General features: G+C 41.6%; 3 protein-coding genes across 4 annotated transcripts; 2 read left to right on the forward strand and 1 right to left on the reverse strand.

The window, feature by feature from the left end:
- Nucleotides 1-13865: 13865 nt before the first annotated feature.
- LOC110923802 lies at nucleotides 13866-15737 on the forward strand. Its single transcript, XM_022167860.1, has 3 exons — nucleotides 13866-14495; nucleotides 14652-14859; nucleotides 15379-15737. Exons 1-3 carry the CDS (start codon nucleotides 13866-13868, stop codon nucleotides 15735-15737), a joined length of 1197 nt encoding a protein of 398 aa, XP_022023552.1.
- A 3329-nt stretch (nucleotides 15738-19066) lies between these two features.
- Nucleotides 19067-24643, forward strand: LOC110921976 (inactive leucine-rich repeat receptor-like serine/threonine-protein kinase At1g60630). Its single transcript, XM_022166296.2, has 2 exons — nucleotides 19067-20552; nucleotides 23750-24643. Exons 1-2 carry the CDS (start codon nucleotides 19271-19273, stop codon nucleotides 24484-24486), a joined length of 2019 nt encoding a protein of 672 aa, XP_022021988.1. The 5' UTR covers nucleotides 19067-19270; the 3' UTR covers nucleotides 24487-24643.
- A 752-nt stretch (nucleotides 24644-25395) lies between these two features.
- Nucleotides 25396-41084, reverse strand: LOC110922236. Of its 2 annotated transcripts, XR_002582991.2 has the most exons (10): nucleotides 40712-41084; nucleotides 40157-40446; nucleotides 39229-39328; nucleotides 38481-38537; nucleotides 37676-37796; nucleotides 37461-37543; nucleotides 37312-37373; nucleotides 37109-37190; nucleotides 36778-36995; nucleotides 25396-25419 (listed from the first exon to the last, which is right to left on the reverse strand). XR_002582991.2 is itself a non-coding variant. In XM_022166544.2 (9 exons), the coding sequence occupies exons 2-9, from the start codon at nucleotides 40441-40443 to the stop codon at nucleotides 36939-36941; spliced, it is 849 nt and encodes a 282-aa protein (XP_022022236.1). In that variant the 5' UTR covers nucleotides 40444-40446; nucleotides 40712-41084; the 3' UTR covers nucleotides 36724-36938. The 2 variants fall into 2 exon arrangements, 1 of the variants encoding a protein (XP_022022236.1); XM_022166544.2 differs by lacking the exon at nucleotides 25396-25419 and having other exon boundaries at nucleotides 36724-36995.
- Nucleotides 41085-72089: the final 31005 nt, after the last annotated feature.

Consider the following 72089-nt stretch of genomic DNA (forward strand, 5'->3'; position numbering starts at 1 on the left):
AAATCCTGAAATCTTAACCTTAGGCGGCCCGCGTGAAGGTTAAGGATTAGTTGAGGCGGGCCGCGAGCCTCCTTTGTTTCGCGTCTGTTATTTGATCTTTAGGCGACCCGCATTTAAATGCATGGGAACTCCCATGCGGGCCGCGTAAAGTGCCCAGATGCAGAATGGTTGTAACTACTTGGCTTTTGGAGCTTTTGAACGATCAAACAACCAATTAATTGAGCATGGGTGCCCCCTACACGACCCATACCACTTAGGGACACCTGCCCATGATCCATGATCAATTGTAGCTTGTTGTGTAATGATCTTGAAGGCTCTTAAGCACTATAAATAAGCTACATTGGCTCATATCATTCACAACATCAAAACACACAACTACTGATCATTCTAAGTGCTCCCAAGCATTCTCTTCTGCTCCATATTCAAGTTCTAACTTCTGTAAGTTACCTTGATCATCCATTGTTCAGTTTATGCTTAGTTTTTAGCTAAAAACCAAACCGTCGTAACTACGGTTTGACTTTACAATAAATCAGTAATGGTTCAGTCGTATGACGAATCAAAAATGGTTATGAGTTGGTATTTATGTGGGTAATAAACCTCTAAAATGGTTCCCCCTGATCACCACTCTAACTATGTCAATTATCGAGTCAAACGTGCGGTTAAAAAGTCAACAGAAAGCTATTTTAGCAATTTATGCATAATCTGTAATGTATATGTTATGGAACCTGTTTTGACAATCATAAAACATGATAATAAGTATATAAACATGTTTGCGCTCGTTTGAATCGATCATTTACTATATAGAGCCGGTTCGGAGCCGAATGTCGCAAAGTTTGACTTTTGCTTTGACTTCAGTTCTGACCCGTTTTAGTGAGGTATAAATATACCTTAGGACTCTCTTAGGACCATGTCACATGTTGGTATAAGCCTCTGTGGTCGGTTCATGAGTTATCCGAGTCTTTTACATATTTCCGTCATTCGCCTAAAAGTTGACCGTAACGGCCTTTTAAAATTAAAACGAGTATTCCGGACACGTGAAAGGACCAAAACCTTGCTTATTAAATTATAAGCATGTCCCTAAAGTTTCACGTCAATCCGAGGTCTAGAATGAGAGTTATGCTAAAAGGCGCGCTTTTAAGAAAGTTTTGTAATTAACGGCGCAATTAGCATAACGCCCATCTAACCCAAGTTTTCGTCACCAAAACTTTTACCCACTGTGGTAAAATAATATTGTGGGAATTATAAAGATTTTTAATAATTTTTACCTTGCTCATAACCTGCGGTTATGGCTACGGTTCGGTAAATACCGAATATGCCCTTTTTGGCCAAAACGAGAGTTCTACAAGGTCTTTTGACCCGATTCCAATTGCCACTGGTTTTAAATAATAAATAAAGTATTTTAAGCTTTATAAGCTGTTCGGGAAACTCGGATTTCCTGTAGAACTCGAAAATCCCTTTTAAAGTCTTTAAAATGACCGAAAAGCCCCTACGGGGCATAATATTAACTTAAAACTCGTTACGGGCATTACGGAAGGTATCCTACTGATACCAAAATACTTTTAAGGCATATTGACTTAGGAAATAAGCGTACGACTCTCATAGTTAACCGTTTCGCCTATTTGCGCACACGGTACGGCTCATGGAACTAGTTTTCGTGCAATAGCCGATATGGGTCAAATTATATTATTTGAACCCCAAAATCCAGAGTATGAACTATAAACCCATATAAAACGAGTCGCTGAACTTGTTGGGGCCAAATCATACTCCATTCTCGGTTTTCGCCTTTTCGTGCGAATTAACCATATCTATATATCGGAATCAACCGGTTTAAGCTACGGCTAATACAAGGACCGTTAGGATTCTAAGAGGTTAATTAAAACCTTCGTTCCAGATTAGGAGCCCCAGTAAAAGCTATCGGTGACTTGATCTAAATTAAGGATTTATACTTGCAAAGGTAAATACTTTAACTTATTTCCCCTATATGGGCTTGGGTTACGGTATATTAATACCGCTTGATTGAGCATTATATAATTCTATCGCTTAGGTGGTTAATTGATTAAATATGATTGGCTCATTTAAACAGTTTTGTTGCTTATAAGCCTTTGGGGGGTTTAATGACCGTTGTCCCGGATATCCTCGGCATCATTTTACGAAATGGCCACGACCATCGACATCCCGGTGTAGGCGTACACCCGGTATAAAGTGTCGACATTAAAACTAAAAGACGTAGCCGTTGGTTTTTATACTACGGTTTTACGCAAACGTGGTGTGTCTATAAATCTTTAACCCGGCACGACCCGGGCTACTGAACGCATAAAAGAACATGTAAAACGTTCACAAGATCATTATGAATTTTCCCAAGTTATAAAAGAGTTTGTGCCTTGTGCATTCAAATCAATTTTAAATAAACATTTTCAAATGTGTCAGTTGAATGTATTTACCAGTGTAAACTGACGTATTTTCCCCAAAAAGATTAAGTGCAGGTACCTAAACGTAATTGGCTGGTATTAGCTCCCTAGCGTCGGGATAAGCCTCGCAAGCTTGATTGCAGTATCTAATGGAACAATACTTTACTTTTATTTACGATCCACTGTGGATATTCAACTTCTGTAATACATTTTGATATTACGATCAGAGGTTGAAATTTATATATTTATCTTATGCTTCCGCTGTGCATTATATAATTGTGTGGTTTGACTATATTGTTGCCAACATCGTCACGGTAATCCCCCACCGGGCCCACCGGTGAGACACGTGGAAATCGGGGTGTGACAGGTTGGTATCAGAGCCAACATTGAGTGAATTAAACACATTAGGCATTGTGTTTAATCTCAGTGACACAATTGCACATACTTGAGTCTAGACAAGAACTTAGGACAAATTCGGATTTTACTCCTTTTTGTCTTTATTTTCGATTTGATTTTTAATAAGTTTTGGAGCAGGAAAATGCCACCCATTATATTCCGAGGAAGAGGAAGGGGACGAAGAGGCCGAGGAGAAATCGTGACACATCACGATCAAGAAGCTGGACCATCTGGTACAAGACATCCTTCGATGACAAGGAGCGAAGAGCCACAACGACGAAGAGATCTTTACGAACCAGCGAGGCATTCCACTTCGCACAGCTCGACGCCATCCTACCGGCACTCCTTTGGACCAGATTCAGAAAATAATCCCAACAACCCACAACCTTCCTCCATACCTCTACAACGTTCGGTTTCGCACCGAAACTACGACGACCCTAGTCCATACTACGTAGCTCAGTTTAATCTGGCTGACTATATACAAGAACCTTCAGGTTTTGTTCCACTAGGGCCGCAAGACCATTTTTCTGAAGATCCCATGGAGGAAGATGAGGATCCAACTGAACCAGCTCGTGGTACGCCCACGCATCCGATAGAAGTATCTGATGGATCTTCATATCATGGTCCGCAGTATCAAGGCCCAGACAGCTTTATGGCCTTGTTTGACCGACATGAGTGGTACAACACACCATCTCATCAGACATCGCAACCGAGACATCCACAGGATCCCTCTGAGGATTCACGCTTTGAGGCAGTTACGCCACCACCTCCGCCACCGGCACAACCAGTTATACCTGATCCGCCGAGGCGTAGGAGGACAAATGCTCGTATGTCTACACGAGGAGGAGGGGGTATCCACTTCAGCACTCCTCGACATTCCAGTAGTAGCCACTATCCGCCGCTACAAGAAGAAGGACCTTCAAGTCCTATACAAGAAGCGAACTCCGCACCTACTGCACAAAATTCGCCACCATTTGGGTATGACCAACCCATACCAGCTTACACAGGTCCAACGGCTTACAACCCGTTTGAACCGTCACAAGCGCAATACAACTACGGCTATGAGCGCGACCCATATGTGGTGTCGGCTAGATATAATGCGCGCTACCCTGACGGAGCACATGGAAACATGGGACCACCGGACTACTCAGCTCATGGGTATCCAATACCTCCCAGACCTCCAGTTCCGCATCAAGCGCCACAACCACGATTTTCTCCTCCTGAACAGGAAGAAATACTCCATCGACTAGATCGTGTGGAGAGAGAGTTCGAGGAAGAAAAGAAAAGCCACCGAGGATTTCTCAAGGGCTTGGCGAACCTACTAAAGGGCAAAAAGAAGAAACGTGACCACTAGCCCTTAATAGATGTACTAATGTAATTTCTACTTTGAAATAAGTCCCTGTGTGGACAACTTATCATATTTCAGTCCCTATGTGGACTTATCTTTCGTCCTTGCACGAACACCTATCTTGTATTAGTCCCTGCGTGGACTTGTCACTTATTTTAAAACCTCTCTGGAGGTATGTACTATTTGAAAGACCCGTTTAGGGCAATATGTAATTGTATTTGAGATTTTGGAATGTATGTTATGAGTTTTGTTTTAATATATATAAAAATAAATCAAAACCATTCCTTTTATATTGATCTGCCTAAATAAAGAATCTTAAAAGGTGAAACCTAGCTTGGGGTCTTTTAAGATCTAGTCAAGATGGTACGACCTAACTGAAAAGATTCTGATTCCCTGTTAACCTCTGTACGCATGTTAACATTCATGGCAGATGTGATTCGTTATAATCACGCACGTCATTCCTATACAATAATCCTTTAAGGATTTCAAAACCCAACTAAATGATTTATAAATCGCGGGTTAAATCACCAATGAAGGTGATCAGTATTATAAAGACATCCATTAGTGATGCAATGCCTACGGGCCAGTATTATTAAAACATCCATTAGTGATGCAGTGCCTACGGGCCAGAATTATTAAAACATCCATTAGTGATGCAGTGCCTACGGGCCAGAATTATTAAAACATCCATTAGTGATGCAGTGCCTACGGGCCAGAATTATTAAAACATCCATGAGTGATGTAGTGCCTACGGGCCAATATTATTAAAACATCCATTAGTGATGTAGTGCCTACGGGCCAGTATTATGAAAACATCCGTTTGAGATGTAGTGCCTACGGGCCAACCATACTAAAACATCCATTAGAGGTGTAGTGCCTATGGGCCGTAAAAATTGTCTTATAAAGACAAAAGGCAATGGTAGTCTATGACTCTCTGTCAGAAAGAGATAAAAGAACTACGGTTCAATTCTCTATGCCTTTGATTCTCTGGAATCTCGGCTAATATTATAAAACATCATCATGATTAGGCTTTATGCCGCCAATACTATTTATATAGTTGAAGTAGGATATATTCAGATCCTAATATGTAATGAACTAATAAGTTAACCGAATATGGTCTCTATACCATGGTTGACAAATTGTCATAAAAGACAATCATATAATAATCTCCTAAATTAAAATTTTGTTATCTTCTGTAACAGATTCAAGTTACAATGGCGGATCCCAATGGAGAGAACAGCCACACAAACGAAGATGACTATGACAATGCGTCAGTACATTTGACAGGCGCACAGCTAAAGGCTCTGATCAACAATGCTGTCCAGGCAGCTATTGATCGTCAACATACTGAGTCTCAAGGCAGAACTGTGTCAAAACCACCCTCTAAACCAAAGACACACTCCAAACCACCCTCTGAACCCAAGAAAGATGACGACAAGCATTCGTCTACTGAGCACAGCGTTCATCGCGATAGAGAATATACTGATGCGTCAAGTGCTAAGGGTTGCACCTACAAATACTTTGTATCATGTAAGCCCCGTGAATTTACAGGGGAGAAAGGTGCGGTTGACTGTATCACCTGGCTAGACGAGATGGACACGATAGTGGACATCAGCGGGTGCGCTGAGAGGGACGTGGTTAAGTTTGTGTCCCAGTCATTCAAGGGCGAGGCCCTGGCGTGGTGGAGAGCTCTGGTGCAGGCTTCAGGTAAGTCTGCCTTGTACAAAATGTCATGGGGGGAGTTTATTACCCTCATAAAAGAAAACTACTGCCCTCAGCACGAGGTTGAGAAGATTGAGGCTGATTTTGTCTCACTAGTGATGACAAACCTGGATTGTCAGGCATATCTGACAAGTTTTAACACTATGTCACGCCTGGTGCCATATCTTGTGACACCAGAACCTCGAAGGATTGCCCGATTCATTGGGGGCTTAGAGCCGGCGATCAAGGCCAGCGTAAAGGCTTCTAGGCCAACGACCTTCAGGTCAGTTACTGACCTCTCCTTGTCTCTTACACTTGATGCTGTCCGTCTGAGGGCACAAAGGAGCAAGGAGGCTGAAAAGCGAAAGCGTGAGGATGATACCTCACGAAAGTCTGGGAAAAAGCACCGTGGAAACGGTGAGGGCAAGAGAGGGTCGGAGGCAAAGAAGGAGGGGCAAGCTGATGGAAGACCTCACTGCAAGGTCTGCAAGAAACCTCACTCCGGGAAGTGTAGGTTTGCGTCTAGTTCACAGTCGCAACAAAGGACTCCACCCTGTGGGCTATGCAAGTCCAAGGATCACAAGACAGTGGAGTGCAAAAAGATAAAGGATGCAACCTGCTTTAATTGTAATGAAAAGGGGCACATAAAGAGTAATTGCCCGAAGTATGCCAAGAAGGCGGAAGAGACTAAGAAATCAAATGCGAGAATTTTTCGCTTGGATGCAAAGGAAGCGGTCAAGGACGACAATGTGCTTACAGGTACTTTTCTCGTAAATAATATATTTGCAAGAGTACTGTTTGATTCTGGTGCTGACAAGTCCTTTGTAGACCAGAAATTTTGCCAACTACTAAATATGCCAATCAAAACCCTTGACGTGAAATACGAAGTAGAGTTAGCAGACGGCACGATAGAAACCGTCTCTACCGTTCTAGAAGGATGTGAAATATCCATTAGGAACCATTCTTTTCCTTTATCTCTACTTCCTTTCAAACTTGCGGGTTTTGACATCGTGCTAGGCATGGACTAGTTATCCCATAACCAGGCCTAAATCATTTATGGCAAGAGACAAATAGTCTTAAAGACTCCGAGTGGTGAATCTCTTACCATTCGAGGGGATACGCACTACGGATTGCCAGAAGACGTATCTATGCTGAAAGCTTCAAGGTGTTTGAACAGAGGCTGTGTAATTTACATGGCTCAGGTGATAATTGAAGAACCAAAGCCGAAGATCAAGGATCTTCCAGTCATTTCTGAATACCCCGAGGTTTTTCCTGAAGAACTACCTGGTTTGCCACCAGATAGACAAGTGGAGTTCAGAATTGACATCATTCCTGGAGCAGCTCCGATAGCAAGAGCACCTTACAGATTAGCTCCGACGGAAATGAAGGAACTGAGGACCCAGTTGGATGAACTGCTGGCGAAAGGTTTTATCAAACCTAGTTCATCCCCCTGGGGAGCTCCTGTCCTATTTGTAAAGAAGAAGGACGGATCAATGCGGTTGTGCATCGACTATAGAGAACTGAATAAAGTTACCATAAAGAATAGATATCCTTTACCAAGGATCGATGACCTATTCGATCAGCTGCAAGGAGCAAGCTACTTCTCCAAGATCGACTTAAGGTCGGGTTATCATCAACTAAGGGTCAGGGATGAAGATGTACACAAGACTGCATTTAGGACTCGCTATGGTCATTACGAGTTCCTAGTGATGCCTTTTGGGCTCACAAATGCACCGGCTGCGTTCATGGACCTCATGAATCGCGTGTGCAAGCCGTATTTAGATAAATTCGTCATAGTCTTCATAGGCGATATCCTGATCTATTCTAAAAGCCAAGATGACCACGAGAAGCATCTCCGTTGCATTCTCGAATTACTACAGCGTGAGAAACTCTACGCCAAATTCTCGAAGTGTGAATTCTGGCTAAGAGAGGTTCAATTTTTAGGACACGTTGTGAGCGAGCGTGGTATCCAAGTGGATCCCGCTAAGGTAGAGGCGGTCATGAACTGGCAAGAGCCAAAGACGCCTACCGAAATCCGTAGCTTCCTGGGTTTAGCAGGATACTACCGAAGATTTATTGAAAATTTTTCAAGGATTGCTGCGCCTCTGATTTCCTTGACCAAGAAGAAAGAAAAGTACATTTGGGGCCCGAAGCAGCAAGAGTCCTTTGAAATACTGAAGCAGAAGCTAAGCAACGCACCTGTGTTGACATTACCGGAAGGTACAGATGAATTCGTAGTTTACTGCGATGCATCACATACAGGCATGGGGTGTGTGCTTATGCAGAAGGGCAAGGTGATTGCCTATGCTTCAAGGCAATTAAAGGTGCATGAAAAGAATTACACCACCCATGATTTGGAGTTGGGTGCCGTTGTATTTGCACTGAAGTTATGGAGGCACTACCTTTATGGTATTAAATTTGTGATTTATTCTGATCACAAAAGCCTCCAGCACCTGTTCAACCAGAAGGAGTTGAACATGAGACAACGCCGTTGGATGGAAACCCTGAATGATTATGACTGCGAAATCAGGTACCATCCCGGCAAGGCGAATGTAGTCGCCGATGCATTGAGCAGGAAAGAAAGGGTAAAACCCATTCGAATCAATGCCAAGAGCATTGAAGTTAAAAATAATTTGATTGAAAGGATTTTGGCTGCACAGCGAGAGGCTGTGTTGGAAGCTAATTATCCTAATGAAAAGCTGGGAGTAACTGCGGAGCAGTTGACTCTTAGCAAGGATGGAATTCTTAGGCTGAATGGACGTATATGGGTTCCGATTTATGGGGGACTACGAGATGTTGTTCTCCAGGAAGCCCGTAGTTCCAAATACTCAGTCCATCCTGGTGCTGATAAAATGTACCAAGATTTAAAGGCTAATTATTGGTGGATAGGCTTGAAAAAGTCTGTAGCCGCCCATGTAGCAAAGTGCTTGACTTGTGCTCAAGTCAAAGCCGAGCACCAAAAGCCGTCTGGCTTGCTACAACAGCCTGAACTTCCCGAGTGGAAGTGGGAATGCGTAACTATGGACTTCATAACCAAGTTACCCAAAACCAGGAAAGGAAACGATACAATATGGGTCATAGTTGATAGGCTGACTAAATCAGCTCATTTTCTACCCATCAAGGAGACGTATAGCTCCGATATGTTAGCCCAACTATATGTTGATAAGATTGTAGCCTTACACGGCATACCTGTGTCTATTATCTCCGACAGGGATACTAGATACACATCTCATTTCTGGAAAAGTTTCCAGCAATCCTTGGGCACGCGTTTGAACTTTAGTACGGCTTACCATCCACAGACGGACGGTCAAAGTGAGCGTACTATCCAAACGCTAGAAGACATGCTTCGTGCATGTGCGATCGATTTAGGTGGTAACTGGGATAAAAACCTACCCCTGATCGAATTCTCCTACAATAATAGCTACCACACCAGCATAAAGGTTGCGCCTTTTGAGGCATTATATGGTAGGAAATGCAGATCGCCTGTTTGTTGGGCGGAAGTAGGAGAGGTCCAACTATCGGGACCAGAGATTGTTTTCCAGACGACGGACAAGATTGTCCAGATCCGGGAACGTCTCAAGGCTGCCCGCGATAGGCAGAAGAGCTACGCTGATCCAAAGCGTAAGGATTTTCACTTCGAGGTAGGTGAAAAGGTATTACTTAAGGTGTCACCCTGGAAGGGGGTGATGCGTTTCGGCAAGAAGGGCAAGCTGAGTCCGAGATACATAGGGCCTTTTGAGGTCATTGAACGAGTCAGATCAGTTGCCTATAAACTGAACTTGCCTGAAGAGCTCAATGGAATTCACAATGTGTTCCACATCTGCAATCTCAAAAAGTGCTTCGCCGACGAGTCGTTGGTGATTCCACACACAGATGTGCATATAGATGAGAGCTTAAAGTTTATAGAAAAACCTTTGTCGATTGAAGATCGACAGGTGAAGAAGCTTCGCAGAAAGCACGTACCGATTGTAAAGGTCAAATGGGATGCTCATAGAGGTCCTGAATATACGTGGGAAGTCGAAGCTACAATGAAAGAAAAATACCCCTATTTATTTGAGTAAATCTCGGGTCGAGATTTATTTTAAGGGGGTGAGGATGTAACACCTCGAATTTTTGTGTCCAATGATGTGTTAACACGTGTCATTTGTTTACACGTGGCATCTATAATAAATAAAGGACTAATTTTGACAAACCTTGAAAGTATGTAAATTCGAGGGTTATAAATGTCAACAAGGGTAAATATACTGTATAGTATTCCTAAAATAATGCTTAAACCTTCAAACGAATAAATTATAGATCGTACAAAAACAAAACGCGGAAGAAAGTGAGAGATTACAAACTACAGGGGTTAACTGTGTCAACATGTTTAATAATACCTCTGAGTGACCCTTTAACGTTCCAAAGACCTTGTAACGGTATTATACCCTCACTAAAATAATATATATGAATTTCGCGAAGTTTCGATATGAAACGAGAAAGTTACGATCGAATTCGTAAAAGAAGGGTTAAAAGCGTCAACAGTGAAAGTTAAGGCTTTCCAATATAATCAATAAATAAACCGGGGACTTAATAATGCGGGTAATTAACACGAGGCCCCTATCGGTAAATAACCGAGGGCCAAACCGCAAAGTTACCCCTTCAAAACCGAAAGGTCAGGTGAATCATTACGAAAGATTTCGTTATTAATGGCCAGATTCAGTAATCATTACAAAAAGATTTAAAAATCCTGAAATCTTAACCTTAGGCGGCCCGCGTGAAGGTTAAGGATTAGTTGAGGCGGGCCGCGAGCCTCCTTTGTTTCGCGTCTGTTATTTGATCTTTAGGCGACCCGCATTTAAATGCATGGGAACTCCCATGCGGGCCGCGTAAAGTGCCCAGATGCAGAATGGTTGTAACTACTTGGCTTTTGGAGCTTTTGAACGATCAAACAACCAATTAATTGAGCATGGGTGCCCCCTACACGACCCATACCACTTAGGGACACCTGCCCATGATCCATGATCAATTGTAGCTTGTTGTGTAATGATCTTGAAGGCTCTTAAGCACTATAAATAAGCTACATTGGCTCATATCATTCACAACATCAAAACACACAACTACTGATCATTCTAAGTGCTCCCAAGCATTCTCTTCTGCTCCATATTCAAGTTCTAACTTCTGTAAGTTACCTTGATCATCCATTGTTCAGTTTATGCTTAGTTTTTAGCTAAAAACCAAACCGTCGTAACTACGGTTTGACTTTACAATAAATCAGTAATGGTTCAGTCGTATGACGAATCAAAAATGGTTATGAGTTGGTATTTATGTGGGTAATAAACCTCTAAAATGGTTCCCCCTGATCACCACTCTAACTATGTCAATTATCGAGTCAAACGTGCGGTTAAAAAGTCAACAGAAAGCTATTTTAGCAATTTATGCATAATCTGTAATGTATATGTTATGGAACCTGTTTTGACAATCATAAAACATGATAATAAGTATATAAACATGTTTGCGCTCGTTTGAATCGATCATTTACTATATAGAGCCGGTTCGGAGCCGAATGTCGCAAAGTTTGACTTTTGCTTTGACTTCAGTTCTGACCCGTTTTAGTGAGGTACAAATATACCTTAGGACTCTCTTAGGACCATGTCACATGTTGGTATAAGCCTCTGTGGTCGGTTCATGAGTTATCCGAGTCTTTTACATATTTCCGTCATTCGCCTAAAAGTTGACCGTAACAGCATTTTAAAATTAAAACGAGTATTTCGGACACGTGAACGGACCAAAACCTTGCTTATTAAATTATAAGCATGTCCCTAAAGTTTCACGTCAATCCGAGGTCTAGAATGAGAGCTATGCTAAAAGGCGCGCTTTTAAGAAAGTTTTGTAATTAACGGCGCAATTAGCATAACGCCCATCTAACCCAAGTTTTCGTCACCAAAACTTTTACCCACTGTGGTAAAATAATATTGTGGGAATTATAAAGATTTTTAATAATTTTTACCTTGCTCATAACCTGCGGTTATGGCTACGGTTCGGTAAATACCGAATATGCCCTTTTTGGCCAAAACGAGAGTTCTACAAGGTCTTTTGACCCGATTCCAATTGCCACTGGTTTTAAATAATAAATAAAGTATTTTAAGCTTTATAAGCTGTTCGGGAAACTCGGATTTCCTGTAGAACTCGAAAATCCCTTTTAAAGTCTTTAAAATGACCGAAAAGCCCCTACGGGGCATAATATTAACTTAAAACTCGTTACGGGCATTACGGAAGGTATCCTACTGATACCAAAATACTTTTAAGGCATATTGACTTAGGAAATAAGCGTACGACTCTCATAGTTAACCGTTTCGCCTATTTGCGCACACGGTACGGCTCATGGAACTAGTTTTCGTGCAATAGCCGATATAGGTCAAATTATATTATTTGAACCCCAAAATCCAGAGTATGAACTATAAACCCATATAAAACGAGTCGCTGAACTTGTTGGGGCCAAATCATACTCCATTCTCGGTTTTCGCCTTTTCGTGCGAATTAACCATATCTATATATCGGAATCAACCGGTTTAAGCTACGGCTAATACAAGGACCGTTAGGATTCTAAGAGGTTAATTAAAACCTTCGTTCCAGATTAGGAGCCCCAGTAAAAGCTATCGGTGACTTGATCTAAATTAAGGATTTATACTTGCAAAGGTAAATACTTTAACTTATTTCCCCTATATGGGCTTGGGTTACGGTATATTAATACCGCTTGATTGAGCATTATATAATTCCATCGCTTAGGTGGTTAATTGATTAAATATGATTGGCTCATTTAAACAGTTTTGTTGCTTATAAGCCTTTGGGGGGTTTAATGACCGTTGTCCCGGATATCCTCGGCATCATTTTACGAAATGGCCACGACCATCGACATCCCGGTGTAGGCGTACACCCGGTATAAAGTGTCGACATTAAAACTAAAAGACGTAGCCGTTGGTTTTTATACTACGGTTTTACGCAAACGTGGTGTGTCTATAAATCTTTAACCCGGCACGACCCGGGCTACTGAACGCATAAAAGAACATGTAAAACGTTCACAAGATCATTATGAATTTTCCCAAGTTATAAAAGAGTTTGTGCCTTGTGCATTCAAATCAATTTTAAATAAACATTTTCAAATGTGTCAGTTGAATGTATTTACCAGTGTAAACTGACGTATTTTCCCCAAAAAGATTAAGTGCAGGTACCTAAACGTAATTGGCTGGTATTAGCTCCCTAGCGTCGGGATAAGCCTCGCAAGCTTGATTGCAGTATCTAATGGAACAATACTTTACTTTTATTTACGATCCACTGTGGATATTCAACTTCTGTAATACATTTTGATATTACGATCAGAGGTTGAAATTTATATATTTATCTTATGCTTCCGCTGTGCATTATATAATTGTGTGGTTTGACTATATTGTTGCCAACATCGTCACGGTAATCCCCCACCGGGCCCACCGGTGAGACACGTGGAAATCGGGGTGTGACAGTTTGTCAACATTAGTCCTTTATTTAATATTAATGCCACGTGTAAACAAATGACACGTGTTAACACATCATTGGACACAAAATTTCGAGGTGTTACACACAGGGACGAAAACAGTAATTAACTCAAGTGAGGGGAAGGTGAGGTGTGGGGGGGGGGGGGGGGTGGGTAGGGGTGTAGTTTTTTTTTTTATAAAAGAGTGGGTCCTACAAATAATAAATCTATTAAGTTATTTTATTTTATAGTAAGGATATTTTTGTCATTTCACACCCTTTTAACTGAGAAAACTAATTGATGTTAGGCACAGGGACTATCCGGGAACGAAAATTGAAAAGTGGGGGACTATAGAGGTAATTTTAGAGAGTTAGAGACTAAAGGTGAAAAAAGGGCAAACCACAGGGACTATCCAGGCATTTAACTCTTATATAAATTAACTTTTTCAAATCCATTTTCACCAAACATCAATCTCATCCAATTTTACTACATTCCACTCTCTTTTTTTTTAAATCTTTTCAAAAAAATGGAAGGCTCAAACAAGGGTGAAGGCAAGAAAAAAATGGTAGGGTCCGGTTCGAAGTCGAGGGCTCAAGATAAACGTGGTTCGGGTGGTTCTAGTGTCCCGTTTCATCCGCACCTTGGGTTTGCGAATCAAACCCAACCTCCATTTTATTTTAACCAACCCATGCATCAACCTTTCGGTTATAATACCCAACCCATCCAAAATTGGATGCAACACGGTCCGACGATGACTCGACTCGGTTATTATGATTACTCCTTAGAAGCCCAAAATGCTTTTGGCCCGTTTGCTTTTCAAACCCCAAGCTCACTATCACCGAGACCTTTTCAAACCCCAATGTCACAATCACCGAGAGACGTACAAGATGACTCCAATGAGGAGTTCGTGCCGGAAACCCAAGAACAAGAGTTAGATGAGGATGAAGATGTTGTGGTTGAAGAAAATCCCGTGAACGAAAATGTAGCCGAACCGGAAAGAAAAGGAAAAGCGAAACGGGAAACTTGGACGCCTAGACAAGAAGAGGCGTTGGCAAAGGCTTTTGTTCATTGCACTTTGAATAAAAAGAAAGGCAATCAACAAAAGGCGGATGAGTTTTGGAAGAAAGTTCTAAAGCACTACAATGAAACGGCCGGAGTAAGTAACCGAACCCACCACCAAGTTCGCTCAAAATGGATGACGATGCAAACAAATATTAACACATTCAACGGTCTATTTCATTAAGCGGTAATTTTTTATATGGTTTTTTTAACGAAATATTTGGATTAAGTTGTTGATAATTTATTATTTTAGGATCGTTTATGCCCTAACGGGGATGACGATGCTTATGTAATGAAGCAAGCGCTAAAGGATTACAAAAGCAAAGAAAAAATTGATTTTGCTCATATTGCGGCTTGGGAGATTGTTAGAACAAATCAAAAGTGGTCGTCGGTACCTTTGTTGAATGAAGAAAGCTCCGGCTCGGGTCTAAAATGTAATGCTTTATTTTTATTTATAAAAAGTTGATGTTTTTTCCATTTTATCTTAAATTTAAAAAAAACAGAAAATAAAAAAAAAAGTTTGCCACTCAGCAAGTGTTTAAACAATTGCCAACAATTTTCAGCAAAGTTTAAACACTTTTGACTGATTGACATGGCGCACTTTGATTGGTCGGTTTTTTGGTTTGCCACTCCAAAGTGTTTAACCACTCCTAACACCCTAAGGGTGAACGGGCTGCATGCGGCAAAGAGGGCAGTGAACCCATTCATTGTGCGGGGAACACCGCTGCCACTTCTCTTTGTCGCGCGAAGTGCATGGAAATCGGTGAAGAGTCCCCGCATGTAAAAGTGTACCGTTGCAAATCTTGACCGTTTGAATTTTATGATTAACGGCTATATAGCCGTTTATATTTAGAAAAAAGGTTTTTTATATATTTAAAAACTATATAAACCCAACCCATTTTAAACAAATTCACACCAACTCAATTCCTTATTTCTCCAAAATTAAATTTCTACCTCTATTTTATTTATAATGGTGGAAGAAATACCATTGTTTTTCCCACCCGATAGCAATGACGACGAGTTAGCTTCAACCGACAGTAGCATACATTTTTTCCAAAATCTCATTGAGGAAGCCAAACTACAAGACACGGACACATGTAGTAAGAAACGTTTTGTTCGTCGTGATCGTGAGAGTGGCCACGAAACCCTTATGGCGGATTATTTTCTCGAGGACCCGAAATACAACGAAAATATTTTTCGACATAGGTTCTGTATTTCAAAACGTTTGTTTCTAAAAATTGTGAGCGACGTGGAAGCGAATAACTCGTGGTTTGAAGAGCGTATATGCGAGAATAAAGAAGGGTTTTACACCATTGCAAAAAGTTACATCGGCTATTAAACAAGTTGCAGTCGGTAACCCTCCAGACGAGAACGACGAGTATTTACATATGGCCGAAAGGACTTCCCACGAGTGTCTAGAATATTTCTGCGAAACGATATGTAAAATATACGCTCCCGAGTTCTTACCTATGCCAACAAGCCACGACATGACGCGTTTGTACCAAACTCATGAGAATAAACATCACCTTCTTGCTATAGTGAGTAGCCTTGATTGCACCCATTTCATCTTTTATCATTGCCCCGGTCCCGAAACTTTTCTTTTATTCTTAGGGAGGCCCTAGTTTCTACTCCCTCCGTCCCATAAAAAGTGTCATATTTTGAATTTTCAAAGTCTTTATTTATAAACTTTGACTTTAATTATATATTTTTTGTGTTATATAAAACTTGATGAAAATTAACCCTATAAAAACACTTGTAAAACACACTCAAATCATATAACTTTCATCAAGTATTATCTAACACTAACAAAATTATTTAAGGTCAAAGTTTATAAATAAAGACTTTGAAAATTCAAAACAAGACACTTTTAATGGGACGGAGGTAGTGTCATAATATTTTCTAAACATGATAATTAACAAAAGCAATATAAACATATAAATTACATTCTTAAGATAACTAAAATATACTAGTCTAAAAATCATTGTTTTGGACTACATACGATATCCATCTTGATCACAAAACCGTATTAAAAAACACTATTCCATATGTATGTTTTTTGTTTTCTTCTTGATCCTCAATATAAAGCAACACATGAAGTGAAGTGAAGTAAATAACCCACTTCAATGGTTCAGTCTATTTACCACCAACACACGTAACAGACATATAGTCTGGTCCTGGTCATGAACCAGAAGATGGTTGTCGCAGTTGGCTCATCCTTGTACATGTTTATGAACCACTTTAATGGTCTAGTCTATTTACCACCAACACACACTCTTCAATTTCCCCACCTGTTCTCTCTTGAATTACTCGTTTCTTCATTAATAAATGACTTAAATGCTTAAAATAAAAAAATAAAACCACCAACTGGATTATAAAATTAATATTAATTAATGACCCAAGAACTTCCAAGTCTATACTCATTTATTTGTCCATGAGCCATTTTAAAACTTCATAAACACACAGATGCACACATACACTATCAAGGCTGGTCCTGAGAATTCGTGTATCATGTTCGAGCTTGAAAAAACGTGTCCTTAAACCTTAACGAAATTGGGTATTAGGCTCACTAAAGGTCTAAACCTAATGCCAATGGGCTAATAACAAATCTAAACCATAAGAATAGTTTTGTAAGTGAGTCTATGTTGGTATTTGTATGTGTATACCCTATTAAAAAACAGATTTTAAACATATATATATCGGGGTTTTTTTCATAAAATAACGTGTCTCTCGAAATATCGGACCCTGGACGGTGGTCCCCCCCCCCTCCCCGGCCCACCCCCAGGGCCGCCCATGTGCAGTATAGACACATAGTATACAGATTTGCTAAACGTACCCCCCTCCTAGGTGCGTTAAGTATATAAATATACCCCCTAAACGTACACACACAATGTTTCTAAGGGGTACGTGTTACACATAGTTTCTAGGGTGCTAAACGGCTCGTGTTCTCGGGTTGATAGGTTCAACCCGACCCGAACCCGAAAATCATATCATACATATGAACCGGAATACGACCCGAATACTCGCCGCTTGACCCGAACACGACCCGTTCAACCCTAATTTTTTTTATAAATTATTGTATTAAAATTAAAATTTACTAAAAAACACAAATGTATATAATACAATTACATTTGAGTTATAAAATCTTATGTCATTTTCTCTTTTTAAACGGGTTTACTAAAAAACACTTCAATAGTACATATTGTAGAAAAATATAATATAATATAAATATGTTAAACGGGCCGACCCGAACCCGACCCATTCAGCTAAACGTAGACCTGGCAAACGGGTCGGGTCGGGTCGGGTTGGGTCATGGGTCAAAACGGGTTAGGGTCAGAACGGGTTCGGGTCAAAACGGGTCAATTAAAAAAAGGGTTGTTTTGGTTCGGGTCGGAACGGGTTCGGGTCATAACGGGTTCGGGTCGAAACGGGTCCGGGTCAGAACGGGTTTCGGGTCGGGTCGGGTCAGAATTTTTTATGAACTTGCAGTAACCGTCTATATACTCCACTGACAACACTTTTATGAACTTGCAGTAACCTTTGTTTCTGTGAACTAGTGAGTTTGGTCCTTAATTTTGCGTCCTTATTAGGTCCACTGCAAGCTGAAAAACAGATTCTGATTTGGATTTATATAGTTAAGTTTGCTGATAAAAAAATAGTCAAATCACTTCCACAAAGTTGTGTGTCAAGCACAGTGGGAAATTATATTAGTTTAGATGCTTTATTTCAGTATGATTTCGGGTCGAAATGGTTTGGTTCGAAACGGTACTGGTCGAAACGGTACAGGTTGAAACGGTTCGATTCGAAACGGTACTGGTCGAAACGGTTCGCGTCGAAACGGTACGCGTCGAAACGGTTTGCGTCGAAACGTTACGCGTCGAAACGGTTCGCGTCGACACGGTTCGATTCGAAACAGTACTGGTCGAAACGGTACGGGTAGAAATGGTACGGGTCGAAACGGTCGCGTCGAAACGGTACGTGTCGAAACGGTTCGCGTCGGAATAATACGGGTTGAAACGGTACGAAACTCGTCCCTAACCGAAACTCGTCTCGTGCGGAAACACGTGTCGGCCCAAAACCCGTTGCGATCTGAAACCCGTCTCGTGCAGAAACCCGTGTCGGCCTGAAACCCGTCCCGAACCGACCCCGTTCCGATCCAAAACCTGCGTCGTGCTGAAACCCGTCTCGGCTCGAAACTCAATTTGAACTGAACCCGTTCCGATCCAAAACCCATTTCGTGCCGTAACCCGTCTCGTGCGGATACTTGTGCCGGCTCGAAACCCATTCCGACCCAAAACCTGCCCCATTTCTTTAAGACACTAACCCACATCGACCCATTTCTTTAATGTTGTCGACCCGCTTTGACCCGAAAATAACAAGATAAAATTTCAAGTGACCCATTGTAACCCATTTAGTTAAAATATCTTACCCAAACCAACCCATATAACGCAACCCAAACTGACCCATTTGAAAGGCTTTGGGTCAAGATTGCCTCCTCTAGCTAAACGGGTTTACGGGTTGAACCTAAAACTGACCCGAACCTGTTTAGACTAAACCTAAACCTGCGAATTTCGTGTTAGGTTCGTATCGTATATCAGGTCGTGTCAGAAATTCGCACCGGGTTTACGTTTAGCCTCACCTCGCCACTCTTGTCTCCAACTCAACAACCAGTTTCCATGGTGGTTCTTTCTCGATCCTTGAGGATAAAAAGATGTTAAAATCCAAACCCCATTTGACTATCAAATCTAGTTAGGAGAAAAACTTCATCAAGGGCCCCTTTTTCATCTTTCTCTTTCTTCCCAATCATTCATTTACTCATTACCCACAAAAACAACAACTAGATTTGACTGAACCCATTTCTTATTTCATTTCAAGATGAAGCTCAATAACACTATCATCCACTTCTTTCTACTTCTTTCTTGGTTTCAATGCACATTAAACAGTGATATACAAGCACTTCTAGCTTTAAAATCATCCATTGATCCATCAAACTCTCTTCAATGGTACCAAACAGATTACTGCAAATGGGAAGGTGTTAAACAATGCTTAAACGGCAGAGTCTCAAAACTTGTTCTTGAAAACATGAACTTAACCGGCACATTGAATTCAACTACTCTTATTCAACTCGACCAGATTCGTGTTTTGAGCCTCAAACAAAACTCAATCTCCGGTCAAATCCCACAACTTTCCGGCTTACAAAACCTCAAATCACTCTATCTTTCGTACAACAACTTTTCCGGCGAGTTTCCGGCGTCCCTCACCACCCTTCACCGCCTCAAAACCATCGTGCTTTCCGGTAACCATCTTTCCGGCGTTATTCCAGATTCTATTCTCAAAGTAAAAAGATTGTATGTTCTTTATTTGGATGATAATAGATTCACCGGAAAAGTCCCACCGTTGAACCAGACCGGTCTCCGGTACTTGAATTTGTCAAATAATCAACTTTCCGGCAAAATTCCGGCGACCCCTGTGTTGGTTAGATTCAACTCGACGTCATTTTCCGGTAATTCAGACTTATGCGGCAATGCGTTTAATATTCCGTGTGGTTTCGCTCCGTCTCCGGCCACCGCCGCTCCATATCGGAGATCTCACCGTCACCGGAGAATTAGGAATACAGTTATAATAGCAGGTTGTGCTGGTGGGGTTTTGTTATTATGTATTTTAATTGCATTGTTGTTATCAATAATGTGTTGTAAAAAGAGTCAACAAAAGTCAACGGAATTTAGTGTGAAAGGAGAAAAAGTGGCGTCAGTGGGTGACGGTGGTGGCGGCGTCGGTGATGGTGGGGAAGGTGGGTTTACGTCAGAAGGTGATGACAGCGGTGTGGTGGGGAAACTGGTGTTTTTCGACAGCGGAGAAGGGGTGGAAACGGGTTACAGTTTGGAGGATTTGTTAAAAGCGTCGGCGGAGACTTTGGGAAGAGGCACTCTTGGAAGTACGTATAAAGCTATAATGGAATCCGGGTTTATTGTGTCGGTGAAACGGTTGAAAGATGCAAGGTATCCAAGTGTAGAGGAGTTTCGAAGACACGTTGATGTTATCGGACGGTTGAGACATCCGAATGTAGTGCCTTTACGGGCTTATTTTCAAGCTAAGGAGGAACGCTTGCTCGTATATGATTACTTCTCCAATGGTAGTCTTTTCTCGCTCATCCACGGTATGTTACGGTTATTATTTTTGTTTTATTTAAGTATTTTTTTTTTCAGCTGTAATGTTTTTTTAATTAATTTTCTTAATAAATAATTAGCTCATGTCATAGAATGAGGAATTATATAACTACAAACATTAAGCTTTGTCAAAGAAAATTATATAAATTAAAAGTAAAACTATATAATATTCAATTTAGAATTGGTAAGAATTCTGAAAACTTGAAACTTTGGTAGGAAAGAAGATTTGGGGCGATCGTCTTATTTTGGACAACCGACAGCATTTTCTTTTTTTATTCCTTTCACTTGCATCATTTAAATCGTTTTTTTTTTTTTTTTTTTTTCTATTTTTGATGTATTTTCTTCTCTTACCAAATCCAAACATTACACGTAGGGGTATTTTAAACTTTATATCCGCATGTTTCGTTATCCATTATTTTCAGCTTGTCTAGTTTTTTATTTTTGTATATAAAAAAAATATTATATTAAGTTATTTTATCATATTTTTATAAATTTATATGTAATAGTTATCTAAGCACTTAACTATAGTCAAACTTAATATGTGACATTTAGGCTAGAGCTCGTTTTTAAGTGAGCTCTATGACTATGTTGTGGGTGTGGAAGAGAACTAGAGAAGTAGAGTAGTCACATCGGCCGGTGGGGCCGCGACACACCGCGACGGCAAAGGTGTAGAGGGGGTAAAGGCGCGGAGCAGGTTGCAGGCGTTGTGGATGGTTTTCTATTTGTATGTTTTTTTTTTGTTATTATAGACGTGAAATGTAAAACCATTCACACACATTTCACTTCTTCACAACACATTTCGTCTTTCCATAACACATCTCACATTTCGTCTTTCCATAACACATCTTAGGTGTGAAACATTGAAATGTGAAACCACCACACATCTCACATTTCGTCTTTCCATAGCACATTGTCTTAAGTATGAAATGTGAAATCATCCACCGTCCACGTGACGTATACGTAGCGCTCTTTTTTGCTCGGTTCAAGTAACCAATATTAAATAACTCACAAATGACTCGGCTTGTATCATGTATAATAAAACCGAATATATATATTTTATGCAAATTCTTTGAATATGAAAATGAAGGAAAGAAAACGTAAGACTATTCAAAAAAGTTATTTTTTTGTAAGTTAGTATAAAATCAAATTGACATTTATCATCACTTTATGAGTTTTGTACACATTCACGGTATGTTTACTTTTGATCACGTTAAATTATATTTTATTGAAGTATTTTCTTTTTCTATCATAATGTTTTTTTAGTATTATTCGGCACGTTAAATTTTATTTTATTGAAGTTTTTTTTCTTTTTCTACCATAATGTTTTTTTGTATTATATTTCTCTTATTAATAATTAAGTAGCTCATGTCATGGAATGAGAAAATATATAAGTAAAATATAAATTTAAGCTTTGTCAAATCATTAAATGAGAAAATACATAAGAAAAATATAAATATAAGCTTTGTCAAATAAAACTAATTTATTTAATTTTAAAATCATAACATGCAATTTATAATTTGTAAGAATTCCTTAACTTTGAAATTTTGGCAAGAAAAAAGACTTGGGACGATCCTCTTATATTAGACAACCGACAACATTTCTTCTTATATTCATTCTTGCATCACTTAATTCGTTTTTTTTTTCGGTATATTTTCTTTTCTTTCCACAATCCGTACATTGCCAATGATCTCTAGATCAAGTGGTGGAGGGCTTGCATTTCTCTTGAGAGATGCAGGTTCGACTCTCACTTGGTGCAGAGTGAGGCATTGGTGGGCAATGATAGGAGACTCAGAGAAACCTGGGTTGGATCCTTGAGCCAAACGGGTTTTACCGGTAATTTCACCGTCGTGCCTACGGGCGGGTGGGTTACCGGGTTTTCCCCGGAATTGGTGGTGGACTCGGGTTACTCTCGGAGTACTCTGTTTGTCCAGTGGGTGCCCCGAGAGTACTCGGGATTGAGTTTGTTGGCCGTTCAAAAAAAAATATATATTGATTAAAAAAAGGATGATTATTTGAAGATTATTTATTTTATTTATTACTACTACTATTTTAACCGTATAAAACCATAAACACGTATACTTGATACCTACGAACTTGATGTTAATGTGTATTCGATTTGTATGTGACATGTTTTATAACTGGATATAGAATAAAAATAACCAAAATTTGTTTCACAATGGCTCATTGTTGTCTCCATTACCTACTTGTCTTGATCTATAAACCCACGAGTCTATGACATACATCTTAAAACACACATTTGTTTCACATGTTTTAAGCTGGAGGGTGTGGGATGGAACCCCTAGGGGCTTTATCAAGACACGTCAGCAACACGTAGTATCCACGTCAGCTAAGGGGCTTTATAACGCATTCCCTTAACTTGCAGGGTGTGGGATAAAACCCCCTATTAAACAAAATTAAAAAAAAAAGATTTGTTTGGAATAAATCATGTGGGCCCCACCTGAACATCTCCTTCTTGGTGTTACCATGGTGGCGGACAACTCCATGGCGCCCCGGTTTAACAGCCACGGTATGGGTGATGGCGCCGGTGGGTCGCTATCAGTAATGAGGTGGCTGGGTGGCGCCCCCCACACCCTTTAGTATATCACTTTTATTTCTATAACAATTCATCCTAATTTTTTACACATTACTTGTTAAATTTTTTTAAGTGATAACTATAAGTGTTAATAACCAAAATTTGTCTCACTAGTTAAAATGTTTTTTTTTTTTTTTTTTTTTTTACAGTTTAAATACTTTATTTTGGATGAGCCAAATTCAATACTATATATTTTGTCTTATTAAGGAAAAACTAAATGAAATACCTTGGCTATAATTTAATTTAACTAGCTATATAGTTATTAACTAATAATACGTAAGGTACATTTTAATATTAAAATCAATAAAGAAATTGTGAATTAGAGTTGAGGCTTATATATTTCAGAATAGTTATTTATTTATTTATTTTTTTTTTTGGGGGGGGGGGGGGGGGGGGCGTTGTAAAATTCAGAATAGTTATTACTTAGAAGGTGGCCACTAATTCTACTCTAAATCTGCACATTCGACTCTCAACCTTTGAAGGACGGAAAACACCTTTTTTACACATCTTTGTACTGCTAGGCTATAATCCCTTAGCTAAATAACTATTACTTAAAACGAAGCTAATTTCGGTTTATATGCAATGTATTTGCAGGATCAAGACCATCAAGTGGTGGGAAGCCTCTGCATTGGACATCATGCCTAAAGATCGCGGAGGACCTGGCTACCGGACTTTTATACATCCACCAAAACCCCGGCCTCACCCACGGAAACCTAAAATCTTCCAACGTTCTCTTAGGCTCCGATTTCGAATCCTGCCTCACCGATTACTGTTTAACGCCATTCACAAACCCTGATTTCCCCGAAGAACCAAGCGCTACTTCCCTCTTCTACCGCGCCCCAGAATGTCGTGACCCACGAAAACCAGTCACCCAACAAGCAGACGTCTACAGCTTCGGCGTCCTTCTCTTGGAGCTTCTCACCGGTAAAACACCGTTCCAGGACCTTGTTTTGGAACATGGGTCGGATATACCCAAATGGGTCAAGGCTGTAAGAGAAGAAGAAACAGAATCGGGTGATGAGCCAACGTCCTCTGGGAATGAGGCGTCTGAGGAGAAACTCACGGCTCTTTTGAATATCACCATGGTGTGTGTTTCGCTTGTCCCAGAAAATCGACCGGTAATGAAGGAGGTGTTGAGGATGATCAAGGAAACTAGAGCAGAAGCAGCACATGTGTCTTCTAATAGCAGTAGAGCAGAAGCAGCACATGTGTCTTCTAATAGCAGTAGAGCAGAAGCAGCACATATGTCTTCTAATAGCAGTGATCATTCTCCAGGAAGATGGTCAGATACTGTTCAGAGCTTGCCCAGAGATGAAGATTTGAGCATATGATTTAGGATTTTATTTAATGAGATTTGGTTGGTCTATTTGTGTAGAAGGGATTTATTTGTTTTTTCAATTCTTTATTGGGATTGTTTGCTACTGTAATTGTGTGATAATCTTTATCAACTACAGAATGATTTAAGAGATGATGAATTGATAAGTTTTATTGATGTGAAGAAACAAAGTATTATTAGAACATCACCATACAATCTATATGAAATAATTGTGCTCATTAAAAGCTCAAATCAACAAATCTGAGTTTAAATCTAAATTAGATCGAATCCATATCTGGGTTATATACTAAACATAATTACACAATGCCCACTCTAGCCATATTTACATAATATCATTGTGTCTAATATTTCCTCACAAACTAAGGCCGAGTAACGACCTGTAGCTTGGATTGTGATAAATGTGAATCTATGAGTGGTAGAGGTTTTGTAACGATGTCCGCAATCTGATCGATCTTCTGTAGATATGAATCGAACCTTTAATATTGTAAACATAATTACACAATGCCCCCTCTAGCTATATTTACATAATATTACCTCTAACTCACCATAATTACATTGTGTCTAATAGGGTGGATAAATATTATTAATTTATCATTATGATACAAATAACTAAAGAATATGCTATGTTACATGTATATATACACAACACACACACACACAAATTACACATGTACACAAATCAAATAAGTATATAGATGAACAGTAATAAACGAGTAGAGCTCGAGCACAAGCTTTCTTAACATAACACGAGCCTAGGCTCTCGGCTTGGTTACTTTACATTGACTGCTCGAGAAAGATGATACTTCACTGTTTCAATATTCAAGTATGTTTGACTTGTTATAAGTAAAATGAAACCTATATTACCAAGTCTTTCAAGATGTTACAAGAAAGGAGGGCAAGCAAGTAGCAAACCAGGCCAATCAATCATCTTAGCTGTCACACCCCAACCGATGGCGGAATCATCGGGGCGCGGCACTGAGCGAAACAGATTGTTCAGAAGTTTCCACAACAACTATCATACAATTCAGTTATATAACACGTCCCATACCGTGTCCCAAATAATAACAAGTTATCATAGAAATCAGCTAAACAATATGGGAACTGTTCCGACAACTCAAATTCTTAATTATTACAGACCGAATTAAATATTGTTTTAAGACTTCTAGACGGCTAACTGTGAATCTTACTGACTACAGGTGCCAGTACAAGATCTACAGATAATTATGGCCCTGGAGCAGGTATGTGGACACTGTCCTAAGGCCACAGGCTCCTAGAAGCTTATTATTGCCTCGCTTCCCTAGCACGCTAGTAGCTTAAATACCTGTCACATACGTTAAAATAAGAGTCAATACATATAATGTAAAGGTGAGTACACAAGTTTGATATAGCATATAAAGTTCGAAAGTTTACGCATAACCAAGCACGTACACAAGGGCAAACGATGCATGTAAATTATCAACATGGGACCATCGATACCAACGACTTCGAGTTGACTGTCCGAGACAGTTCGCAATACATGATTACCACTGTAACCCATGCAAGTAATTGTCCTTAGCAACCCCCGTGTGAACGGGTGCTGAGTCCAAACTATAGTACTACGTTGCTAAAGCAGGTAGATAGCACTCCACGTGTAAACATAATAAACAGCAATCATTTAGTCAAGTAATACATGCAAGTAGGTTAGCGTTCAAATAGTTTGTGTCGTTTGTGAATTTGATAGATTACGTATGTAACACCCAAAAGTGCTGAAAGCAAAAAGGGATCGAGTATACTCACAGCGGTTGATCGTGGATTGAGAGGAGCACTGAGAATAGGTTAGCCTGAATAGTTCGATAACACAACGATGAGTAACGCGGAAAAAGTAAACAATGTACTTGGATCGAGTAGGCCATTCGATCGGACGGCAGTTCGATCGAGTGGGCTGTTCGATTGGTTTGAAAGTCCGTTCGAACATCCATTCGATCGGCCGGCTGGCTCGATCGGCTGGTTCCTTCAAGTGGATTGTTTCTTTCTTTGATGTGAAGGATGTGTTTGTGTATGATGGTTTGTACTACCTTTCAAGTTGGCCGATCGAACGGGCTGTTCGATCGGTTAGCCCAACCGATCGGCTAGCACTTCATTGTTTTCAAATATGTCACTCGATCGGTTGGCATGCTCGATCGGGTGACATTCCAATGTTTCGAAAAGTCTAAGTGTTTTGAAGTGTAGTATCTCATGATTCGAGTAGTAATGATTACAATCGAGTGGCTCGATCGATCGAACAGAACCTCGTCAATACTACACTTTGTGAGTTGGTGGGTCTAAGTGCTAGTCGATCGGTTAGCCTAGTCGATCGGCTGGCGTAGTCGTTCGGTTGGGCTGTTCGATCGAACAGCCTAGCCGTTCGGCCAGCTTCTCGATTCGGTTAACCTATCACTTAACACTTGGTTATTCCCGTTAATTGTTGATGTTTTAGAGATATTTTGACTACGAGTTGAACCACAAAGCTGAAGTCCCTACTTAGTCTACTGACTCGAGCAGGAATCACCCAAGCTCGGCCAGAGGCGGTTTGGAACTTAAGTTTAACGTTTAACCCGAAATCGGTATATCTCTCGGTAGAACCCGAATCTTGAACCATGTGTTTGTTTAGATTGATTTATAAATCGGTTCAAGTCTCGTTTTCACCTTTTTGAGTGTAAAAGAGTTGAAAGGTAGATGAAAACCCATCTTCCAATCCTTTTCCACCGTGAAATGTTAAGATCTTTGGAAGATTTTAGGTTATTTATGTGGAAATCGGTTAGATCTAAGTTATTCATGGTGGAATGATGCCAAAACTTAGTGTTCTTGAAGAACACATGATGACATCACCCAAGAACACCTAGATCTTGGTGATTTCATGGATGAAATCCAAGTTTTGAAAGATGGAAAGATGTAGAATCGATTAATGAACAAAAACGTACAAGGATTAGAGCGAAATACTTACCGGTTTGAGAGAAATCTGAGATTTAGTGAGAAGAAGAGGCTGGTCGGTCAGAGCTTTTCCAAAAGTGGAAAGTTTGACAAGGACAGCCCTATTTATAGGCTTCCAAAAGAGGAAAGGGTCAGCTGATCGAACAGCATCCCTGATCGAGCGGCTGTCCGATCGAACAGCCTGTTCGATCGGCTAGCCTGTTCGATCAGGTTGCCCTGTTCGATCGGCTTGCCTGGTTTTGAGTGTTTCGCGACGATTTTTGATATTCCGACTTCGATGTACGATGATTTGAGAATGATGGAATTCCTAATCAAATTACTTTTAGTCTCAACTACTATATCTAACATACGAGCATCCTTACAACCATTTCGGGTTCGATTTCCATTGAGTTTGATTCACCTTCGATCCTTGATTGATTTTGATTGATTCACCACACACTTTAACATAAGGTAAACATGCACAAGTAACACGTAAGGCACACACACACGTATAAAAGCATTAAAATTATCCACACTTGAGTTTGATGATTGATTTGACTAGCTTGATTATTGATTGACTAGCTTTATTGCATTGTTACTTCCTATCATTCACAGTCGGTCGTTGATTCACAGCTCGATTATCGGCCGATTAGTTTGATTATACAACACTTACTCCAAATAATATGAAAATCAAAATGAAACTAAAATGAAATTAATCTTTATTTATCTTTAATTCCAATAACAGTCAACTCTTGACTTTGACTTTGACTTTTGGGAAAACACGGGGTGTTACAGTCTCCCCTCCTTTAGGGAATTTCGTCCCGAAATTAGGCCGAGAACCGTACATCGCCGTGTGATTTTACCAATTTGATGCTTCAGATCTACCTGAACAACTGCGGGTACTTGGCCTTCATGTCACTTTCGAGTTCCCAAGTGAACTCCGCGCCTCGTTTGCCTTCCCATCGTACTTTTACAATAGGAATGCGAGAGCGTCTGAGTTGCTTGGTCTGTCGGTCCATGATTTCGACAGGCTTTTCCACGAAGTGTAGCGTCTCATTGACCTGAAGATCGTCGAGTGGTATTATTGCGTCGTGGTCGGCTACGCATTTTCGAAGGTTTGAAATATGGAAAGTCGGGTGGACATTGCTGAGTTCCTCCGGTAATTCGAGTTTGTAGGCAACTTTACCGATCCTTTCCAGAATCTTAAAAGGTCCAACAAATCGAGGCGCAAGTTTCCCTCTTTTGCCGAATCGGACTACTCCCTTCCAAGGCGATACCTTTAGGAGCACGTAGTCGCCAACTGCAAATTCGCGGGGCTTGCGTCGTTTATCGGCGTACATCTTTTGTCTGTCCCGGGCCTTCACCAAATTTTCCCTTATCTGGTGGATCTTGTCAGTCGTTTCTTGCAGAATCTCGGGCCCAGTCAATTGTGAATGACCGACCTCGTGCCATACAATAGGCGAGCGACATCTCCTACCATACAAGGCTTCGAAAGGTGCCATTTCGATGCTGGAGTGATAGCTATTATTATACGAAAATTCGACCAACGGTAGGTGTTTGCTCCAACTACCACCAAAATCGATAACACACGCACGGAGCATGTCTTCAATAGTACGAATCGTTCTTTCAGTCTGCCCGTCGGTTTGCGGGTGGAATGCGGTACTCAAATTCAGCGTCGTACCAAGAGCTGCTTGAAAAGTTTCCCACAATCTCGATGTAAACCGAGCATCGCGATCAGAAATGATGTCTCGAGGCGTACCATGATTCTTAATGATCTCGTCGGTGTAGATTTGGGCTAACTTGGCCACCTTATAGTCTTCTCGTATTGGCAGAAAGTGGGCTGATTTGGTTAGACGGTCGACTATAACCCAAATACTGTCGTGACCTGATGGCGTGGTCGGAAGCTTAGTTATGAATTCCATAGCTATGCTTTCCCACTTCCATACGGGTATCGGCGGTTGTTCGAGTAAGCCTGAAGGTCTTTGGTGTTCAGCCTTGACTCTTGCACAAGTTAAACAGCTACCAACATATAGAGCAATATCCCTTTTCATCCCAGGCCACCAGTACTTGTAGCGAAGGTCCTGGTACATTTTGTCCGCACCGGGATGAATGGAATATCGGGATTTGTGGGCTTCGTTCATGATGATCTTTCGCAAATCTGTCCTCCTCGGAACCCAGATTCGGTCCAGATAATAGAATATCCCGTTGGCTTTGCTCACGAGCTGAGTTCCATCGTGATAGATTCGTTCTTTCTTCAACGTACGCTCGTTAAAGCAAGCGTGTTGTGCTTCGCGGATGAGAGCTTCGAGGTTATACTGAGCCTGGATGTTTCGAACACCTATCACGTAATTCTTTCTGCTGAGGGCGTCTGCAACTACATTCGCCTTGCCTGGGTGATAACGGATCTCACAGTCGTAATCGTTGAGAAGTTCTACCCATCGGCGTTGACGCATATTGAGTTCTCTCTGGTTAAAGATATGTTGTAGGCTCTTGTGATCGGTGAAGATCGTACACCTTGTACCATACAGGTAGTGTCGCCAAATCTTTAAGGCAAAGACAACTGCGCCTAGCTCAAGGTCATGGGTTGTATAGTTCTTCTCGTGGATTTTGAGCTGTCGAGATGCGTAAGCTATAACCTTGTCTCGTTGCATGAGAACACAGCCAAGTCCAAGGTTTGAAGCATCACAATAGACAACGAAGTCATCGCTTCCGTCCGGCAGTGTAAGAACTGGTGCATGGCACAGCATGTGTTTGAGGGTTTGGAAAGCAGTCTCCTGCGCGGTTCCCCACACAAAAGGCTTGTCTTTATGAGTAAGGGAGGTAAGCGGTACAGCAATCTTTGAGAATCCTTCGATGAATCGCCGGTAGTAACCGGCTAATCCGAGAAAAGAGCGAACTTCTGACGGATTCTTTGGCGTAACCCATCCCTTGACTGCCTCAATCTTTGCAGGATCAACGTGTATACCCCGACTATTCACAATATGACCCAGAAATTGAACCTCCTCCAACCAGAACTCACACTTGGAGAATTTGGCGTAGAGTTGGTTTCCCTGAAGCAACTCGAGAACCAATCGCAAATGCTGCGCATGTTCGGCCCTCGATCTGGAATAGATCAGGACATCGTCGATAAATACAATGACGAAACGGTCTAAGAACGGTTTACACACGCGATTCATCAGATCCATAAAGACCGCGGGTGCGTTGGTCAAACCAAAAGGCATGACAACAAATTCGTAGTGGCCGTATCGGGTTCGAAAAGCGGTTTTGGGTATGTCTTCCTCTTGAATCCGCAACTGATGGTAGCCTGAACGTAGATCAATCTTGGAGAAACACTGAGCACCTTGTAGTTGGTCAAACAGATCATCGATTCTTGGTAAGGGGTATCGGTTCTTGATGGTCAGCTTGTTCAATTCCCGGTAATCGATGCACATTCGGAACGACCCGTCCTTCTTTTTGACGAAAAGGACTGGTGCGCCCCATGGAGAAGTGCTCGGGCGAATGAAGCCTTTTTCAAGTAACTCTTGGAGTTGGTTTGAGAGTTCTCGCATCTCAGATGGAGCGAGTCGATACGGAGTTTTGGCCACTGGGTTGGCTCCTGGAATAAGGTCGATTCGAAAGTCGATATCACGACTTGGAGGTAATCCAGGAAGATCATCAGGGAACACCTGAGGAAATTCTCGGACAACGGGAACATCCTTGACTTCAACTTTCCTTTTCTTGTCCGTCTCTGCTACAACAATGTTGGCCAAGAAGGCTCGATATTCCTTGCGGAGATATTTGCGAGCTTGAAGACATGACATGAGCTTGAGATCTTTTGCAGTAGTTTCACCATAAACACATAGAATATCACCACTAGCTAGCACAAAACGAATCATCTTATCGGAACACACAACTTCAGCATGGTTTTCACGAAGAAAGTCCATGCCTACTATAACATCGAAACTTCCGAGCTGCATTGGAATGAGATTAATCGGGAATATATGATTGTTGAGCTCGAGAGTACAATCACGGAGCACAGAATTGACAGCAATGGTTCTTCCGGTAGCGACTTCTACTTCGAAGGGTGACGAAAGATAAGAGCGCTTACGTCTAAGAAGCTTCTCAAATTCAAATGACACAAAGCAGTTATCGGCTCCAGTATCAAACAAACATGATGCATATATACCATTCACAGGGAACGTACCATTGACCACGTTGTTATCAGCTTGAGCCTGGCGTGCGTTGATGTTGAAAGTTCTGGCGTGAGCGGCTTGTTGTTGAGGCTGTTGTTGTTGTTGTTGTTGGGGTTGTTGAGCTTCTTGTTTCACCACTCTGTTCGGGCACCGGTTTGCGAAGTGGTTAGGGTCACCACATGCAAAGCAGGTCCGAACATTGTTTGCCGGGGCCTGTGCGGCTTGAGGAGCTTGAGGAGCAGGTAGCAGGGCTTGGTTAACAGCGGCTTGAGCTTGCGTTTGACGCGGACCATAGCGGCAATTCGCAGTGAAATGCCCGTAAACGTTGCAGTGGGCACAGTAACGGCAGGCCACACCCACCGGGTGATGATAAGAACATGTAGCACAGAGTGGGTGGGGGCCGGTGTACGCACGCTTAGCCGGCGGCGCATTGATCACTGGCGCAGTGCGCTGTGGTTGCTGTTGTTGTGGCGGTACTGACTGAAGAGGAGCAGCATTGGTTGCGGCGGCGCAACTCTTGTTTTTCTTTCTTCTTCTCGAGGACTTGGAGGCTTGAGCAGCAGGGTTGTCGGTTGATGCGGTAGTAACTTGATGCAACGACTTGGATGGCTTATCCCAGACACCAGCCTTAACTCGCTTGTCGTTAATCTCGGCAGCGAGTAGGTAGGTTTCCTCGATTGATGCGGGTTTGGCGGCAAACACAAAATCTGCAACACAATCCGGAAGAGCACAGATGTATTTCTTGATGGTCATCTCGGGAGTCTTGACCTGGTCTGGACAGATAATGCTCAGTTGTTTGAAACGGGCGGTGAGACCAGCGTTGTCGCCCTCCTTCTGCTTGATGGTCCAGAACTCATCCTCCAACTTTTGGCGTTCGTGGGGAGGACAGAACTCGTCCAGCATGATAGCCTTCAGTTCCTCCCACGTCAGCTCGTAGGCAGCGTCGTTCCCGCGCTTATTCCTTTCGGCTGTCCACCAGTCCAATGCCCGCGACTGGAAGACACCGGTAGCATTGAGAGTTCGAAGATGATCCGGGCATCCGCTTTGACGAAGGGTAACTTCCACTGAGTCAAACCAGTGAAATAAGCCTGTAGGGCCCTCTTCACCGGTGAACTCCTTCGGTCCACACGCCTTAAATTGCTTGAAACTGAACGGAGCTTTGCTGGATTCAGTGAGGGTTCGGGATTCTTCCGACGACTTGCTGGTGTTTTCGTACACCTCACTGACAGCTTTCGCTACAGACCTTGAGATGAGCTTGGCGAGACGTCGGTCTCTCTTTTCCTGACGGGAAAGGTTTTGGCGAGTTCTTGATGATGACGACATGGTCTGCAATAGACATCGCCATAGGGCTCAACACAACGAATTCGAATCTCGCACGTCTTAGTTTACTAAAGCTTAGAATCACGTCGCATCTCACGTCACGTAACACATGTAAACACATAAGCACATAATCATAGAGGCACATAAGCACAGAAGCAATTAGAGCACATAAGCAATTAAGCAAATAGAGCACTTAATTTCCTAAACACGTACGCACTTTTATCACAGAGGCTGTCAGAAAACAGAAACCTATAACCACAAGTCGAGTGTCGTTCGTTTTGCATATCGGATAGCATCACATTGTATAGTCTAACTTAGTAGTATAGCGTAGCATAGCACACTGGTTTCGTTTAGATCACATCAACAGAGGTTTGAATCGAGATAGGATAGCAACAAAAGTCACGCAGATTGATAACAAATGGAGTAACCAACAAATCTTAAAACACGTAAACAGGTAAATCATATAAAATCAACAAAGCAGCACTCAAAATCGGAAAATGGATTGTCTGCGGCTACTAGACTTCGACTAACCATGGCAATTTAACTATTCACAGTTGACTTGTCGTCACTTTCGACTCTAGGGGACATGTTTCTGCCTCGATTCTTGGGCATTATGCATGCGCATTCTAGGCCATACTCGTGAGTTCAGGTCGTTGGAGTCCGTCAATTGCCTTGGCGAGATAAATAAAGTTGGAATAACTGCCAAGGTTAGGGTTTCACCCCTAGCTCAGCAATTTCTTCCTTGTTTTAAGAAAATTTAGAGGAAAATTTTCATCAAATTACGGGTCTCAGCCCTGATTTGGTATAATTCTCCCCGTTTGTTGATAGAATTTTGCACAAAGTAATTGGCAAAAATTTGTAATTTAGGCAGGAATTCGCGGGTTTCACTCCTAATCCCGTCCAAACTACAAAATTTGGCTCGGAGTTTGGATGTAATGATAGAATAGAAGGAAACAACATAAAATAAGCACATAAACTTGGTCTCTTGGTTCCTAACTATAGTCTAGGTCTCTAAGACAGCGATCCGGACTAGATCGTGTCTAACCTAATTCCCTATAGTTATGGCTCTGATACCAATCTGTCACACCCCAACCGATTGCGGAATCATCGGGGCGCGGCACTGAGCGAAACAGATTGTTCAGAAGTTTCCACAACAACTATCATACAATTCAGTTATATAACACGTCCCATACCGTGTCCCAAATAATAACAAGTTATCATAGAAATCAGCTAAACAATATGGGAACTGTTCCGACAACTCAAATTCTTAATTATTACAGACCGAATTAAATATTGTTTTAAGACTTCTAGACGGCTAACTGTGAATCTTACTGACTACAGGTGCCAGTACAAGATCTACAGATAATTATGGCCCTGGAGCAGGTATGTGGACACTGTCCTAAGGCCACAGGCTCCTAGAAGCTTATTATTGCCTCGCTTCCCTAGCACGCTAGTAGCTTAAATACCTGTCACATACGTTAAAATAAGAGTCAATACATATAATGTAAAGGTGAGTACACAAGTTTGATATAGCATATAAAGTTCGAAAGTTTACGCATAACCAAGCACGTACACAAGGGCAAACGATGCATGTAAATTATCAACATGGGACCATCGATACCAACGACTTCGAGTTGACTGTCCGAGACAGTTCGCAATACATGATTACCACTGTAACCCATGCAAGTAATTGTCCTTAGCAACCCCCGTGTGAACGGGTGCTGAGTCCAAACTATAGTACTACGTTGCTAAAGCAGGTAGATAGCACTCCACGTGTAAACATAATAAACAGCAATCATTTAGTCAAGTAATACATGCAAGTAGGTTAGCGTTCAAATAGTTTGTGTCGTTTGTGAATTTGATAGATTACGTATGTAACACCCAAAAGTGCTGAAAGCAAAAAGGGATCGAGTATACTCACAGCGGTTGATCGTGGATTGAGAGGAGCACTGAGAATAGGTTAGCCTGAATAGTTCGATAACACAACGATGAGTAACGCGGAAAAAGTAAACAATGTACTTGGATCGAGTAGGCCATTCGATCGGACGGCAGTTCGATCGAGTGGGCTGTTCGATTGGTTTGAAAGTCCGTTCGAACATCCATTCGATCGGCCGGCTGGCTCGATCGGCTGGTTCCTTCAAGTGGATTGTTTCTTTCTTTGATGTGAAGGATGTGTTTGTGTATGATGGTTTGTACTACCTTTCAAGTTGGCCGATCGAACGGGCTGTTCGATCGGTTAGCCCAACCGATCGGCTAGCACTTCATTGTTTTCAAATATGTCACTCGATCGGTTGGCATGCTCGATCGGGTGACATTCCAATGTTTCGAAAAGTCTAAGTGTTTTGAAGTGTAGTATCTCATGATTCGAGTAGTAATGATTACAATCGAGTGGCTCGATCGATCGAACAGAACCTCGTCAATACTACACTTTGTGAGTTGGTGGGTCTAAGTGCTAGTCGATCGGTTAGCCTAGTCGATCGGTTGGCGTAGTCGTTCGGTTGGGCTGTTCGATCGAACAGCCTAGCCGTTCGGCCAGCTTCTCGATTCGGTTAACCTATCACTTAACACTTGGTTATTCCCGTTAATTGTTGATGTTTTAGAGATATTTTGACTACGAGTTGAACCACAAAGCTGAAGTCCCTACTTAGTCTACTGACTCGAGCAGGAATCACCCAAGCTCGGCCAGAGGCGGTTTGGAACTTAAGTTTAACGTTTAACCCGAAATCGGTATATCTCTCGGTAGAACCCGAATCTTGAACCATGTGTTTGTTTAGATTGATTTATAAATCGGTTCAAGTCTCGTTTTCACCTTTTTGAGTGTAAAAGAGTTGAAAGGTAGATGAAAACCCATCTTCCAATCCTTTTCCACCGTGAAATGTTAAGATCTTTGGAAGATTTTAGGTTATTTATGTGGAAATCGGTTAGATCTAAGTTATTCATGGTGGAATGATGCCAAAACTTAGTGTTCTTGAAGAACACATGATGACATCACCCAAGAACACCTAGATCTTGGTGATTTCATGGATGAAATCCAAGTTTTGAAAGATGGAAAGATGTAGAATCGATTAATGAACAAAAACGTACAAGGATTAGAGCGAAATACTTACCGGTTTGAGAGAAATCTGAGATTTAGTGAGAAGAAGAGGCTGGTCGGTCAGAGCTTTTCCAAAAGTGGAAAGTTTGACAAGGACAGCCCTATTTATAGGCTTCCAAAAGAGGAAAGGGTCAGCTGATCGAACAGCATCCCTGATCGAGCGGCTGTCCGATCGAACAGCCTGTTCGATCGGCTAGCCTGTTCGATCAGGTTGCCCTGTTCGATCGGCTTGCCTGGTTTTGAGTGTTTCGCGACGATTTTTGATATTCCGACTTCGATGTACGATGATTTGAGAATGATGGAATTCCTAATCAAATTACTTTTAGTCTCAACTACTATATCTAACATACGAGCATCCTTACAACCATTTCGGGTTCGATTTCCATTGAGTTTGATTCACCTTCGATCCTTGATTGATTTTGATTGATTCACCACACACTTTAACATAAGGTAAACATGCACAAGTAACACGTAAGGCACACACACACGTATAAAAGCATTAAAATTATCCACACTTGAGTTTGATGATTGATTTGACTAGCTTGATTATTGATTGACTAGCTTTATTGCATTGTTACTTCCTATCATTCACAGTCGGTCGTTGATTCACAGCTCGATTATCGGCCGATTAGTTTGATTATACAACACTTACTCCAAATAATATGAAAATCAAAATGAAACTAAAATGAAATTAATCTTTATTTATCTTTAATTCCAATAACAGTCAACTCTTGACTTTGACTTTGACTTTTGGGAAAACACGGGGTGTTACATTAGCTTTCCAAAAATGGCATCATTCTACAAGTTTTTGCATAGTTGACTTGGACACGAACGGTCAACCAATACAGGTATATAGAATAAGCCCAAAAGGGTCAATCGGTATAATATTTACACAAGGTTCAATCCTATACTTACAACCAAACACTCCCCAACTCAATATTCTGGCTCTTGTTTAAGATGCATTCCGCTTGATGAACCAAAAGTCATGGTCTGTCATCGTCAAGAAGCAACAACCATTAGATCATAAATTTAAACAATAGATTATTGAATAAAAGATGTCAAAGTCAACTGTCAGACGATTGACTTGCGGTAGTATTAGTTACCTGGCTTGTAGTGGGCAGAATGGTATTAACAAGATCTGTGTTTAGCGATACAGGCAGTGGCGGTCCTGGAATGTACCTCATGCTGCAAAAAAAATGAGCCAAAATAAACAGCTGATATGTATAGGAATTGAACAAAAGTTCATGTTTGACTTTTGAACTTGTCTTTTGACTTTAAGTACAAGTTTGATGAAGGTTCAACGTACTCATTTAAGATCGCACTTAAATTGTTCTTCGCGTGATTAAACAGGTTGACATTGTCCTGCAGCTGTTGTTAGATGTTACAAAACAAAATATTAGCTTCCAAGAATATGTTTAATCAAACATAACGAGCTTAAAAAGTTATAACACTGACTTTTAGTGCAGAAATATTAGCCGAGATCCGACTAAGGACTTGACTGTTTTGTTCCAAAAGACGCCTCGTGGAGATGCTTAATGCTGCATAAATCAATCAAAAAAATCAGCGTGTTTACAGAATCCAAAATCTTCAATTAGGTATGTTGGGACGGGTGTTTAGAAACTGAATATGTGGAATTTATTAATCAAAAAATGGAGCCACGAGAAACTAACCGTTCAATGGAATACCACCGCCCTGGATCCGATTATTCATGGTTACGGAAAACGGAGCCACCACATTCATGGATGAATTCGATGATATAGTTGGCTTTGATGATAATTCCACCAGCTTATCCTGTTGTAACGGGACAATCACAATGCTGTTCATTCATTAAAAATATGATAATTACAAATATCAACTACATGATAAACTTCTTGAAGTGCAAGTGTGTTCATATAGACATATAGCATGTAAAAATGCATCAACTTTGCACTGTTCGTTTCTTTAAAGAAAGAGTAAAGTACACGGATGGTCCCTGTGGTTTACCAAAATTTTGGATTTGGTCCATAGCTTTCCAAAAGTACACGGATGGTCCCTGTGGTTTTCACTTTGTAACACATTTAGTCCCCAACCAACAAATCTAAAGGTTTTAGCAGCCAGCAGGTCCAAGCTAGGGATTAAATGCGTTACAAAGTGCAAACCATAGGGACCATCCATGTACTTTTGGGAAAAGTTGGGGATTAAATGTGTTACAAAGTGCAAACCACAAGGACCATTTGTGTACTTTTGGAAAGCTAGGGACCCCAAATCCAAAACTCTGGTAAACCACAGGAACCATCCGTGTACTTTATTCTTAACAAATCAATGATGACATAAGATGGAAATACCCTCATTCTTAAAGGCTAGTTACGAAAGTTGTGAAACAAATTCAAAACATATTGTTAAACTTGTAAGCTAGTTATCCAATTTCGTTTGGTAAAGTAAAAGACGAAAGTACCCTTTTGAACGAACATACAAGGGGTTAGTGTATAGGCATACCTTTTTATCTTTCAACTTCCTCCCCAACTTGAGCTCATCGTGTTTCCGTCTTTTACTCTGCCATATATCTCATTTTGGTAAGCATGTAAATGAGGAAGTTATATAATTGGTATAATTGGTATAATTCAACTTTTCATTTTTCAAAATATCTAAATTTCCACTCACGTTGTAGCGAGTATATTCATAAATAAATGTTCAGCCATTGAATGCAACACTTGACTGTGCAAATAGCTTAATGAAAGTGTTAAAACAATGAAACATTGGATATATCTAAAATGCCACTTATTAGACTAAATTACGATTTTGGCCCTTGTGGTTATATCACTTTTACCCTTTTAGCCCAAAAAGAAATCTTTAAACAACTGAGCCCCGAACATCTTTTTTTCTAACTCTTTTGGCCCCTAACACTAACCCCGTCCATTTACTTTTAGGGGCCAAAAGCGTTAGAAAAAAAGACGTTGGGCGCTCAGATGTTAAAAGATTCCTTTTGGGGCTAAAAGGGTAAAAGTGATATAACCACAGGGGCCAAAATCGTAATTTACTCCACTTATTAAATGTAAGAACCTACAGAACTAAAATCACTACTATAAATATCTTTTAATGATTACTAATATGCCAAAGAAGTCAATTATATATTGCGTTCATTTTGGGACATCCCCTCGAAGAAATTATCACTTATTTTGATATGGATATTAATACTGAAAAACTTGTAAAATAAAAGCGCAAGAAATATGAGTAACGAGCTTACCATCATCCACCTGCACCTCAGAGCAACATCACGAACAGTTTTATCACGCAATGTAGCAGCAATTTTGATATACTTCATGATGTTGGGTTCATCTGCATATCTACATATATTCAGTAAAAAAAAAATTAGCAATTGAGATTGTTGGATGTGTTTGAAGTTGTAACAATTTGATAATCAGTTATTTCAGTGTTTGGCAGATTCTGATTAACTACGAAATTGATACAAAAAACGAACATCAAAGACAATTTAGCGAAAATAAAAGGAGCCATGTCTTCTGAGACGGAAGTAAACATATCTCGAATTAGGTTAAAAGAAAGGCTAATTAGGTGAGTTAACGATAAATTCGATAATACATTATGTTACAGCTTGGTATGAACCTGAATAATATGATAATCAGTTTCAAGACACAAAGATCCAAACATTAAGAGTCACCTAAACGAGACCTAAAAACAATATATCACAACCGACGATCCGACACAAATCTATGGCTCTTGAAGGGGTATCATATTTCAGTTTTATCCGAAAATTTTGGGAATATACAAAAAATAAAAAGCATGTATGTCCTCTGCCTCTATGACCTCACACCAGATTCACAAATAGTAGATATTGAACCATTGGGTGTCAGCCCAATGGCCACCAGCCCGCATTCTAACCCGGAGGTGGCGGGTTCGAGTCTTGCTCGTTCCCAATGCCCCTACGGTAGCGGATTTACCCCCAGACTCAGGCTTGCTGGGTGGCGGTCTGCGAGGTGGGATCACCTCGGCGGTTGGGAGGACCGTGGAATACCCCTCCCCCCCCCCCCCCCCCCCAATAGTAGATATTGCAGTATCAGCACAATAACATATATAAACAGTATAACCACAAGAACAATACATACAGAATAAGCACACTAGACAAACATAATATAAACTTGGAACAAGATACCTACATGGACATTCCCTCTTCCAACTTAAGCTGTTCTTCAACCGACCACTCGACAGCCAAACCCGCATCATGCTTCAACCCAGGAACCAACTCCGAACCACCCGAAGCACACGAATTCCCAATTCGACCATAACCAGTCGGACCACTACTCACCATACCAGAATACACCACACCTGCTGGATCATTCATCTCACTTGCGGCATCAACCACACCCGAACGAAACGATATCGCGTGTCGTTTCGGCCCAAAGCTCAAAGCTTGATCATGGTGAAACTGAAAACCCGAATCCATAATCTGTATGACTGACACTTTATTATTAAACTTGAATCATAATGTGCAAAATCAAATCATATATATAGAGAGATAAAAAGGGGGTGGCGTTGAGTCTCCAAATTAAAAGAATCTAGTAACTATTATTACCCCCAAAAGTTAAAAACAAACCCTAGATTCTTCAAACCAAAATTAAAATCCACCAATCTTGAATAATAAACTTATAAACCCCCAACTGAATAAAATCGTATGTATAATCGAGAAACAAGTGGTAAAAACACAAACCCACCTGCACAAAACCTTCATATCACAAATCTTGAAATAATACTAATAACCCATCATCATATTCTCGTACAAAGATACTGAAAATGACGAGTAAAGTAACCTTGTACACAAAGGGTATAACATTTGAGAGAAATAATAAAAGGGCTTTCGAAATGTCTCAACTTTTTGAGATGTGGGGGTTTAATTGGTTGTTTATTCAATCAGCACGCATTCTGCAACTAATTTGGGTGCTTTGAGCACAGAGAAGATGCACTTTTGGGGAAAAATAATAGTGAGGTGTGGCCAATGGGAAAACAGAGGTGGAAAGTTTGAATAAGGTTTTTCTGTTTAAAGCTTTTTTTTTGTTGCGCTCATCTTGGAGTTGATAAAGAATGCGAATCCCGATGAATGTTTGATGCTACACTTGTCATGATATTATTACCCAAGTGCTAGGATGATGATTGGGAGTACTCTAGATTTCTATTTTTATCAACAAGAAGGCTTAGGGTGGAGGGTATAGTCAATCACTCTAGGGTGTTTGAGTGAAATTCTACCCAATAATATTATGCTATGTCAACTTCCCATTGCACTCCTCATTTTGCACTCAATCAGGGGGTATAGTCAATCACCCTAGGGTGTTTGAGTAGGTTAAAAAATAAAAAAAATTGTGATTGGTTAAAAGGGGTTGAGACCCACCATTTTCTCAATCACTCTCTCTCCCCCATTTTCGGTAAACACTCACCGAATTCCCCTCCCTCTCTCCAACTCACCGAACATCCACATTCACTCGGTATAGTCACCGATCGATGACTTAGACTACCCGCACAACTCCCCGCTTATTATACCCTCCACCCTAAGGGTGTTTGAGTTGGGTGTTTGAGTGAAGTCACCGATCGGTGACCACCCCCACTTGATTAAGTTGGGTGTTTGAGTTGGAGAGAGGATGTGGAATTCGGTGTGTAGTCACCGATTTGTTTGAGAGGAGAGGAGGGACCAATCATTTTTTTTGTTTGTTTTTTTTTTTTTAATTGAGGGGTGTTTGACTATACCTAGTGATTGAATGTAGAATGGGAAGTAGAATAGGAAGTTGACATGACATAATATTATTGGCTAGGATTTCACTCAAACACCCTAAGGTGTTTGACTATACCCTCCACCCTTAGTGGTAGTATTGATTTGCACTAAATATGTTTAAGGTTCCGTTGGCTATTTTGAAAAAAAAAAAAAAAAAAAAAAAAAAAAAAAAAAAAAAAAAACCCTTAATATGTTTAAGGACACCATCTTCACATCATTCGGGTTGACAGGATGAAAAGTACGTGCAATGACTTTATTAGTGTTCGGATTAGTCATTTATGTGTCAATCAAACACACATACGAGTTGTATGATTTGTGAACATTATCTCGTACAAGCGCTCGTATGACCTGTATAGCCGTTTTTCGGATGAGATACAACTTGTGTGCCCATTTTTTGTATGTCATATGGTAAGGTCATATGAGTCGTATGGCAAGTTAATGGTGTGTTGATACGTGTCAGAGGGGTTTCGTTAGACAAGCCCTTCCTTTTTATTATATTGGTTATTGTTTAGTTATTTTAGTTTGAGGTAATTGTTTTTACAAAAGAATAAATGAAAGTGTTAATTTTTCTAGATACAACTCAGGTGACCTTTCTGTATGTCATATGGTTTGTATGAAGTTGTATGGCATGTCAATGTCGTATAGATATGTGTTAGTGCTCTTTCTTTACTCAAGCCTTTCTTTCATTATATTGTTTAGTTATATTGTTTTGAGCTAATTGTTTATACAAAAGAATAAATGAAAGTGTTAACTTTTATGGGTAAAATATATCTTTATCAAAGCAAACTAACGCTTATGGAAACTCAATACAACACATGTTGACAATCACAACATAAATGAAATGCCGCTTGTATAGTAACTTTTCACTCGTGTTCACATGTGATTAGAAATTGTACGTTTTTCTAAGAAAACTCAATACAACACGACTTGGTTTCGCGTAGGATCAATTTATTTCGTTTATGGGTTTGTTATTTAATATATGATGTTTATAAAACGACTATATAACACTAAAATATAACTTTATGACTCATTTAAACATATAATGAGTACAAAGAGATGTCGGCATGATATATTTGTTGTTTTCTATTGATGGCGTTAATCCTAACATATCAGAGGCGTGGTATAGCAAAGTGGGGTTGCGTATTCTTATCAACTTGTAAATGTGTGAGAGCATTAATGGTCATGAAGTTAGAAATTACGATCAATTTAATGCTCATATCCGTCATGCAACTGATTGTAGACAACCCCTCGTATGTTATGAAACCTATGGAAATGTGCTTTATGAGTAAAAGTCACCTAAGTGTGTTTCATGCTCGAATTGGGTGGGCAAACCTTAAATATAATTTTTTTCTTCTATAATTCCTTAAGTTTCAATGTGTACCGATGTCTATTGATTTGCTATACATTTATTCGGGTCATATCGAACTCAAACAAATTATAAAATTTTAAATGAGCATTAATTCTCAATCATGTGTACTCACTAAGTACACTAGCAATTATTTCTTACATTTACACATTAGTCTATCGATCTAATAGTCGAACTTAACTTCGATTAAAAAACACAAAACCAAATATTTTCCAAATGCAATGGGAATGAGACACTCATGTAGAATAAAGCTAGAATTATGCAATTAATCTTATATTCTCACCACTAAACTTATCATTGAATCCTAATATTGTTTACCTAATACAAGAAGAAAGCTTGCATTTCAAAAAGTTACTACCATCTTAAAGAATGATGTATTTGCTGTGTATTTGAAAAAAAAAAAAAAAAAAAAAAAGGTCTTCAATCCAATACCTAATAACACACCATAAACACATACAATCAAATAGCACAACATATTTTCACTCATAATCCGAGATACATATTTTTTCTCAATCCCTACATCCTTCATAAACGTAATTACGTTTTCGCATAATCACCAGTTCACCACTTTTTACATTTATATTTTATAATAACTTTTTTATACTAAAATCTTTTTATTGCATATGATTTAAGTTAAATAAAATGTATATTTATTTACAAATACGTTTTAAATATTTATATGTTTTAAATTACAAAAAGTAAACATTAATATTACATTAATATTTTAAATTTAAAATTTAAAAGTAACATAATTATATATTTTCTGCACAAATTAAATTATTAAAAATATAAATATACTTGGTCTTTAAAAGATGATATATATTGCACTAAATCATTTTGAAGTGCTCTGTATGAATCACTATCATGAATCTTTTCGGATGAAGTTGAAATTATGTTGGCATCCATGTTGGTAAGTTGGTGTTTTTTATCTCGTTAGTCGACATGCCATAGCGCCATCGTCTACAACCGACATTATAAAATATAATGATGCAAACGTTATATCACTTGTTACCTTCAACCTTATTTTTATTTTTTTTATTTTTTTGGGTTGGAACTCATACAATTCCTCATCGAGTTTGGAGGACAGCGAAAGCTTTCTCGACATTCTTTCTTGCATACTCATGGGCTCATGGCATGTTTAAGTTCAATCATCTTTCAGGTTTTGTGATTATGTAAAACCTTATAATTAATGTATATCCATGTAACGTTTTTGTGATCTTATGCATAATATACAATCAATCCCACTTTATAGTTGTTATTGATAAAATTTGTTAAACTGATGTATTATGACAGAATTATGGATGCAATTGCAAGAGAGCAAGCGATGAAGGAAGCCCTAAGTAACTACACGCTTGGAAAATCACTTGGGATAGGTGACTTATATGAGTTCAAAGAGACTCCTTTGATGTATTTCTTGTTATAGAATACGTTTATGGTGGAGAGCGTTTCCTTTCTGATTACGTATCTCCTAAAACCAAACCGTACACCGTTGGTAGAACAATATTTGTTGTCTAACCTATTTTTAGCTGATCTGTAATTTGTTCACACTACAAAAAAAATGTATTCGCCACTATCCTGGACATTAGGGGTGTTCAATATTGGATATCCGAGAATTCAGATATCCAAAAATTTCGAATAGTTTATTTCACTGTCTCAATCTGTATCTCAAATTCCATATATCCAAAAATTGGATATATCTAAAATTTCAAATTCGGATTCGGATAGTGAAACAGATATCCGAAATCTAAGAAACTATTTATGTTTTAAGATTTTTTTTAAATATTTAATAATTAAAAAAATATTATTTCAGATACCCTATTTACATAAAATATATGAGACTTTTTAAATTTTTTATTAGAAACATCAGAATTTTTAGAGTTAAATGCTATTTTAGTCCCTGTGGTTTGGATCACTTTTTTAGTTTAGTCCAAGGGTTTCATTTTTTGACAGTGGGTCCAAAAAGGTTTCACTGTTGCCATTTTAGTCCACTGAATTAATTTCATCTGTTATTTATGTTAACTAGAAGGCAATTCGGTTATTTTATATGGCAGAATTGCCCTTTTAGTTTACAAAATTACATATAAAATGACCAAATTGTTCTTCTAGTTAACATAAAAATTGGATAAAGTTAACCCAGTGGGCTAAAATGGCAATGAAAACATTTTTGGACCCACATGCGAAAAATGAAACATTTGGACTAAACTGACAAAAAATGAAACATTTGGACTAAACATTTGGGCATAGGCCCTGAGAAGAAAAGACGCGCGACGACTAGTAACGTTGCGCCAAAAAAGAGTGATGCTGAGAAGACTCAATCTTCTAAAGCTAAGAATGTTGGGGAGAAGAAAGGTATGCACCATTCTTCTGACAAGTGTGATTATGTGGTGGTTTCTGATACTTTGGAGGGTCTTGCGTATATTGACTTTTCATTCAACTATGTAGTTTTTCCCCGCTCACCACGTACATGCAATGCTTCTTAGGCCGGAAGATGTGGAGGCGTTACCGCGGTCACCTCACCTCCCATAGCGCCTGGAGGGCGCCACCACCCACACCGCCGTCTTCAAAGAAGGGCGCCATTGAAGGGGGCTTCACCATGGTAACGAGGAAGAAACATGTGTTTCAGTGGGGCCCACCTGATTTCATTCAATCAATTTTTTTTTAAATTTTGTTTAATATGATGTTTTATCCCACACTCTGCAAGTTAAGGGCAGACGTGATAAAGCCCCCTGGCTGATGTGTCCTGATAAAGCCCCCTGGCGGACGTGTCCTGATAAAGCCCCTATGGGCTCCATCCCACACCCCATAGCCTTAATTGATCATCACCACGGTGACCTGATCAACTAGTCGAGGGCCCGACTCCCATTCTTGGCAACCTCGTAACCAACCGCCACCATAACCGAACCCGTTAGGGTTTGATGACATGGATCCTTACCGTCAGTCGCCCCCATCCGACCATCACAGTTGTTGGCGGTTGACGGAACTGCCGTAGACTACCACTATTAAGTGGCGACCACACAATCGTGAACCCTAGCCAACCTAACCTACGGTCCAACTCGAATCGACACGAAATCGAATAAGACTCGAATTAACACACACTTTCGTACTTTGAACTGAAAATAGATCACCACCAAACGTCTCGATTGCGCTCGAGTCGTTTAAACCCCCAATTTCGCAAACAATATCATAAAAACTTGGGATTAAACCACCACACAGATTCATATAACGAGTGAACAAAAGTTCGAATCACGCGAAATGTACCTTAATTTATCGGAAATTACAAGACGTCATGAGCTCTTCTTATCTTCCTCTTGTTTTTTTTTACCACAAGCTAAGATATCAAAAAGTTAATGAAGAAACACTAGATAAATGGTCGGAACCAAAGTATCTAGGGGGTTTGAATCCGCATAAAAGGGTTAGTTCTCTCTCGATTGATTCAGTTGCTACCGAGCTTCTTCTCCGGTGATTCTGCAAAACAGAGCACCGTTAGCCTCGTCAAGGGGAGAAGGGGGTTCTCTCCTTGACCCGAGTCCGGTGTGAGAATAAGTATTGGTTATGGAGAAGATAAAGTATTTGAGAAGTGAATGTGATCTGAGTTTATACCTGAATAGTTCTCGTATTTATAACCGGGAGTTTGGGAGGGAAAACCTGTTATTGAAAAGATAACGGAAGATGCTAACGCCGTAGCGGTTACGTTTCCTTCCGTCAAGTTCTTCTAAATCCACGTTAAGTTGCCTTGATCCGATGTGAATGCACACGGATCGTGACTTGATCTATGGCTGGGGAATTGCCACGTGGAAAGTGATCAAGTGGAGATCATTCTCCAATTACATGCTATCGTTGTGATTTTAGAATGTTTGTGGTAATGACACGTGTCCAGACGGTTATAACCGTCTGGGTGGTGCACGATCATATTCTTCTAGAAGATTACTGCTGTAATCTAGTGTGACACCTTACTGTGTGTACACAGCTGAATAAATCCCAAGTCTGGGTAAAATGCTATCCAAGTTTGGACATTTGGAAGGAATAATTAGCAAAGGGTTTTAACCCTTTGCTAAATGGAAGGCGGCGCAAGGATTTTATGCTTTCCTTTGGGCGCGCGACTATCGCTTGTTGATTTCTTCCTCCCTTCTGTAAGACCAATGCGTGGTCGCGCAAGGTCAAAAGGCTGCAAGGCTAGTTGGTGGTATGGTCTCAGATCCTTTTTATGAGGTTTTTGGGACCTTTCAAGTCCCCCCAGTCTAGTGTTGTACTTATGCAAATAAGTGGAGCACTGGACTTATGAGAGGGATAGATTTTTGGGCGCGAAAAATGAGGAATCTTCCATGAGAAGATTTAATTTTGTTTTGGAGGTTTTGGAAATCTTTTGACTTTAGGGGATGGTACAGTTAGGTTTGTATGACAGGCTGACACTGTCAGGTATATGCTACTATCCGTGTTTTTCACGCGCGTGTGTACTTTTCTGCTGTTTTGGGGAACTGTGATACCCGGAAAAGTCGCTGTGACAGTTACCGATGCTATTTATTGCGATAAGTATATAACGTTTGGGTAACCTCTTTGTGCCATCATTGTTTTGTTGAAAACTTTTCTCCTTCTTTTCTTTTATTGAAAATACACTATTCCCTTTCTTATGTCAACCGGAGAACATCAAGAAGGTCTTACTGAAGAGATGTCGACTGAACTTCCACCGTTGAAGTGGTCGAGAGCGTCCTTTGACGGTTTAGTTCAAAATTTCAAGTTTCCAGAAAGCTGGGGTGCTCTGTACCCTGAAGAGGGGCAGACAGCGGCGGATGCCCCGGCCGGGTATATTACCCTTTTTTGGGATTTTTTCTGTGATGGCAACTTTCGTTTGCCTGTAACAAAGTTCTTTCTTGAAATTATTGAGTTTTACAATATTCATCTTTCTCAACTGCATCCTATTGGCATGGTCAGGGTTCGACATTTTGAGTGAATCGTTCTTGTGCTTTATAGGTGAGTTGTCAAATTTGGGCATAGGCCCTGAGAAGAAAAGACGCGCGACGACTAGTAACGTTGCGCCAAAAAAGAGTGATGCTGAGAAGACTCAATCTTCTAAAGCTAAGAATGTTGGGGAGAAGAAAGGTATGCACCATTCTTCTGACAAGTGTGATTATGTGGTGGTTTCTGATACTTTGAAGGGTCTTGCGTATATTGACTTTTCATTCAACTATGTAGTTTTTCCCCGCTCACCACGTACATGCAATGCTTCTTAGGCCGGAAGATGTGGAGGCGTTACCGCGGTCACCTCACCTCCCATAGCGCCTGGAGGGCGCCACCACCCACACCGCCGTCTTCAAAGAAGGGCGCCATTGAAGGGGGCTTCACCATGGTAACGAGGAAGAAACATGTGTTTCAGTGGGGCCCACCTGATTTCATTCAATCAATTTTTTTTTTTTAAATTTTGTTTAATATGATGTTTTATCCCACACTCTGCAAGTTAAGGGCAGACGTGATAAAGCCCCCTGGCTGATGTGTCCTGATAAAGCCCCCTGGCGGACGTGTCCTGATAAAGCCCCTATGGGCTCCATCCCACACCCCATAGCCTTAATTGATCATCACCACGGTGACCTGATCAACTAGTCGAGGGCCCGACTCCCATTCTTGGCAACCTCGTAACCAACCGCCACCATAACCGAACCCGTTAGGGTTTGATGACATGGATCCTTACCGTCAGTCGCCCCCATCCGACCATCACAGTTGTTGGCGGTTGACGGAACTGCCGTAGACTACCACTATTAAGTGGCGACCACACAATCGTGAACCCTAGCCAACCTAACCTACGGTCCAACTCGAATCGACACGAAATCGAATAAGACTCGAATTAACACACACTTTCGTACTTTGAACTGAAAATAGATCACCACCAAACGTCTCGATTGCGCTCGAGTCGTTTAAACCCCCAATTTCGCAAACAATATCATAGAAACTTGGGATTAAACCACCACACAGATTCATATAACGAGTGAACAAAAGTTCGAATCACGCGAAATGTACCTTAATTTATCGGAAATTACAAGACGTCATGAGCTCTTCTTATCTTCCTCTTGTTTTTTTTTACCACAAGCTAAGATATCAAAAAGTTAATGAAGAAACACTAGATAAATGGTCGGAACCAAAGTATCTAGGGGGTTTGAATCCGCATAAAAGGGTTAGTTCTCTCTCGATTGATTCAGTTGCTACCGAGCTTCTTCTCCGGTGATTCTGCAAAACAGAGCACCGTTAGCCTCGTCAAGGGGAGAAGGGGGTTCTCTCCTTGACCCGAGTCCGGTGTGAGAATAAGTATTGGTTATGGAGAAGATAAAGTATTTGAGAAGTGAATGTGATCTGAGTTTATACCTGAATAGTTCTCGTATTTATAACCGGGAGTTTGGGAGGGAAAACCTGTTATTGAAAAGATAACGGAAGATGCTAACGCCGTAGCGGTTACGTTTCCTTCCGTCAAGTTCTTCTAAATCCACGTTAAGTTGCCTTGATCCGATGTGAATGCACACGGATCGTGACTTGATCTATGGCTGGGGAATTGCCACGTGGAAAGTGATCAAGTGGAGATCATTCTCCAATTACATGCTATCGTTGTGATTTTAGAATGTTTGTGGTAATGACACGTGTCCAGACGGTTATAACCGTCTGGGTGGTGCACGATCATATTCTTCTAGAAGATTACTGCTGTAATCTAGTGTGACACCTTACTGTGTGTACACAGCTGAATAAATCCCAAGTCTGGGTAAAATGCTATCCAAGTTTGGACATTTGGAAGGAATAATTAGCAAAGGGTTTTAACCCTTTGCTAAATGGAAGGCGGCGCAAGGATTTTATGCTTTCCTTTGGGCGCGCGACTATCGCTTGTTGATTTCTTCCTCCCTTCTGTAAGACCAATGCGCGGTCGCGCAAGGTCAAAAGGCTAAAAGGCTAGTTGGTGGTATGGTCTCAGATCCTTTTTATGAGGTTTTTGGGACCTTTCAAGTCCCCCCAGTCTAGTGTTGTACTTATGCAAATAAGTGGAGCACTGGACTTATGAGAGGGAGAGATTTTTGGGCGCGAAAAATGAGGAATCTTCTATGAGAAGATTTAATTTTGTTTTGGAGGTTTTGGAAATCTTTTGACTTTAGGGGATGGTACAGTTAGGTTTGTATGACAGGCTGACACTGTCAGGTATATGCTACTATCCGTGTTTTTCACGCGCGTGTGTACTTTTCTGCTGTTTTGGGGAACTGTGATACCCGGAAAAGTCGCTGTGACAGTTACCGATGCTATTTATTGCGATAAGTATATAACGTTTGGGTAACCTTTTTGTGCCATCATTGTTTTGTTGAAAACTTTTCTCCTTCTTTTCTTTTATTGAAAATCCACTATTCCCTTTCTTATGTCAACTGGAGAACATCAAGAAGGTCTTACTGAAGAGATGTCGACTGAACTTCCACCGTTGAAGTGGTCGAGAGCGTCCTTTGACGGTTTAGTTCAAAATTTCAAGTTTCCAGAAAGTTGGGGTGCTCTGTACCCTGAAGAGGGGCAGACAGCGGCGGATGCCCCGGCCGGGTATATTACCCTTTTTTGGGATTTTTTCTGTGATGGCAACTTTCGTTGGCCTGTAACAAAGTTTGTAACACCCCCAAAATCCCACCTGCGGAAATCCCGCGAGGCGTGTTACGCATCAGAGTTCGAGCCACCAATCACATTGAACTAATGGTAAATACTTAAATAAAACATAATATCAAATCCCAAAGTGTTGTGTAGCGGAAGCATGTAAATATCGTTTAGCAAATGTTTCATAATAATGCTTAAAACCAATGTATCAATTGTAAGTTAATCCAAGAGCCTCGATCCATGACCACTCCAGCACTCCCATATAGCAAGTCCATGTTCCAAACGTTAATGACCTACAAGCATGCAAACAAGTGTGTCAGACTACGCTGGTGAGTTCAAGGTTTTGTTAACATGTTTTGTTACCAGATGTATGTTAATGCGATTCAATGTTGTGATACGATGTCGTTCACGTTAGATACCCTAGGGAGTGTGCCCATATGTATCCGGGGAGTGTGTACCCCTTAACGACCGATGCTATGTTGTCTTCGCTAGATACCCTAGGGAGTGTGCCCATATGTATCCGAGGAGTGTGCCTCTAACAACCATAGCGATACCCAGATAATTAGTTCACGCCCGTCCTTACGGCCCGGTGTGAGGTTTCCCACCTAATAGCGCTATCAACTAATTACCCCCATTGCCCTCCAGGCAATCCGATGATAGATTCCATGTTTAATAACCAAAACCGATTAAGTTGTTTACCCAAGGTTTCCCTTCCAAATGTTTACCAGTTGTCCCAAACCACCGGGACGCATGCTTGAGAAAATGCAATGAACTCACCTGGGATTGCTCGGTATGATACACGAAAAGGTTCAATTAAGCTACAATGTGATCAACCACGTCCTAGCATGTTTATCATACAAGTCAGGTTTGTATTCAAGTATTGCATGTATGTTCTACACGTATCGTAACAAGTTGTGTACAAGCATTGATCATCATGTTCACGTATAAGCATAACAGTTCAACAGTAACTTCACATAAACAACGTCCAAATATGCGGCCCAATCAGATGGGCTCGTGACAGTGTGCAAGTCCAATAGCAGAGTGTACGTATATATGGTCTCGAGTCGAGACCAGAGATCTCGAGTCGAGACTAGGTGGTCTCGGGTTGTACTGGTTTCTCAGTCTCGAGTCGCAACAAGGTGTTCTCGGGTTGTCATGTGCTTGTCGAGACTACATGGTCTCGAGTCGCAACCGGACCCGCAACCATGGTCTCGAGTTGTGCTGTTTTGTGCCGCTTATGTGGTCTCGAGTCGGGACAGTGAGTTCTCGACTCGCAATCCATGTTGTAACTGATTTCCTTAATTGCAGTTTATGATTCCCGTAATAGTTGCAAACAGATTTGGCAGTTTCAAATCAATTCAATTAACAGTTTTGCTATCATCCAAACGAATCAAACAAGCATTCTTAACATCAAATCTTATGAACCCTAACATGATCAAAACATGAACATCGATTCATCACAAAACATATAATCGAATTAAACCCTATAATCTAACCATACTACCCGAGTTCAACAATATCACAGCCGATTAATTCTAACACTCGGAACAATGACATATCATCCGATTAACATAGACATATAGCCGATTTAACAAGCATTCGGTTTAAAATCCACTTAACAAGAATCCGAACAACATATTGCAAGACATCCGATTATCATGTAAACATCCCTACCCATGAATTCTAACACATAATCATATACAATCAAATCATCGTTTACGAATAATCAAACACTAACCGGTTATGAAAAGAGGATAATCCGAACAAGGATAAGGAGATCTTCGATGGTGGAGGGTGTTCGGTTGCCTTGGTCCCGAGTCGAGAGAGAGAGTGTGTTCTAGGGTTTGTGAACTTGTGTATGTTTGGTAAAAATGTGAGATGTTTACAACATCTCTTGTGTTATGCGATTAGGGAGATGGGCCGAACCCTCCCTTGGGCTGCCCCATGGTCTCGAGTCGGAGGTGTGTGGCCCGAATGGGCTTGTGTAATTCGAGTGGATCACGCAAGCATATAAACAACAATCACAATTTCACACAAGGCACGTATAACATGCTATTCAAATAAGGTTCACAAAATCACGTAACGTTACAGAAAGTAGGTTCAAATTACGAGTTGTCACAGTATCCACAACTAAAAAGAAATTTCGTCCCGAAATTTGGTACGCACTCACTGAGAAAGCTAGATAAGTTAAAGCTAGGTAAGTTATATCGTTTGCTGGTTTTCCTGGGGTGTCACATCCTCCCCAACTTGAATGGGAATTTCGTCCCGAAATTCACTAGTTGCATCAACACTAGGTTTGCTAGGTTTTGACTGGTCTTCGGGGAACAAATGTGGATACTTAAGTTTCATCTGGTCCTCGCGTTCCCACGTGAACTCTGGACCACGTCTTGAGTTCCAACGAACTCTCACAATCGGTATACGGCTGTGTTTACGAACTTTAACTTCCCGATCCATAATCTCAATTGGTTCTTCGACAAACTGCAATTTGTCATCTATCTTTAGCTCTTGAAATGGTACTACTAGTGTTTCATCAACCAAACACTTCTTTAGCTGCGATACGTGAAATACATCATGGACATTACCCAACTCAGCCGGTAATTCCAACCTGTAGGCCACCTTTCCAATCCGTTCTACAATTTTGAATGGTCCTACATAACGAGGGTTTAGTTTGCCGCGTTTCCCAAAACGCACCACACCCTTCCAGGGTGAAACCTTTAACATAACGCGGTCATTAACTTCAAATTCCAGCGGTTTACTACGCTTGTCAGCGTAGCTTTTCTGGCGATCGCGAGCTGCGGCCATACGGTTTCGGACCTGCACAATGCTTTCTGATGCCTCAAGCACAAACTCAGGGCCTGTGATCTGACTATCACCCACCTCAAGCCAGCAGAGAGGTGAACGACATTTCCGTCCGTACAATGCTTCGAACGGAGCTGCCTTAATACTTGTATGGTAGCTGTTGTTGTAGGAGAATTCTATCAACGGTAAGTGCTTCTCCCATCCTTTCCCAAAGTTGATTACACATGCCCGTAGCATGTCTTCAAGTGTTTAGATGGTGCGCTCGCTTTGACCATCCGTCTGCGGGTGATAAGCGGTACTCATGTCGAGTTGGGAACCGAACGATTTATGCATTGACTGCCATAACTCTGAAGTGAAACGCGGATCTCGGTCTGAAATGATAGAAGTTAGCACCCCATGCCTAGAAACCACCTCCTTAAGATACACTGCTGCCAGCTGAGAGAATTTGTCTGTTTCCTTGATTGCTAGGAAGTGTGCTGATTTCGCGAGGCGATCAACAATCACCCAAATGGTGTCATTCCCAGCCTGAGTTCTTGGTAGTCCTGTCACAAAATCCATGGCGATCTGTTCCCACTTCCATGTGGGTATCTCTGGTTGCTGCAGTAGACCTGAGGGCTTTTGATGTTCTGCTTTGACTTTAGCACAAGTCAAACATTTGCTGATGTAGGTTGCTATATGAGCCTTCATGCTGGGCCACCAGTAGGTAGTTTTCAAGTCGTGGTACATCTTATCTGATCCAGGATGTACAGAGTAGCGTGATTTATGTGCCTCTTCCATTACAAGTTCTCGTAAGTTGCCAAAGAATGGGACCCAAATGCGTCCAGTTACGTAGTAAGCACCGTCTCCCTTTCGTTCTAGTCGTTGCCTCGAGCCACGTAAAGCTTCAGCTCGAACGTTCTCTGGTTTCAACGCTTCTAACTGAGAGTCTCGTATCTGGGAAGGAAGGTTGGACTGGATCGTGAGTTGCAATGCTCGCACACGCCTAGGTGCATTATCCTTTCTACTGAGGGCGTCAGCTACAACGTTCGCCTTGCCCGGATGATACTTGATGGCACATTCATAATCGTTCAATAATTCCACCCATCGTCGTTGTCGCATATTCAATCCTTTCTGGTCGAAGATGTGCTGGAGACTCCTATGGTCGGTGTAGATGGTGCATTTGGTACCGTACAGATAGGGCCTCCAAATCTTCAACGCAAACACCACCGCTCCTAATTCCAAATCGTGAGTCGTATAGTTCTTCTCGTGCACCTTTAGCTGACGAGAAGCATAAGCTATCACCTTCTCGCGTTGCATCAACACGCAACCGAGACCCTGAATCGAAGCGTCACAATAAACCACAAAATCTTCGGTACCCTCTGGTAACGACAAGATCGGTGCACTGCAAAGTTTCTGTTTTAATAACTGGAAGGCCTCTTCCTGCTTCGTTCCCCAAGAGTACACCGTGTTCTTCTGTGTCAGCGAGGTGAGGGGTTGCGCGATTTTCGAGAAATCTTTAATGAACCTTCGATAATACCCTGCGAGACCAAGAAATTGTCGCACCTCAGACGGAGTCTTTGGTGCCGCCCAATTCTTAACTGCATCCACCTTCGCAGGATCCACATGTATCCCTTTCTCGTTAACAACGTGCCCAAGGAAATGCACTTCTCGAATCCAAAAGTCGTACTTAGAAAATTTCGCATACAGCTGTTCCCTTCTCAAAAGTTCCAAGATGAGACGTAGGTGACGCTCGTGATCCTCCCTGTTCTTGGAATAGACTAGGATGTCGTCAATAAACACTATAAGAAACTCGTCGAGGTATGGCTTACATACGTGGTTCATGAGATCCATGAAAACCGCTGGCGCAGTAGTCAATCCAAACGGCATAACCAAAAACTCGTAGTGTCCATAGCGCGTTCGAAAAGCCGTTTTGGGAATATCCTCTTCCCTAACCCTTACCTGGTGATAACCCGATCTCAAGTCGATCTTCGAATAGAAACTTGACCCTTGCAGCTGGTCAAACAAGTCGTCGATGCGTGGTAACGGATAGCGGTTCTTAATGGTCACCTTGTTGAGCTCTCGATAGTCGATACACATACGGAATGACCCGTCTTTCTTCTTTACGAACAGCACTGGGGCTCCCCAAGGCGAAGAACTGGGGCGAATGAAACCCCTATCCAACAACTCCTGTAGTTGATTGGACAGTTCCTGTAACTCTCCAGGTGCTAACCGGTAAGGAGCTCGAGCAATTGGGGCCGCTCCCGGCGCAAGATCAATTTGGAATTCTACTTGACGATGAGGAGGTAACCCTGGTAACTCCTCTGGGAACACATCAGCGAATTCTCGCACCACTGGTAGATCCTCGATCTTACTTTCTTCAGACTGAGCGTTGGTAACTAATGCTAACATTGCAGGATACCCCTTTTGCAGATATTGCTGTGCACGCATGGCCGTGATGATACCAACCATCGTCCCACTACGATGTCCTTGAACTAATAATGTCTCCCCCTCAGGGAGAGGGATACGCACGATCTTTTCTTTACACAAAATTTCTGCTTGGTGCTTAGACAACCAATCCATGCCTACCACTATGTCAAAACTACCGAGCGTAACGGGAAGGAGGTCAATATCAAACACCTGACCCACGAGATCTAGTTTGCACCCGAAAAGGACATTCGAGGCTTCTATCGTTTTACCATCTGCTAGTTCTACTACTTGTTTAACTTCTAAAGGTGTTGGGGTTATCCCTAATCGTTGACTAAACTCTAGGGACACATAACTCCAATCGGCACTCGAATCGAATAATACAGAAGCAATACGATTGTTAACAGGAAACGTACCAGTTACAACGTTGCCGTCATTCCTGGCATCCCCTGCTCCAAGCTGGAATACTCTGCCTCGAGCACCATTTCCCCCATTGTTGCCGTTGTTGTTGTTGTTGTTTCCAGCGTTGTTATATTCGGGCGGTTGTTGTCGTTGGCGTTCTGGTTTAACTGAGGGCAATCCCGCTTAAAGTGGCCCTCGTCACCACACTGATAGCACCCCTTCCTGAAACCCTGGTTCTGCTGGGGTGGTTGTCCCTGTTGTCTCTGATTCTGCTGGTTTTGTTGCTGCTGGTGTTTGGGCTGTGGGGCCCTACAATCCCTGGCCTCATGGCCCGCCTTACCACACCTGTTACATATCCGACTACACGACCCGAAATGATGATAGCCACACTTGTTACATCGTGGCTTCTTCCCTGCATACGAACCCTGGCTGTGGCCACTTCCCTGGCCTTGATTGACAGAAGACGACTGGCTGATGCTGCGGTTGTTGTTGTTGTCTGGCCTTTTTTGAGTCTGACCAGCACTGGGTGCTTTGTCGTAGTCGCTCCACTTCCGTTTGTTATCATTAGCAGATGCAGTAGCAGTGGGTGCCGCAGCAGCAGTGGCTGAAATGCGCGGGGGTAACGAATTGCTCTCGACCTCTTGGTCCACAATCTTATGAGTCAGGCGAACAATCTGTGTCAAATCATTGAGATGGGCCGCAGTGACCAAACTCTTCACACGCGGAGGCAACCCTTTGATGAATAACTCAATCCTCCGAGACAAAGGCCGGGACAAGTTCGGGCACATGTCGGCCAGTTCATACGATCGCTTCACATATGCTTCGACTTCAGATCCAACCATCTTCAAGTCGTAGTACTCGTTTTCCAACTTCTGGACTTCATCCCGAGGACAGTACTCCTCCCTGATCAGTTCTTTAAAGTCTTCCCAAGTTGTGGCATTCGCTGCCTCGATGCCCAACAACTGAACTTGGGCGTTCCACCATGTTAGGGCACCATCTGCCAAGGTACCCGCAGCATATTTCACCCTGTCCTCAGCGGGACAGTTACAGATAGCAAACACAGACTCTGCTTTCTCGAACCATCTCAGAAGTCCCACAGCACCTTCAGTCCCGGTGAAGGTCTGTGGCTTACAGTCCATAAACATTTTGAACGTACACGCGGGCTGGTTAGGTTGAGGGTGCGCTTGCTGACCTAAATGACGGAAGGAAACACATTATAGGAGTGAAAAGACGTGTACGTGGTATAAGAGTAAATAGTACTTGGTACATTCCGTACCAGCTTGGTAGGCTGCTAAGGCCTCAGCCACACGGGTATTGATTAAGTCAGTCAACTCAGCCTGAGTCATGTTGATGTTGCCACGTCCGTGTCCTCGTCCACTCATGATTCTATATGTGGAGATGAACTGATTTAGAAATTCGAAATGAGATGGAAATCAAGTATCATACTGATATCTATGTACTACCAAGTTTACACATAGTAAGGCAGAACCCTTCTCACGCTCGATAAGCCTCACTGGGACTTGCATGCACCCCACGTTATTATTAAGTGTGCACCCATAATAATAAGGCAATTTGCATGCTTGTCTCAGTGCCTCTTAGCTTGCGCTCAAAGTTTCCCCCGTTCAAACAACACAACAGATGGTATCACATGTCTATGGTTTACATGAGTCGAAGAGTAGTGTCACATTATCAAGTCACTATAGTGTTAAATGATTCAGTTCATATGCGTTGTGAGTGTGTGACTGCTAAGCAAGTAATGTATAAAGTGAGAGAGAGACGAACCTTGCAATCTGGAGCTGAGTGTCATGATCGATCTTCGAAGTTGTTTGGTTATAGTCTGGTTTTACAAAACGTTTTAAAACCTAGTTCACTATAACCAGTGGCTCTGATACCAAACCGTAACACCCCCAAAATCCCACCTGCGGAAATCCCGCGAGGCATGTTACGCATCAGAGTTCGAGCCACCAATCACATTGAACCAATGGTAAATACTTAAATAAAACATAATATCAAATCCCAAAGTGTTGTGTAGCGGAAGCATGTAAATATCGTTTAGCAAATGTTTCATAATAATGCTTAAAACCAATGTATCAAATGTAAGTTAATCCAAGAGCCTCGATCCATGACCACTCCAGCACTCCCAGATAGCAAGTCCATGTTCCAAACGTTAATGACCTACAAGCATGCAAACAAGTGTGTCAGACTACACTGGTGAGTTCAAGGTTTTGTTAACATGTTTTGTTACCAGATGTATGTTAATGCGATTCAATGTTGTGATACGATGTCGTTCACGTTAGATACCCTAGGGAGTGTGCCCATATGTATCCGGGGAGTGTGTACCCCTTAACGACCGATGCTATGTTGTCTTCGCTAGATACCCTAGGGAGTGTGCCCATATGTATCCGAGGAGTGTGCCTCTAACAACCATAGCGATACCCAGATAATTAGTTCACGCCCGTCCTTACGGCCCGGTGTGAGGTTTCCCACCTAATAGCGCTATCAACTAATTACCCCCACTGCCCTCCAGGCAATCCGATGATAGATTCCATGTTTAATAACCAAAACCGATTAAGTTGTTTACCCAAGGTTTCCCTTCCAAATGTTTACCAGTTGTCCCAAACCACCGGGACGCATGCTTGAGAAAATGCAATGAACTCACCTGGGATTGCTCGGTATGATACACGAAAAGGTTCAATTAATCTACAATGTGATCAACCACGTCCTAGCATGTTTATCATACAAGTCAGGTTTGTATTCAAGTATTGCATGTATGTTCTACACGTATCGTAACAAGTTGTGTATAAGCATTGATCATCATGTTCACGTATAAGCATAACAGTTCAACAGTAGCTTCACATAAACAACGTCCAAATATGCGGCCCAATCAGATGGGCTCGTGACAATGTGCAAGTCCAATAGCAGAGTGTACGTATATATGGTCTCGAGTCGAGACCAGAGATCTCGAGTCGAGACTAGGTGGTCTCGGGTTGTACTGGTTTCTCAGTCTCGAGTCGCAACAAGGAGTTCTCGGGTTGTCATGTGCTTGTCGAGACTACATGGTCTCGAGTCGCAACCGGACCCGCAACCATGGTCTCGAGTTGTGCTGTTTTGTGCCGCTTATGTGGTCTCGAGTCGGGACAGTGAGTTCTCGACTCGCAATCCATGTTGTAACTGATTTCCTTAATTGCAGTTTATGATTCCCGTAATAGTTGCAAACAGATTTGGCAGTTTCAAATCAATTCAATTAACAGTTTTGCTATCATCCAAACGAATCAAACAAGCATTCTTAACATCAAATCTTATGAACCCTAACATGATCAAAACATGAACATCGATTCATCACAAAACATATAATCGAATTAAACCCTATAATCTAACCATACTACCCGAGTTCAACAATATCACAGCCGATTAATTCTAACACTCGGAACAATGACATATCATCCGATTAACATAGACATATAGCCGATTTAACAAGCATTCGGTTTAAAATCCACTTAACAAGAATCCGAACAACATATTGCAAGACATCCGATTATCATGTAAACATCCCTACCCATGAATTCTAACACATAATCATATACAATCAAATCATCGTTTACGAATAATCAAACACTAACCGGTTATGAAAAGAGGATAATCCGAACAAGGATAAGGAGATCTTCGATGGTGGAGGGTGTTCGGTTGCCTTGGTCCCGAGTCGAGAGAGAGAGAGTGTGTTCTAGGGTTTGTGAACTTGTGTATGTTTGGTAAAAATGTGAGATGTTTACAACATCTCTTGTGTTATGCGATTAGGGAGATGGGCCGAACCCTCCCTTGGGCTGCCCCATGGTCTTGAGTCGGAGGTGTGTGGCCCGAATGGGCTTGTGTAATTCGAGTGGATCACGCAAGCATATAAACAACAATCACAATTTCACACAAGGCACGTATAACATGCTATTCAAATAAGGTTCACATAATCACGTAACGTTACAGAAAGTAGGTTCAAATTACGAGTTGTCACAGTATCCCCAACTAAAAAGAAATTTCGTCCCGAAATTTGGTACGCACTCACTGAGAAAGCTAGATAAGTTAAAGCTAGGTAAGTTATATCGTTTGCTGGTTTTCCTGGGGTGTCACAAAGTTCTTTCTTGAAATTCTTGAGTTTTACAATATTCATCTTTCTCAACTGCATCCTATTGGCATGGTCAGGGTTCGACATTTTGAGTGAATCGTTCTTGTGCTTTATAGGTGAGTTGTCAAATTTGGGCATAGGCCCTGAGAAGAAAAGACGCGCGACAACTAGTAACGTTGCGCCAAAAAAGAGTGATGCTGAGAAGACTCAATCTTCTAAAGCTAAGAATGTTGGGGAGAAGAAAGGTATGCGCCATTCTTCTGACAAGTGTGATTATGTGGTGGTTTCTGATACTTTGGAGGGTCTTGCGTATATTGACATTTCATTCAACTATGTAGTTTTTCCCCGCTCACCACGTACATGCAATGCTTCTTAGGCCGGAAGATGTGGAGGCGTTACCGCGGTCACCTCACCTCCCATAGCGCCTGGAGGGCGCCACCACCCACACCGCCGTCTTCAAAGAAGGGCGCCATTGAAGGGGGCTTCACCATGGTAACGAGGAAGAAACATGTGTTTCAGTGGGGCCCACCTGATTTCATTCAATCAATTTTTTTTAAATTTTGTTTAATATGATGTTTTATCCCACACTCTGCAAGTTAAGGGCAGACGTGATAAAGCCCCCTGGCTGATGTGTCCTGATAAAGCCCCCTGGCGGACGTGTCCTGATAAAGCCCCTATGGGCTCCATCCCACACCCCATAGCCTTAATTGATCATCACCACGGTGACCTGATCAACTAGTCGAGGGCCCGACTCCCATTCTTGGCAACCTCGTAACCAACCGCCACCATAACCGAACCCGTTAGGGTTTGATGACATGGATCCTTACCGTCAGTCGCCCCCATCCGACCATCACAGTTGTTGGCGGTTGACGGAACTGCCGTAGACTACCACTATTAAGTGGCGACCACACAATCGTGAACCCTAGCCAACCTAACCTACGGTCCAACTCGAATCGACACGAAATCGAATAAGACTCGAATTAACACACACTTTCGTACTTTGAACTGAAAATAGATCACCACCAAACGTCTCGATTGCGCTCGAGTCGTTTAAACCCCCAATTTCGCAAACAATATCATAAAAACTTGGGATTAAACCACCACACAGATTCATATAACGAGTGAACAAAAGTTCGAATCACGCGAAATGTACCTTAATTTATCGGAAATTACAAGACGTCATGAGCTCTTCTTATCTTCCTCTTGTTTTTTTTACCACAAGCTAAGATATCAAAAAGTTAATGAAGAAACACTAGATAAATGGTCGGAACCAAAGTATCTAGGGGGTTTGAATCCGCATAAAAGGGTTAGTTCTCTCTCGATTGATTCAGTTGCTACCGAGCTTCTTCTCCGGTGATTCTGCAAAACAGAGCACCGTTAGCCTCGTCAAGGGGAGAAGGGGGTTCTTTCCTTGACCCGAGTCCGGTGTGAGAATAAGTATTGGTTATGGAGAAGATAAAGTATTTGAGAAGTGAATGTGATCTGAGTTTATACCTGAATAGTTCTCGTATTTATAACCGGGAGTTTGGGAGGGAAAACCTGTTATTGAAAAGATAACGGAAGATGCTAACGCCGTAGCGGTTACTTTTCCTTCCGTCAAGTTCTTCTAAATCCACGTTAAGTTGCCTTGATCCGATGTGAATGCACACGGATCGTGACTTGATCTATGGCTGGGGAATTGCCACGTGGAAAGTGATCAAGTGGAGATCATTCTCCAATTACATGCTATCGTTGTGATTTTAGAATGTTTGTGGTAATGACACGTGTCCAGACGGTTATAACCGTCTGGGTGGTGCACGATCATATTCTTCTAGAAGATTACTGCTGTAATCTAGTGTGACACCTTACTGTGTGTACACAGCTGAATAAATCCCAAGTCTGGGTAAAATGCTATCCAAGTTTGGACATTTAGAAGGAATAATTAGCAAAGGGTTTTAACCCTTTGCTAAATGGAAGGCGGCGCAAGGATTTTATGCTTTCCTTTGGGCGCGCGACTATCGCTTGTTGATTTCTTCCTCCCTTCTGTAAGACCAATGCGCAGTCGCGCAACGTCAAAAGGCTGAAAGGCTAGTTGGTGGTATGGTCTCAGATCCTTTTTATGAGGTTTTTGGGACCTTTCAAGTCCCCCCAGTCTAGTGTAGTACTTATGCAAATAAGTGGAGCACTGGACTTATGAGAGGGAGAGATTTTTGGGCGCGAAAAATGAGGAATCTTCTATGAGAAGATTTAATTTTGTTTTGGAGGTTTTGGAAATCTTTTGACTTTAGGGGATGGTACAGTTAGGTTTGTATGACAGGCTGACACTGTCAGGTATATGCTACTATCCGTGTTTTTCACGCGCGTGTGTACTTTTCTTCTGTTTTGGGGAACTGTGATACCCGAAAAAGTCGCTGTGACAGTTACCGATGCTATTTATTGCGATAAGTATATAACGTTTGGGTAACCTCTTTGTGCCATCATTGTTTTGTTGAAAACTTTTCTCCTTCTTTTCTTTTATTGAAAATCCACTATTCCCTTTCTTATGTCAACCGGAGAACATCAAGAAGGTCTTACTGAAGAGATGTCGACTGAACTTCCACCGTTGAAGTGGTCGAGAGCGTCCTTTGACGGTTTAGTTCAAAATTTCAAGTTTCCAGAAAGCTGGGGTGCTCTGTACCCTGAAGAGGGGCAGACAGCGGCGGATGCCCCGGCCGGGTATATTACCCTTTTTTGGGATTTTTCCTGTGATGGCAACTTTCGTTTGCCTGTAACAAAGTTCTTTCTTGAAATTCTTGAGTTTTACAATATTCATCTTTCTCAACTGCATCCTATTGGCATGGTCAGGGTTCGACATTTTGAGTGAATCGTTCTTGTGCTTTATAGGTGAGTTGTCAAATTTGGGCATAGGCCCTGAGAAGAAAAGACGCGCGACGACTAGTAACGTTGCGCCAAAAAAGAGTGATGCTGAGAAGACTCAATCTTCTAAAGCTAAGAATGTTGGGGAGAAGAAAGGTATGCGTCATTCTTCTGACAAGTGTGATTATGTGGTGGTTTCTGATACTTTGGAGGGTCTTGCGTATATTGACTTTTCATTCAACTATGTAGTTTTTCCCCGCTCACCACGTACATGCAATGCTTCTTAGGCCGGAAGATGTGGAGGCGTTACCGCGGTCACCTCACCTCCCATAGCGCCTGGAGGGCGCCACCACCCACACCGCCGTCTTCAAAGAAGGGCGCCATTGAAGGGGGCTTCACCATGGTAACGAGGAAGAAACATGTGTTTCAGTGGGGGCCACCTGATTTCATTCAATCAATTTTTTTTTTAAATTTTGTTTAATATGATGTTTTATCCCACACTCTGCAAGTTAAGGGCAGACGTGATAAAGCCCCCTGGCTGATGTGTCCTGATAAAGCCCCCTGGCGGACGTGTCCTGATAAAGCCCCTATGGGCTCCATCCCACACCCCATAGCCTTAATTGATCATCACCACGGTGACCTGATCAACTAGTCGAGGGACCGACTCCCATTTTTGGCAACCTCGTAACCAACCGCCACCATAACCGAACCCGTTAGGGTTTGATGACATGGATCCTTACCGTCAGTCGCCCCCATCCGACCATCACAGTTGTTGGCGGTTGACGGAACTGCCGTAGACTACCACTATTAAGTGGCGACCACACAATCGTGAACCCTAGCCAACCTAACCTACGGTCCAACTCGAATCGACACGAAATCGAATAAGACTCGAATTAACACACACTTTCGTACTTTGAACTGAAAATAGATCACCACCAAACGTCTCGATTGCGCTCGAGTCGTTTAAACCCCCAATTTCGCAAACAATATCATAAAAACTTGGGATTAAACCACCACACAGATTCATATAACGAGTGAACAAAAGTTCGAATCACTATGTACCTTAATTTATCGGAAATTACAAGACGTCATGAGCTCTTCTTATCTTCCTCTTTTTTTTTTTTACCACAAGCTAAGATATCAAAAAGTTAATGAAGAAACACTAGATAAATGGTCGGAACCAAAGTATCTAGGGGGTTTGAATCCGCATAAAAGGGTTAGTTCTCTCTCGATTGATTCAGTTGCTACCGAGCTTCTTCTCCGGTGATTCTGCAAAACAGAGCACCGTTAGCCTCGTCAAGGGGAGAAGGGGGTTCTCTCCTTGACCCTTTTTATGAGGTTTTTGGGACCTTACCCCTTCAAGTCCCCCCAGTCTAGTGTTGTACTTATGCAAATAAGTGGAGCACTGGACTTATGAGAGGGAGAGATTTTTGGGCGCGAAAAATGAGGAATCTTCTACGAGAAGATTTAATTTTGTTTTGGAGGTTTTGGAAATCTTTTGACTTTAGGGGATGGTACAGTTAGGTTTGTATGACAGGCTGACACTGTCAGGTATATGCTACTATCCGTGTTTTTCACGCGCGTGTGTACTTTTCTGCTGTTTTGGGGAACTGTGATACCCGGAAAAGTCGTTGTGACAGTTACCGATGCTATTTATTGCGATAAGTATATAACGTTTGGGTAACCTCTTTGTGCCATCATTGTTTTGTTGAAAACTTTTCTCCTTCTTTTCTTTTATTGAAAATCCACTATTCCCTTTCTTATGTCAACCGGAGAACATCAAGAAGGTCTTACTGAAGAGATGTCGACTGAACTTCCACCGTTGAAGTGGTCGAGAGCGTCATTTGACGGTTTAGTTCAAAATTTCAAGTTTCCAGAAAGCTGGGGTGCTCTGTACCCTGAAGAGGGGCAGACAGCGGCGGATGCCCCGGCCGGGTATATTACCCTTTTTTTGGGATTTTTTCTGTGATGGCAACTTTCGTTTGCCTGTAACAAAGTTCTTTCTTGAAATTCTTGAGTTTTACAATATTCATCTTTCTCAACTGCATCATATTGGCATGGTCAGGGTTCGACATTTTGAGTGAATCGTTCTTGCGCTTTATAGGTGAGTTGTCAAATTTGGGCATAGGCCCTGAGAATAAAAGACGCGCGACGACTAGTAACGTTGCGCCAAAAAAGAGTGATGCTGAGAAGACTCAATCTTCTAAAGCTAAGAATGTTGGGGAGAAGAAAGGTATGCGCCATTCTTCTGACAAGTGTGATTATGTGGTGGTTTCTGATACTTTGGAGGGTCTTGCGCCTGCAGTTACTATTAGGCGACCGAAACCAGAACCAAAGGACCCTGCTGACATTCCCCCATCTAACCCAGATGATCCAATTGATTTCGAATCTAGTCCTGAGCATTTGGTGCAAAGGGGAAAAAAGAAACAAACTGATACTGACGCGGAGGGTCAACCTCCTAAAAAAGTTCAGAGGAAGAAAATTACCCGAAGAGGGAATCTTGATGCTTTGGTTACAGAATCTGTTCCTGGTAAGTAGCAGCTTCCCTTGTTTTCTTTATGTGGGGTAGATTCTTATGGATTTTTATTTTTACAGAAATTCCCGTTGCTCCAATTCCCACGAACTTGCAATCCGTGGTGAATGAAGAACTTCCTCCTACCCCTCCACACGCTTCTGTTGCTGATCAGTTGAACCCTACAGACGGTGCAGACGATGGTGTGGGGAAAACTGTTGAAGTTGAGAAGCCTGCTGATGTTGACTTAGGTGTGGTTAATGATACTGATAATCCTCCGTCCCCTGAGGTGACTGCTCAAGACCTGGGGGGTGGGACAACTGAGAAAACTCCTACTCCTTCTTCTTCAGACACTATGCCGGAGCATGCTGAGAGGACGACGGATGAAGAGAAAGATTCGTCTGCTGGTGTTAGTAAACAATCTCCCATCCGCCCAGAGGAAACTTTGGGAGATTATTACTACCGGAGCTATTCGGAGAAAGACGCTGCTGACCTTCACGCCCCCGTTTGGAATTTGAAGAAGGGGGATACTTTCGCGGACTGGCATGTGTGCCAAGATTGGTTGTAGGGGATACTTCCACCTGGGGAGGTCAAGTTTCAGGAAGACCGGTCTTGTGAGCAGGCCTATCAGTCTTATGTTGCTGAGACTGCTTCTCATGTCTCTACCACCCACCGTATTGTTCGTGAGTGGTATAATATGCATAAAGAGCAGAAATCTTTTATGGCGGCTCAGAAGAAATTTTCCAACGATGAGAGACGTCTGGCTCAATTGATGGCTAAATTAAAAGATGATCAAGCCAAGTTTGAGGCTGAGCGCAAGACTGAGGAATGGTCTGTTGCTGGTTGGAAAAGAAAGGCCGAAGCTGAAGCTGCTCTCCTTTCTGAAGAACGTAAAAATTGGAGGAAAATTTGCGAAAAAGATAATGCTGAGAAAGCCAACCTTCGCACTATTATTAGTAACCTCAAGGCTGAGGTTGAAAAGCTGAAGAATCAGGATGCGGAGGTAGAAAGATTAAAAAAGGAGAAAGCTGATGCAGAGGCTGCGCTGGCGGAGGCGCGTTCTCATAGGGAACGAAGTGAGCAACGGGAGGTACAAGCTTTAACCACTCTTGCCATTAGAGATAAAGAACTAGAGGAACTTACTGCTTTGGTTTCTGGCCAGGAACAACTGAAGAAAGACCTGGAGCTTGCGCGTTCCGAATATACTGAATCCTCCCGCCGTTTGACTGAAGTTAAAAGCGAGCTTGAGCCTTTAAAGAATGATATGGCCTGGTTGAAAGATCGCGGGATTGCTTGTGTAAGTTCCTTTCCCTTTTTTTTTTTTGTGAAATCATATATGCGCCTGCTCTTGCTCTTTTTTACCAATTTCGCTTGGTTTCATAGGTTGCTAAATCTGTATTAAACTCTAAAGAACTGGATAAACTGTTGATAAATTGGTGGTTGCTGCACGGCGGGATGGATACGCGCAAGGTTATGCGGAATGTTCCCATCATGTGAATGACGCGCTGAAGGTTAGCTGGGATGGTAGCAAGGCTGCTACTTTTGGCGTGAATACTGCTGCTGCGCTTGCTTCCATGAAGACAGAGTTTAATAATTTGCAACTTCCAGTTATGGAGTTGATAAATGTGGCGCTGCAATCGGATGATCACGTGGCGCAACTTAAAGAAATCTTTCCGGATGAGGGTGAAGATTTAGTGTAGGATGTAATTGTTTTGAACAATTTGTTTTTTGTGGGATGTAAATCCTTGTTTTGTTATTGCGCTGTTGTGCAAAGGTTCAGGACAATGTTGGTCGTTTGTGACGTGATCACTGACCTCGCATGAAGCTTGTTTTACTACCATAATGTTTTTGCGCTTACTAGAAAGAAATTGCATGCACTTTGTAAACAAAAATAATAGAAACTTTGTAATTTTATTCATGGATAAAGCTCAGAGGCGTTACAAAGTTTTTAATAATTAGATGGAACTTAACTTACTCCCTGACAGTTCCGCCGCATTCGATGTTTTTCCTGCGGGAAACCCTATAGAGTCCTTTAAGTTTTTGCCCGTTTGCTGGAGCTCTCTTCTCCTTGGGTAATCTGCTTAATCTCCTTGCGCATATTCTGGAGTAGATGCGTAAACTCCCCATTTTTGAGGGCTTTCTCTATTTCTGTGCGCAGGGATATGCAGTTGTTTGTGGTGTGTCCACTGTCCTTATGATATTCGCAGTATTGTGCCAGGTCTTGACCACGTTTACTCTTCATCGGAATCGGTGGTTTGAACTGGTAGTCCTCAGTACTTAGAACCTCTGCCGGGGTCTTTATTAGAGGAGTCCACTGCCTCTCCCTATTTTCGTGCTTGTTTTCTCTTTGTGCGGAGAGCTTGTTAATTGTTGTGCGTGCATCGTCAGAGGAACGATTTCCTGGTGACTCGCGCCAGGATTTTTTGAACCTTCTGTCACCGGTCGCACTTAGGTCTGTGGGCCTGTTGTGTGGTGGTGGTGGCCTGTTTGTAGTAAGGTTTTTCTCAGTCTGCGCATAAACCTTAGCCGCCGCCATTATCTTTTCCCAACTCTTGGGAAGGCCCTCTGTTCCGGATAATACTTTGACCATGTCGTCACCTCTAACCGCGTACTTAAACTGAGCACGAATTAATTGTTCGTGAACACCACCGATCTCCAACACTTCCTTATTGTATCTGGTGATAAAATCCTCCAGATTCTCGTCATCTCGACGCCAGATGTTCATGACATCGGATGTATCCCACATGGAACGTCTTTGCTGGCTGAAATGTGTTAAAAACTTTTGGCGCAGGTCTTTCCATGACTCGATTTGCCCCTTCGGTAGGTTATCAAACCAGATTCGCGCCGGGCCAATTAGTGTTTGGACAAACAAATGACACCATAGCGGAAGAGTCCAACCGCCAACCAACCCTGCACTGGTGAAGACTCTCAGATGATCATCGGGGTCAGTTAACCCATTGAATTTCCCAACGTTGGATGGCAATTTCGCCCTCTCCAATGGAGCCAGAGCTATCTCCAGTGTAAACTTCGAGTTTTCCGCTGCTTCTGCAGGTCGGTAAACTAAGTCATAATTATGCTCTGCCTCAGGGTTATAAACCGCTCGAGGTCTGGATTTGTTAGAGTTTGGCTGTAGTATGCTGAACACGCTAGTATTTGCACTCAAACGATATGTTTGATCTGACTCATCGGTGTGAGTGTCCCATTGGGAACCCAACCTATCGTGAACCGATTGTCTTCGACGAGGATGTGGTTCATCATAGTGTTGTCTCTGGTAGCTACCTGTACCATCATAAGTTGATTCTTCTCGCTGGGAAGCATGAGCTCTAGATCCCGGCCTTCGTGATTGGGTCACGGGAGTAGTTTGGGCACACAACTGTGTGTATACTGCATTTAATGCCCCTTGTGACCGGACATACCATGATATCGGAGTTTCTCCTGTTGGTAAGATTTACTGAGCGGGATTTGCTGGTAATATTCCTGGAGTAACAGGATCATTTGCCCGATTGGACTGAACCTCATTATCGTCTGAGGTTTCTTCTACAATCCCTTCTACTGGTAAATTGTTTCCGATATTTGGTCGAGGACCAGGTTGTCGGTGAGAAGATGAATTTTCTGCCATGTTCAAAAACAGAAAAATGGAATGAACTGAATCGAAACGAGGTAGAAACTAGAAAAACTGAGAAAATGGTGGGCGCCAATGAAGAAACACTAGATAAATGGTCGGAACCAAAGTATCTAGGGGGTTTGAATCCGCATAAAAGGGTTAGTTGTCTCTCGATTGATTCAGTTGCTACCGAGCTTCTTCTCCGGTAATTCTGCAAAACAGAGCACCGTTAGCCTCGTCAAGGGGAGAAGGGGGTTCTCTCCTTGACCCGAGTCCGGTGTGAGAATAAGTATTGGTTATGGAGAAGATAAAGTATTTGAGAAGTGAATGTGATCTGAGTTTATACCTGAATAGTTCTCGTATTTATAACCGGGAGTTTGGGAGGGAAAACCTGTTATTGAAAAGATAACGGAAGATGCTAACGCCGTAGCGGTTACGTTTCCTTCCGTCAAGTTCTTCTAAATCCACGTTAAGTTGCCTTGATCCGATGTGAATGCACACGGATCGTGACTTGATCTATGGCTGGGGAATTGCCACGTGGAAAGTGATCAAGTGGAGATCATTCTCCAGTTACATGCTATCGTTGTGATTTCAGAATGTTTGTGGTAATGACACGTGTCCAGACGGTTATAACCGTCTGGGTGGTGCACGATCATATTCTTCTAGAAGATTACTGCTGTAATCTAGTGTGACACCTTACTGTGTGTACACAGCTGAATAAATCCCAAGTCTGGGTAAAATGCTATCCAAGTTTGGACATTTGGAAGGAATAATTAGCAAAGGGTTTTAACCCTTTGCTAAATGGAAGGCGGCGCAAGGATTTTATGCTTTCCTTTGGGCGCGCGACTATCGCTTGTTAATTTCTTCCTCCCTTCTGTAAGACCAATGCGCGGTCGCGCAAGGTCAAAAGGCTGAAAGGCTAGTTGGTGGTATGGTCTCAAATCCTTTTTATGAGGTTTTTGGGACCTTACCCCTTCAAGTCCCCCCAGTCTAGTGTTGTACTTATGCAAATAAGTGGAGCACTGGACTTATGAGAGGGAGAGATTTTTGGGCGCGAAAAATGAGGAATCTTCTATGAGAAGATTTAATTTTGTTTTGGAGGTTTTGGAAATCTTTTGACTTTAGGGGATGGTACAGTTAGGTCTGTATGACAGGCTGACACTGTCAGGTATATAGATCAAGGAAGTACAAGATTTGAGATGAAAACTCCATGTTGACATCACCCTAGAACACTCCAAATCCGTTGATTTCACGGTTAAAAGTCGAGATTTGAAAGGTAGGAAGATGAAAGAATGCATATAGATCAAGGAAGTACAAGATTTGAGTTGAAAACTTACAAGAATCGCGAGAAATCAAGAGATTAAGGGGCTAGAACGTCTTGGTCAAGTAGCAGCAGCAACAACAAGTGTTTGAGGGTGAATGAGGGGTATTTACAGGCAAGGAAGGAGGGAAAAGGAGGAAAGGCGGGCCGGATCGGCTGGCCCGTTCGGTCGGTCGGCCCAACCGATCGGCTGGCCTGTCCGATCGGGCGGCCCAGCCGATCGGCTGGTCCGTTCGATCGGGTGGCCCTGCCGGTTGGCTGTCCTGTCCGATCGGCTGGCCCGTTCGATCGGGCGGCCCTTGTCCTCGTTTTTGGTGCGATTTCGACTGTTTGGGCCATATTTTCATATATTTATATAATTATTTAATTATTTATTATAATTAATCACAAAAGGGTCGTATATACGTATCTATATAACCAATATTCGGTGCGATGATCGAGTTACGCGTGCCTTCGAGTGCGTTCTTCGATGTGATGTGCCACAATGATTATCGGGGTACTACTTGCTCATATTTCCATCATCGTCCTGACGGCTGGAGACATGGTACTCACCCGATAGCCTTCGTTAGCGTTGCTTGTTTACGTTTTGACACCTCACGGTTATCAAGGAGGGTAGATTAAGCCCTCACTCAACATCATCGTGAGTGTTATAATTTATGAAAATAGGTTTGTAATAGCGATAGAATATGCGTAATTATTCGATTATACTTCGATTTAGCGACATATCTGATATAGTTACATTATGATCTGAATCTCTGGTGCTAGGCGTAACGAGTGTATTGAGTAGTAACAACGCACGAAAGTGCGGGTTGTTACAGAAGGTAAATTAGTCTTTTAAACACTAATTACACTTTAATCACCTCATTCTAGTTACATTTTAATCCCCTTATTATCCACCCTTTAAATAAGCAATATCTTTAAGCTTAGGGTAGTTCTACCCTAGGCTTTGGGTGGTTTTCAAAATAAAAATGAGAATTTTACTTTTCAACCCAATTCTTTCTATTTGTTGCAAATTTAACTTACAAAATTGATTTTGTTCACCTTAAAGCCATAACTTTTCTTCTTTTACAATTTAACCTCACATTTTTTTTCTACTTTTCATCTTTCGCAAATTTTTTATTTACGTTTCGTACTAAATTTTACGATTAGCCACGGAGCAACGTGCTTGCGTGGTTCCACGTTTTTACGTTTTTTCATAATTTTGCGAGTTAACACGACACAACGTCCATGTGTAGTTCATGGTTTTTACGTCTTTTGTTTTTCATCTTACAGGTTCGTCACAACGCGTGGGTCATTGATCAACTTAGTTATTAAAACACTATAAAGAAACAACATATTTATGCATATATGTGTTGTAATATTGGCTTTGGGGGG

Source organism: Helianthus annuus, chromosome 17 (assembly GCF_002127325.2).
Source record: "Helianthus annuus cultivar XRQ/B chromosome 17, HanXRQr2.0-SUNRISE, whole genome shotgun sequence".
Classification (NCBI taxonomy): Eukaryota; Viridiplantae; Streptophyta; class Magnoliopsida; order Asterales; family Asteraceae; genus Helianthus; species Helianthus annuus.

What these genes read in the sequence shown, in the direction of transcription:
- LOC110923802 (XM_022167860.1), top strand. Translation starts at nt 13,866, where the DNA reads ATGGAAGGCTCAAACAAGGGTGAAGGCAAGAAAAAAATGGTAGGGTCC. An exon ending in ACTACAATGAAACGGCCGGA is followed by an intron (nt 14,496 to 14,651) that starts GTAAGTAACCGA and finishes TTATTATTTTAG; the next exon opens with GATCGTTTATGCCCTAACGG. An exon ending in TTTATTTTTATTTATAAAAA is followed by an intron (nt 14,860 to 15,378) that starts GTTGATGTTTTT and finishes TAATGGTGGAAG; the next exon opens with AAATACCATTGTTTTTCCCA.
- LOC110921976 (XM_022166296.2), top strand. Translation starts at nt 19,271, where the DNA reads ATGAAGCTCAATAACACTATCATCCACTTCTTTCTACTTCTTTCTTGG. An exon ending in TCTTTTCTCGCTCATCCACG is followed by an intron (nt 20,553 to 23,749) that starts GTATGTTACGGT and finishes ATGTATTTGCAG; the next exon opens with GATCAAGACCATCAAGTGGT.
- LOC110922236 (XM_022166544.2), bottom strand. Translation starts at nt 40,443, where the DNA reads ATGGATTCGGGTTTTCAGTTTCACCATGATCAAGCTTTGAGCTTTGGG. An exon ending in TGAGGTGCAGGTGGATGATG is followed by an intron (nt 38,538 to 39,228) that starts GTAAGCTCGTTA and finishes GATATATGGCAG; the next exon opens with AGTAAAAGACGGAAACACGA. An exon ending in GGAAGTTGAAAGATAAAAAG is followed by an intron (nt 37,797 to 38,480) that starts GTATGCCTATAC and finishes CCGTTACAACAG; the next exon opens with GATAAGCTGGTGGAATTATC.